Source organism: Lepidochelys olivacea, assembly GCF_965140295.1.
Source record: "Lepidochelys olivacea isolate rLepOli2 genome assembly, chromosome: 11".
NCBI classification, from domain to species: Eukaryota; Metazoa; Chordata; order Testudines; family Cheloniidae; genus Lepidochelys; species Lepidochelys olivacea.
Genome location: NC_140421.1, coordinates 47,956,939 through 48,028,277, shown reverse-complemented (window position 1 = coordinate 48,028,277; position 71,339 = coordinate 47,956,939). Strand labels below are relative to the sequence as shown.

The 71,339-nt window shown below is 39.6% G+C and overlaps 1 protein-coding gene across 1 annotated transcript; it reads right to left on the bottom strand.

The window, feature by feature from the left end:
• Positions 1-33,951: 33,951 nt before the first annotated feature.
• DNAJC10 (DnaJ heat shock protein family (Hsp40) member C10) lies at positions 33,952-70,492 on the bottom strand. Its single transcript, XM_084643179.1, has 23 exons — positions 70,375-70,492; positions 68,944-69,323; positions 66,055-66,220; positions 64,141-64,191; positions 60,123-60,205; positions 59,783-59,914; positions 58,591-58,684; positions 58,225-58,302; positions 56,242-56,285; positions 55,709-55,846; positions 54,362-54,451; positions 53,485-53,598; positions 52,133-52,247; positions 48,110-48,237; positions 47,678-47,794; positions 46,203-46,304; positions 45,447-45,602; positions 43,965-44,098; positions 42,053-42,106; positions 41,272-41,419; positions 39,489-39,608; positions 37,967-38,086; positions 33,952-36,833 (listed from the first exon to the last, which is right to left on the bottom strand). Exons 2-23 carry the CDS (start codon positions 69,148-69,150, stop codon positions 36,822-36,824), a joined length of 2,403 nt encoding a protein of 800 aa, XP_084499305.1. The 5' UTR covers positions 69,151-69,323; positions 70,375-70,492; the 3' UTR covers positions 33,952-36,821.
• Positions 70,493-71,339: the final 847 nt, after the last annotated feature.

Genomic DNA, 71,339 nt, shown 5'->3' with positions numbered 1-71,339 from the left:
AGGTCTTCAGTGGCTCAGCTCTTTGGCCAAGTCACTCAGTTCTGTGGTTCTCAACCATGTGTAGCCTAGGGGTATGCAGAGTTCTTCCGGGGGTACATCAACACATCTAGATATTTGCCTAGTTTTACAACAGGCTACATAAAAAGCACTAGCAAAGTCAGTACAAACTGAAATTTCATAGACAAGGACTTGTTTATACTGCTCACACTGAAATGTAAGTACAATATTTATATTCCAATTGATATTCTATAATTATATGGTAAAAATGAAAGTAAGCAAGTGATGGGTAATACTGTGTTGTGACATTTTTGTATTTTTAGGTTGGATTTTGTCAGTTTAAGTTAGGTGAAACTTGGGGGTACACAAGACAAATCAAATTCTTGAAAGGGGTATAGTAGCTAGAGAGGTTGAGAACCACTGACTCAGTCAATATGGATGAACCCCTTCCAGGATATTCAAATCCAAAACCAAACATGAGTAAGAGTCTTCCAATCCCTGGCTCAAGCTGGACTCATCCCCTCATTCCTGAGGGTACCTTCTCTCTTCAGCCCCGCTTTGGCTCCTTTAAATAAAGCCCTCTGCTCCAGCTTCTAAAGGAAACTTACCCTATCTCAGGGCATAGAAAACAGTCTTACCAGAACAGGCAGTCTGCACTCACCAGGGCCTTCAGCCCTGTCTCTGGGCCCCTGTCATGGGGTCACTCATCAAACTGGCATCTCCTGCTGGGCGTTTTGGGAATTGGCTCCACCCTAGCAGGTGAGCTCTTGGGGGGTGGCTGCTCTCCCGTCCTCGCCTCTGCCTGCAGGCCTATTACGACTCTTTCCTCTTGGCATCTGCTTTGTAGCACAGCCCTCCGGCTGTGTCACCATCCGGTTCCCCCCTTCCGGTGGACTCCTCCAACAAGAGTCCGGCCACTCCTCGCAGTGGCTTGGCAGTCCCCAGCTGGGCCGCTCCTTCAGTGGCTAGTGGGGGGCCCCAGGCTGGCCCGCCCACTACTCCGGGCCCCTGCAAACGGCAGCTGCCTGCTAGCTCACTATTGTTATTCCCTAAGCAACTTCCCCACAGCCTCAGTTCCTTCTGCTCCTGCCTCTGGCTCCAGCTCCTTTGCTCTCTTCCCAGGGCCTCAAGCCTGTATGTCCTGGCAGCCCTCTAGGAAGCCAGTCTTCTCTCTAGCACTTCCTGTAGCAGACTAACTCATGCTGGTCTGCAGTTTCCTTTTATATGGGCCAGCTGGACCCAAATTGGCTGGTCCAGCCGCTGCCCTAATTGGCTGTTTCCCCTGCAGCCACTCCTTTAGCTGCCTGCAGTTCAGCCTCCCTAGGCTGGTTTTAACACTCTCAGGGCCAGTGTGGGCCCGTCACAGCCCCTTTAAATGTAACCCATTTTCTTGGGGTTTTAAAACTAGCCATATCCCCTTTTCAGGGCTTAGGCCACTCCAGCAGTGGCTGGTGGGGGGACCCAAGCCCGCCCACCCACTATTCTGGGTCCCAACCCAGAGACCCTGTACACAGCAGCCACGTGCTACTTTCTTTACTTGACAGGTTTCAGAGTAACAGCCATGTTAGTCTGTATTTGCAAAAAGAAAAGGAGTACTTGTGGCACCTTAGAGACTAACCAATTTATTTGAGCATGAGCTAGTGAGCTGTAGCTCACGAAAGCTCATGCTCAAATAAATTGGTTAGTCTCTAAGGTGCCACAAGTACTCCTTTTCTTTTTTCTTTACTTGGTTGCTGCTGCATTCCCTGGGCCTCTTCACATCTGTCCATTACTGGCTTAGGGCTAGAGGGCTCAGGTCCTTTTGCTTCCAGGATTAGCAAACAGAGCCCATCACACTCCCTTTGGCCAATACAGTGAACTCCTCAGCCCCTACAATGCCTTTTTTCTGAGCCTGCTGAGCTCTGATTGGCTGCTTCTGTGCAGCTTCGGCTTGCCAACTGTCTAATCACACAAGCCCAAACACCCCTGCCCTGTCTCTTCCCTGAGGCCCCAGCCCTGCCCTGCCCTTTCTCCGAGGCTCCGCCCCGCTCACTCCCTCCCCACCCCCTGGTCGCTTGCTCTCCCTCACCCACTTTCACCAACCAGGGGGTTGGGGTGTAGGAGGGGGTGGGGCTCTGGGGTGGGGCTGGGACAAGGGGGTTGGGGTGCAGGGTGCAAGCTCTGGGAGGGAGTTTGAGTGCAGGAGGGGGCTCAGGGCTGGGGAATGGATTGGGGTACAGGAGGGGTGGGTTCTGGGAGGGGACTCAGGGCTGTGGCAGGGGATTGGGGAATGGGAGGGGTACAAGGTGCAGGCTCTGAGAGGGAGTTTGGGTGAAGGAGGGGGCGAGGGTCGTGGGCTTCAGCCGGGTGGCCCTTACTTTGGGCGGCTCCCGGTCGATGGCGCAGCAGGCCTGCCCTGGCCTTGCACTGCTCCCAGAAGGCACCACCCCCATAACTCCCATTGGCCGCAGTTCCCGGCCAGTGGAAGCTGTGGAGTCAGTGCTTGGGGCGGGGACAGCACACGGAGACTGCCTCCCCATGGGCTGCAGGGATGTGCTGGCCACTTCTGGAAGCAACGCGGAGCAAGGACAGGCAGGGAACCTGCCTTAGACCCACTGTGCCACCAGATTTTTAGTGGACTAAAATCTCCCAGTTTGGCTTCAGTAGCTTCCAGGAGGTAGAGCCCGATTCTGGGAGACTCCTGGCGAAACCGGGAGGGTTGGCAACCCTAACAGCCTCTTGAGGCAGGCCTGGCTTCTTCCTGGGGAGAGGTATGATAGAACCATGGGGCCTCAAAGGGCCTGGTATACCCCGTCACACCATCCCTGACAGGTGTTTGTCTAAACTGTTCTTAAAAAACCTCCAGTGATGGAGATTCCATAACTCCCCCTCCCCCCCTATGATTTGTTCCAGTGCTTAAGTTCATAACTGTAAGGGTAGTTTTTCCTAATGTCTAACCTAAATCCCCTTTGCTGCAATTTAAACCCATGAAGTCTTGTCCTGTCCTCAGTGGATGAGGAGAACAGTATATCACTCCTCTTTTATAAGAGCCTTTTATGTACTTAAAGACTATTATGTCCCCACTCAGTTGTCTCTTCTTCAGACTAAACAAACCTAATTTTTTCCATTTTTCCTTGTAGGTCATATTTTCTAGACCTTTAATTATTTTTGTGTTGCTCTCCTCTGGATTTTCTCCAATTTATCCCCATCTTTCCTAAAGCATGGTGCTCAGAACTGGACACAGTATTCCAGTTGAGGCCCTCTCATGCTGAGTAGTCAGCCAAATTTGTTGTCAGTCAAATTATAATTGTTTGAAAATCTTCTCCCGCTATTCCAGCTGTGGTATGGTAGCTATGGTAGCTCTGTGGTAGAGGATAGAGACCCAGATTTAGCTTTTAAGTAATTTTAAATAGAGTAAAAATGTCTATGAAGAGGGGAAGAGCGAAGCAAAGGGGGTAGCTACTAAGAGTTCCATTTTGGGCAGGACTAGATCCAGGTTTTACCACCCAGCTTGTTGTATTCAATCCCTGCTTCTGGCCTGGGCCCCAGCATTTTGTTTGTAAAGGCTTGAAACATCAGCCTTCATTCCGCTACTGGTAGGCATTGTGATGAGCAGGTGGGAGACCATGTTGAGGCTGGGATTGCCTCTAATCGCCTCAGCTGTTCCTTCGAAGTTACTAAAGAGAGCAAGAAGGATCTCTCTCTTCCCCTGGACAGAGCAGGCCTGCTCTTTTTCTCTGGAGCATGCTAGAAGGGGGAAGTAGGCTCCACGGTCCACCTCTCCATCAAAAAGGACATCCAGGTAAGAGGGAGCCTTTTAGGGGTGTGTGGCTATGTGAGAGAAACGATTGTGATCGGGGTCTCAGTAATGATAACTTGAGGATGCTCCCTATTAATTGAGCTGTAATATCTTGGGCTGATGAGCACCTTGGCCGGTGAATTTATTTAACCCAGGACATGGTTAAGAGTTCCGAAACAGACAGTGTGCACGAGTTTTCTAATTGAATGGAAGTTCTGGTTAGCTAGCAAATCTGAACTAATTAATAGTGCTAACATGGTTTATTTACCTCCAGGACCCAAGTTCTATGTTGTACCTGTACCAATTGAGAATATATAATCAACAGCTGAAAGAGAGCAGGGCCTGCGGTGAAATGTGTGGGTGATATAACATGAAAACCTGAACTTGGGTCTTGCCAGATAGGAAAGTAGCAGTTGATGTTCAGATCTTCTGTTGCAAAGTTTATTAATCTGTGACATTTAAGTCTGCACGTGTGTTCCCTATGGGCCATTCACATCTCTGTGCACAGCCTGAGGAAACAGGCTGTGTGTAGGTGTACTCTCTGGAGACTGCAAGGAGAAGGAATTGTCTCTCTGAGGCTATGGTGCAGCAGTGCAGCCGCTCTGAGGCCCTCACTGTAGCCTCAGAATGGAATTAAATCCCCTTGTGTGCTGTGATTCCCTCCGCTAAGGGGGACTGGCCATCTACATGCTGGGAAGAAGGGATGTGTGATGCAGTCTTTCCTCTTCTCCCTAGACCCTTCCATAGGGGGTGCAGAAGGAACCCATGCTCAGAAAATGAGCACAGCCTGTGTCAGCTGCCAGCATCCTGCATCCCCTGCAGTGGAATCACTGAGGGTCAGGCATGGCTGTTAGGCCCCTCCTTGGGGTCACGGAGTGGAAATGGGATTTTTCCATAATGATTGGGGGTTTTATTTTAAACTGCTCATTTAAAAATATTACAGTTTTCTGATTACCTTTCAAACTTGAATTTGTTTGGAGGAAATATCTAGATCATCGTACACAAGCACAAACAAGTACAGATGGGCTGAATACGCTGACAAAAATGCATGTGACAGCCAACTTGGACCATATGTTAATTGTGGAGACTGGGGGTATTTCACTGTGTGACACACGTAATTCGGTGCATGGGATGTATCGGATGATTGATTAAAAACCAGGCCTTTCCCACATCTGGCTTTGGTTATTTCAGAAAGCAAATATGCAACTCGAATCTCTGTGGATAATTAGTAGGACATGTTGCTGACCATAAGGGAGCATTTCCTATTACAATTCCACAGATGAGAAGGCAGGAAGAGTAAACACTTTAGCATTGCCATTCACAAGCATGTCATGGTTTCTGGTTTTGACTCATGGTTTTAATAATTCTGTACAGCAAGCACAGCTGTTCAGTGCTGTATACATGAGCAATAAGGTGAAAATAATAGCAGAGCTTCAGTTTAGTCTACGTAATGCTACTCAGATTTAACCCTACTCCCGAGGAAGTCAATAGCAGCGGGGCCAAGTGCCATACATTGAAACACAAGATCCTTTCATAATGCCTGCCTTAACATTAATGGAAATAGCAAATCTCATTAAACTGTAACTGCTCTTTCTCAGAGACATTGGCAGTACAAATTGAAAGACCCAGGGCCTCAGGTTTTCAAACATGTCTCCATTTTGAGTAGGAGAAATATCACTAGGCTGCCAAAAATTAGCCCCACAATATGGGGAAGGTTCTATCACCATTTTAAAAGACAGAGTAAGATTCCAAAGGGAAAGAACATAAAGTTTACTTAGTGAGGTGACCAGGGGCCAGGCTTTTAAAGGATTCTAGTGAGTCAAGCCTGAGGAAATGTCAGCTGAGTAGAAGACTGATGGCAGGGAAGGAAGCCTCCCTACTTTGAGTTATAGCCAGGGCAGATCCAGTGTCTTCTCTGAGGAACCAAGCTGCTAAAGCTCCAACCTTTGGGGAGATGTCATTATGATTATTGACTTACATAACAGCTGTGGTGTGCATGGCACCTTCCAGACCTCTAAGATGCTAAGGCCCCTATCCTGAAGTTTAAATTAGGCAGATAAGGCATAGATGGTAGGAAAGAGGTAGAGAGAGAGAACAGTAAACACAGGGAAAGTAACACAGCTATGTTACTCATAAGCCACAGGAGAGATTTACCAGGCACTCCTGCTTCCCTTCACTCAGAAGATATAATGTAAAAAACATTGATACACAGTTGCCTCGTAACCTTCAGTCATACAGCCGTCCTGATGGCCTAAGAAAATAGGGAGAGAGTTGGAACTTCGGGGATCTACTCCCAGTTCCCTTGAAAACTTGCTGTGTAACTTTGGGAAAGATGCTATGCCTGTCTGTGTCCTAGTTATCCCCCTGTAATGGATATAACCATACTGATTTACCTCCTGAGGGAATTCCATGTCTCTGTAAAGCATTTTACAGTCCTTGGATGTAAGGAATTTATATTCAATGATCATCATTGAAAGGTCACAGTTATTTCTAATTCAAAGTATTAGGGAAAACGAATATTTCAAACACAACTTTGTGCTCACTGTTGGCAAATGTTGACTCTTTAAATGGCAACCACGGTATTGTTAAGTGCAAGACATTGCTATTATTCCTCTCCCTGTAGCTGTGTAATAAATCTATGTGAGAGACACAAAGTAGAAAAATGCAAACACACCTGAAGTACAGCTCCCCTTATTGATAATGAGCACCTGGTCCATACAATTATGCTAGATTCCAGGATGTTCTGAATGTTCACTTGGCCACAGCAATAATGGGGGAAACCAGGAGGTAGTAATGCAAAGAGAAAGTTCATTTTCTGACAATGTTACCCATGATGTCCCTAGCGCAATTTCTACTCTCACTGAAGCCAATGGCAAAAGCCCCTTTGACTTCTGACGGAATAGGATCAGGCCCTGATTCTCAATCTGCTCTTGGCTTGTCTGCCTTTCTCTGAACAAATCCTTTGTCCCGTTCAGGATTCCTGAAGAGAAATGCATTTGTCCTCCCCAGCTGAATTGTAACCTTGCTGGATTTCAGTCCCATTCCTCTGAGCATTGCATTGACTAGTTCATAATTCTTCCCACGCTTCCTAACTGCTGGAGAGCATTCAAGCTATATTCCAGCTATCGAGCCATCTGATATGATGCTTTCCAGATATGTAGTAAATCTCAATTTTCAGCTCACAGTGTAGAATTTAGTACAGATGACAATGTGGATGAACCACGGAAGAAGTGGTTGCTTTCTTCCATGGAAGCATCTATTCTACTATGAAACATGAGAGAGGGAAATTAGAGAGGTGTCCCCCCCCCCAAGAAGTCCTGACTTCTAATCCTGGTTCTTCCAGTGACTCCCTGTCTAGAGCTGGGTAACTTCCTTAAGCGTTCTGCCTCAGTTTCCCCATCTATAAAATTGTTAATACCTACCATACTGGGGCGCTGTGTAGATTAATGTTTGTACAGACTTTGTAGTTAAAGCACTAAAGTTTCTACAGCACTTTGACCCTATAAAGGGAGATATACGAGCTAAATATTTTCATCTGCTCAGATTGGAATCTTCCTGAAAAGCCTTTAATTAAAAAACAAAAACAAACAAAAAAAACCCCCACCTCATTTACATTAAGAAGGTCTCGGGTAATGTCCAATCTTTCATTAATTCAGTGTACACTATTGCTTGTGGAACCTTGAAAATCCTAGAAATCGGGAACTGACTATATAATCAGCAGGCCCCTGAGAAGGTAACAGTGAGATCTAGCCATCATCTTTTATTCCAGGTCCCCAAAACTTAAAAGGGTGCCTTTAGCTTATGCTGGCTTTGACCTGACTATTTTATGTCCCTTAGATACCCAACTGCCATAGAATAAATGGGCCAGATCCTCCGTTACACCAAGTTTACACCAGTGAAACTGCTGAAATCAACAGTTACACCAGCAGAAAAATAGTGTAACAGAGTGGAGACTCAGGCCTCACAACATTAATTCCACTCAATGGAAAACCAAACCTCTGAGTTTAAAAATAAATAAATAAATAAAGTCAAAATAATTGTCATATCTTTGAAATTATCAGCAACATTTGTGTCCAAAGGTTTCTGAGGTATACAATATATTGTACAAATGTGTGTATATGTAATATACATAAATAATGACACACACACAAACAAAAGCCCCACTACATTAAAAGAATGTTAAGGTTGCAAAGTCAAGGACTCCGAAGTTAGGAAATGCCAGAACTAAGTTTGCCTCTGCAAATTTAATGTGCTCCCTTGTGCATATGTATTGTGATGTAGTGTTCATATATACTTTTTCCGTAGGAACTCTGCCTCATTCAGTGCACAGTGAATGAAAAGTCCTCCCACTCCCATTACCTTTCCCAACTGGCTCCCAGTCTCCTTGTCCAGCCAGTCCCAGTCTTCTCCCTAACCAGCTCCTCATCCAGTCTCAGCCTTCTCCACATCCCATTGTCTTCCAATCCTTTCAATCCCCCACCCCCCAGCTTCCAGTCTCCTTGCCCAGCCAGTCCCAGTCTTCTCCCTAACCAGCACCTCATCCAATCTCCGCCTTCTCCACATCCCATTGTCTTCCAATCCTTTCAATCCCCCACCCCACAGCTTCCAGTCTCCTTGCCCAGCCAGCCCTAGTCTTCTCCTCCTGCCAGCTCCCAATCCCAGTCTTTTCCCCACAACCCCAAACTCCTTGTCTTGCCTTGTCATCCACCACCAGGTCAGGTTTTTGTCTTATCTGCATTTGAGCCAGGCCATGTCCCTTTCTACGTTGCCTGGGCACCAGCAGCAGGAACAGTTAGAGCCTAGAGGAGACTGTTTCCCTGCCCTCAGTGGGCCACAGCAGCTGGGAGCAGCAATTGCTGTGGGCAAGAGCAGGCTCAGTGCAGACAGAATCCTCGGGGAATTTACCAGCCACATTCTAACATTTCAGCTGGGCATGTGTGAAGTGAGAATTTTTTTCAAAGGCTTGTAAATTGGCCAAATTTGGGTTTTAATTCACAGGTATAGGAAAAGGCACATTCCATACACTATGGCAACCCCCTGCCAAAGATCAAGTCCCTGCTCAACGCATGGAGAGGCTAGAGTTTCTCAGTGAAAAACCTGTAGACATTTTTTAACGTGATTGACCAATTTCCCCCCTCCCTCCCTTAATCTTGTTCTTGGAAATAGCTGAAATATATTTGATGAAACTTTCCAAATATTCCAGCCTATGGTACATGCCCAGCATAGAAAATTTCAGCCCAAATGGTTAAAATCTGGCAAAGTCATAAGCAAGTGAAAGCAGGGCATTATAATAAGAAATGTTGGGGAATCTTAAGTATAGGCACCTTTGCCAGCTCCTCCTCTAATAAGTAAACATTGGCTGTCATGGTGCCCAGGGTAGTCAATTTCCCTTTGTATGAAAGAAACAGCACAAAATATTTCCATAATACTTGGGAAAAATCAAGGCTTCTAATATATGTGAGATCTTTGAGTTTGCCGGTTGATTTTGAACCCATTATTATTTTAGCACATTAGCTTTCGTTTATAGTTTTACTGTGTGTCACTGGAAGTAGGAACAACAACCTGACTGATCTTTAAGGGTAAAATACACTACTCTTCTTTCAGATAAACTCCTAGTAATATTACTGTAGATGCTGTAAAAATTGTTCCTTATTAACAGGCTTTCAGAAAATGCTCATGCATTCCAAATATTTCTGAAATTACCTGGAAAGCAGAGTAAAATATTTTACCCAAAATGTCCCCAAGATCAATCAGATCCTTTCTCCACTTAGATGAACACAGTAAAACTATAAACAAAAGTAAATATCTACATTTCCCTCATCATATGGAGAAAAGCCAATGGACAGACTCAAAGGCTTTTTAATCCTTGAATTTTCATGTTGAATCCACTGTAACCCTCTCTTGTCCATTGTTGGGGGTCTGTTATTTCCTGTAAGAAATTTTGACTCCAGCTAGCTAAAATTCTATAATCCTTTTTGGCTTTTGATGTCACTTTTTAATGGTTTGCATTTTGCAGTTTTGTAATTAGTAATTTGAGATGCCACTGAAACTTGGCTCACATATATGATTAGTGCTGCATGAGCCCTGCTGGTTCCCCTCATGTGGATTATGCAAAATAAACCCAGTAGCAGACAGGGTTTGCAGAGATTTTCCAGCAAATCCACTCCTGCTGATTGCTTGGTGGTACAGGTTCTTGAGGGGCCTGTATCACTGACAAGGGGCAGGTTCTTCAGTGCTCCAGAGTCTTGTGTAGGATTGCTACAAATTATGGGACCTTGCTCAGAGCATGCAATTGCACAAGGAACAATAGGGTCCTACCTGCCCCCATAGCAAATATCAGAAAAGCAGGCTAGGCTTTCCTGCTTCCCCTAAAGACCCTTATTTATAGTAGTGAGCAAGCTAGTGGCCGTATGGTGATCAACACAAATTATACAGCAAACATTTCCTCCCTTAATTTTTAAAACATTGTACAAAATACGTACAGTGCCTAGTTTTGATAGAAAGCATTCTAGGTAGCGATCAATGAATGTTAAAGAATGTCTCCATATAAAATAACTTCCCCCAAACCCTCTTACTGTTGGCATGTATTTGTTTCTGCCTTTTAAGAGTGCTGAAATTTTGTAAGTATATTACAGAAGTGAGATTAATGACACAAGATGTTGCCTTTGAGTTTTTTCACACCTGTTCTTTGGTCTTCCATTATTTTAATTCAATTTAATGTAAACAACAGCAGGGGTGCAATCCTGGTGTTGGTAAGAAAGGGGTTACCCCTCCCCATCTGACTGGAAGGACCAAAGTTGCTAGCCTTAGTGCAGAGATTTTTGCAGGGTGGGAGGACTGAACCAGCTATGGGGAAATCATAAATTCCCTCCACATACTATAAGAGACATAGTTGTCAACATGAAGAGTTTTGCCTGGGAAAATTCTCCTAATGCTCCAGGAAACAGCTTGACAGATGGATGTGAATTCAGGTGGATTTTAGGTTGCTTTAATCTTGGAAGAGTGAGAGGAAAAGGCAAAGAAAAATTACCTGAAATTCACCAGCAGGTTTACAAAACACTAGCTTATTTAACAAACTGCCCTCCTGTCAGTGGGGCCTATGCCCCTTCACCCCACCAAGGCTCCATCTCTCCCCTAATGGCTTCTTCCTTCATTCTGCCTATGTCGCCTCCACTTTTCTTGCCCCCCAAGCCTCCCTTGAAGTACTTTTAATACAGCATCTCTTTAGCTCCCCCTTTTTCCTGTTCTCCACATGACTCTGCCTGCCCCTTGTGTCCCCCCACCACTTTGTGTCTTCTGTCTGCCACATCTGTCCCCTTCTTTCTTCCGTTTCCCCCAAAGTTCTGCCCCTTCTATGTTTGCAGCCCATCTTTTTCTATCCCCAGTGCCTTCTGCCCGCTCTGCCATGCCCATCATTCCTGGGTCAGGGCAGATCTCCTTTTTGCTCTCCTGGTGCTGTGACCAGCTGCTGCATCTCAACTCCAGCCCTCCTGCTGAGTCCAGTTGAGAGGACACAGGCAGGGGGCAAGATTGAGAGCTGTTGCTGGGAAAGGAAGACTTCCTGCCCTGATCAGAGCGCAGCTGCGCTACAGCTGTCAAGAGCTCTCGGAGTAACACTGGCCAGAACAGCAGTTCCCTTGGAATGGGTTTGCAATCTCTAAGGAGCAGTTCCTCAGTTAATGTAAAAGGTCGTAGATCCACTGAAGTCAAAGGACCTGTGAGAGTTTATACCACATGAGGATCTGGCAGGAGTCTGTCTTGCTCAAGTAGGACTATTGACAGTGGCCAGAGTACTGTAGACAGTTGGAGCTAAGTTTGGTAGTGCAGGTCAGGAAGGAAGGCTTCTCTAGGTTGGAAAAACATTGTAGACTACAATTTGTAGCTTACAGAAAAAAACGTGGCAGGTTTCCTTTCTTTCTCCCTAGAACTTGATTACAGTGAGCCACCCTTGCACTGAAACTGGCATGCTTTATATCAGTACTCTATATGAGAGAGAGGTGCTTTATTGTGTGTGCTGGCAGAATGGTCTTTACATCTACTTTTCTGTTTTTGAAAAATAAAAAAAAAATCACACCACAAAGACATACACCTAAGCATGGAGCATGCTTTCTTCTCTGAAAAGCCAGTCACAGATACTTTAAGTGCATGCCCACACCCACCACCACCAAAAAAATCCATTAGAGTAGTATAATTTTATCACAAACATTTTTATCTTTTGGGTACTTTGAAGGCACTTGTCATGTTGTGATCTTAGCACCATACAACAAAAAAGCATTGTGAAGGCTGTAATCTTATTTTGTGATAATTTTATCACTAATCAGGGATCTTTTTAAAAGTTTTATATAATTATTTATGCAAAATTAATACTTTGTTGTCTGCAAAAGATAGTTTAACACACTTCAGCACATGACATAGTTCTTAAGCACCTGAGCAGTCCCATTGACTTTAAAGCTAAATCTGTTTTTAAACGCTTTGTTGAATCAGGTCTGTATTTTATACTGAACCAAGAAATCCTCTATTAATTGCCTGATAGAAATGCTGTAATTGATTTTTAATTACTCTCTGATTTTTAGAGCAGACATACTGACAACTATTAAAATGATGGGGACACTTTAAAGCTCCTTTTAAAAATCCTTATTAATGTACAGTATATTACATTTTTTAAACATTCTGCTAAAACCCTTGATAACAGGAAAAAGCTCTGGAAAACTGCTGATCCTGCACAAAAAACTATGGCGTGTTTAACCCTTTCAGAAAAGAAGCCTGATTTTACATTTAACGTCAGTATTTGATGACTCCCATATGCTCCATAATTTAAACAACTTGATCTGTTCATACCTCAGGGGTGTTTATTTGGACTCTGATCCTGAAATTGGTTCATATCAGGAGTTCCATTGTACAATATACTGCAACTCTGTGTTGAAGATGGTTATGCTAAGCTTCCATCTACAGATCCAGGTGATGTAGGCTTATTTCTGGTCACCATAAATTACACGGTTGTGTTAATTTCCCCATAAAGTCCACACCCGTAGTATTGGAATTTAACTTTCAAAAATATATTTTGTGCAAAGACATTTAGAGGCCCATCTCCTGCAATAGATTCTTATCCACTCAATAATGGGAATGTGGTTTTGTGCCCTAAATATTTAAATTATAATGCTTTGAGACTTCAGCATTAAACGCCTCATAATTTCCAGATCACTATTCTTTGAAAGTCTGCACAAAATTTTTTGAGGGTGGGTAGCAGAACTTGATGTACTTTTAAACACTGTCCTCAAGTTAAAAACTGGAATATCAAACCTATAAGAATGTGTTTTAAAACCAACAAACTGGAATAAACATTCTGGAGTATACTGCTAGCATGAAGGATTCAGTAATGATATGGTAAATAATGACAAGGTTATAGGGTATCCAGTGAAACTAGTAACTAAAGATATACTTTCAGTTTTTATGCCAGACAGATAGGTTCCTGTTATATTGTGGTGTTTACTATATTACATGGGAATTACATTTTCTAGCATTTAATCTACTACTATCTCATTTTCATGTGCTTTGCATTTTATATCTTTTGCTAACTCAGCTGTTTCAAGGTACAAATTTAAGCCAAAGTTTTGAAATACACATGTAATAGAATATTACCTGTATATTTATATATCTCAACTTTGTGTTAAACTCTGTACAAGAATTAGCACGTGTAAATGGCATACTAATTGTTTTTCTTAGAAATGTATTTTATAATAATCAGTTGATTTAATCCACTATAGCTTTCTCCTAAAATAGGTTAGCTTTATATATTAAATACCAATGATGTTTCCAACTGTTGATCTGTTCCACAAATTGCTAAACTTGAATTGGTTTGAGTAACAGTAACTCAACATTCAGTGATAATCATATTAATTCTGTAAGTGTAACCTGTTTACTTTTTATAACAAAAATTGTGTGTTCTTATTTTCAAAGTTTTCAAAGGTGTGTCTGAGTATTGATCTATCATGGTGTTCAAATCAAGTTCAGAGTGTAGTAATTAAAATTATTACTTCTGGTGGCTGTTTGACAGCCTATATGTGAAATTAGTTGTTTGGTCTCAGCCTAATGTCTAGTGAATAGGTGTCCACATCACAAAAACTCCACCACTCTCACAGTTGGCATCCTCACAGTGGAGGCCATAGCAGAGAGGCCAAAGGATTTGACATCTACATTCATGTATCACTCAAGCTTGAAGAATGAAATAAGTTTCATTTCATTCATACACCTCCATTATTTGAACTGTGGTGGGACTTCTGGCTTTTGTGAGCTGTCTCAAATTCCCACTGTTTCCTCCACATGCCTTGATTTGGTTTACTTTGAGGAGACAGGTGTTTACCCAAGAATAACTACAAAATACAAATATATTCCAGCACCTTTATCTGTCCTCTCGTGGCATGGCAGTTTTAAAAAAGGAATAACTGAGTCATAAATAGAAAAGGAGTACCTGTGGCACCTTAGAGACTAACAAATTTGTTAGTCTCTAAGGTGCCACAAGTCCTCCTTTTCTTTCTGCGGGACAGACTAACACGGCTGCTACTATGAAATGAGTCATAAATGTGGTGAATTAACTGCAGCAACAATACACTGAGAGTACATATATGTCAGGGTTCTGGAGGTTTGCGGGGGGAGGGAGGTAGAGAAACAAACTCCCCCTGCCTGTCATCCTTCTAACCAATCAGGGCCCAAGGGGCAGAACCAACCACTTCACAGTATTGCTGCCTCCATGTGACAGAGGGTCTCATAGATACTTTTATTATTTAGGAGTGTGGGTGTTGAATAAGTTACACCTAGTATGGTATGCCTAAGCTATTTGGAACACATTGAACCAGATTCTGCTTTCAGTTACACTAGTGTAAATCTGAAGTAAAACCACTTGAGATATAGGAGCAATTCTGGATTTAAACTGGTGTAAATGAGAGAAGTCTTTTGTTCATTCATTATTTACTGTATGATAGTTTAATTATTTATAGTGCATCTTTTAAAAATCTGATTATATTTTTTCCTAGTCACATGTCACAAAAATGTGTATGTGTGTGGAAATATATGTAAAATGAACATTTGGTGTTGTCATGAATTCAATGCTTTTTTATAGTGGCATTCAAATATGCTCAAACCTTGCTTTGTTTTCTGATATGCCTAGGTAAAGATGTTAACACAGTGTTTTCTTTCTGTATCTTAAGCAGTGAACAAACTACATTTGTAATAGTTGAGGAACTAGGGTGACCAGAAGTCCTGATTTTAAAAGGACAGTCCCAATTTTTGGGTCTTTTTCTTATATAGGCTCCTATTACCCCCTCACCCCTTGTCCCAATTTTTCACATTTGCTGCCTGGTCACCCTAGGAGGAACTAACAACTAGGGAAGGGATAAAATCACTAAAGGTGAATTACACACCACGTAGGCAACTCAAAGATAAATGACAGCCAATTCTGAGTAGTCTGAAAGTTCAATCTTAAAGAACAGTAGATAGCAAATTGTTACACCAGTCTTACAATATTTCTTGTTCATTTCTACAAGAACAAAACATAGGGTAGCATAATGAGAGACTGCAAATGCAGCCAAACCCCACAGGGCTAGAAGATAGGCTATATAACTAGTCTTTGATTCTCACAGAGATTATACAAGTATTAAGACAGGTTTCAGAGTAGCAGCCGTGTTAGTCTGTATTCACATAAAGAAAAGGAGGACTTGTGGCACCTTAGAGACTAACAAATTTATTTGAGTATAAGCTTTCGTGAGCTACAGCTCACTTCATCCAAGGTGCCACAAGTACTCCTTTTCTTTTTACAAGTATTAAGTAACTTTTAGCAGCTCAACATTGACCTGTTAAAAGGTTTGGGCACTTCATCTGTTACAATCCTTTCTCATTTCTGTTGTCTCAAAGGAATATCTTTGTGGCTACTGTACATGTTTAGAAATCATGCAGCTTTGCTATTAAAGTTAGCATGGTCATGAAAAGATGAGGGAGGAAGAATGGTGAGAAAGAGAAGAGAGAGCAGGAGAGGGAAAAGGCAGTGCAAAGAAAGAGAAGACAAAAACGTGAAAGAAGTACAAAGAGAACCTGATAAGTTTTTTTGGATGAAGGATGAAACAAATACAGTGAGAGCTTAGTCCAAGAGACAATGTAGGCCAAAACCAACATAGAATAATAAATTGTTGGATCTTCTGCTATTTATTGTTTAACATGGCTCATGGAGGAGGACCGCCCCAGCTCCTGGCTCTGTGCAGACACAGAAAAGGGCTGTGTGTGGCTGCAGAATGGGGGCCTTGTTTCTTATTTTGATTAGTTATTTTTGCAGTACCACCCAAATGCTGTACTTATCATTCGAGATCTATTCTGTTGGGTGCTCTGCAAAAACATGAGAAGACACAGTCACTTCCTCAAACAGGCTGAAATCTAAAAATACAAGATAAACAAAATGCATACAAGCAAAATCTCAGTCTACTGAAGGTGCTCTTTTTTTTTAATTTGTTTTCCCTTCCCCAGTGACAAATTGCCCCAGTCAATCTGCGTTATGATTGCTCCGAATGTTCCCTCCTACACCCATCTCACAGTAGGTTCAGGTACAGGGTCAGACACTGTATACACCCAATTAAAAAAGAATCTCTGCACACTCTATACCTACCAAAAAAATAAAAATAAAAAAAATCCTTTTGCTGGCAGAGGTATGATGGCAAAAATCATGTCCCCAACCAACATAGCTATGCTGGCAAAACTTTGAAGTGTGGATCAAGCCTAAGTATATGACAAGATACCACAGCATTTCTTCTTCTAATTATAGAGAAGTAACTGGTATATGAGATATTGTGTTTTAGTAACAAACTTTGCAATGACCACTTTATTTGGTGCTTAAAAGGTTACTATTTCTCTCTTTGACAAAGTGTGCTGGTAGCACTTTGAGCAGTCCCGTTAGTTTGGAAGTTGGGCCTACCAACCCAGTTTACTGAAATCAAGATGTACAAACCAGAGGAACAGTGTAAAAGATGTCTATGATGATGTCTATATATATATATCCATATATCATATCCATATCTCCTTTGGAGTGGATTGAAGTAATATTTGCATTCTGTATATAGGTAAATTAATGTGTATGAAATGCATTTAGAAGTGGAGCGTCTGTCTGACAGGGCTTCATTTAGCAGGGCCAACTCCAAGGGATGTATTCACTTGTCGAGTCATCTGTCTCCATTAAGACAAATAGGAGACTGTGCTTTTGAGGGAGGTTGTGCTCATGTTAAATATATACAGTCAAATACTTAATTTTAAAGTAGCGAAAAATGCAAGGTTAAACCTTGTAATTCTGATTAAGACAAGGAATGCTTCCCCCCCCCCTTAATCTATTTTAATAAACTAAACGTAACCAGTAAAGGGCTTTCCTGTTTTTCCACTTCTAGTGGTTTTTATATGCTAATAAAGTTATTCTTATCTATATGGCACAGTTGACCCTTCCTTCTAAGTCATTTCAATCTGCACAGCCTGCTTTTGCATGCTAATTGAACTGTCAACAATAAACAAAGGAAGGCAGACACTTTAAGCTACTACTTTAAATTACAGAAACTTAGTTGGAGGCTACCTGCTGTTTCTTCCAAGTAAGCATGAGAAGCAATTAGGAAAAGTCCTGCATAACCCTGCAGTCTGCTACATCAAGAATAATCTGTATGTCATGAACTGACAAAAGACGCACAAAACCCCTGCAAATCTTCTCAGGACAAAACTGTGTGGGATTGTGTTTGTAACAATGTGTGGCCCAATTAATGGGAAAGCATTTAACTGAAAAGTTATATTGTCCTGTTGCCTTTTGCCCTATAAACTGGTGTCTTGCCTTAAGCATGAGAACCCTTGCTGAATATTTGTTTTACCAAGACAAGAACACAATGAAGTGGATATGAACCAGCCTGATAACTTTACCAATCCTGGGCCATGTATTAATGCTAAGAATTTATACTGAATGAATACATACCTCTTTGTCATATCTCTGGCTGTGGTTGTGAAAAGGTTACTAGATTCCCACATGATGGCACAAAAGGCCTAGTAACGCTTCTTGGGAGAATGTATTACCCACCCACACAACAGCTTCCTTTTATAGCAAGAAAGTGTAGATAAAATAAAAATCTAGAGCAAATCTAAGAGGACTCTATTCCCCAGTGTAATTGCTGCTCCTACACTATACAATGATTTCACTTATCCTTCTTCACCATGTTAAGTTTTCTGAGTGCTAAACTGCAGAATGAAGACAAATGCAACATAAGAAAATATGGACCACCCTGTAAAAGACTAACACACATAAGCCAGATGAGAGGATCCAGGTTAGAAAAGGGACAGTAAAACATATAAGGACAAAAGCACCTTGGAAGGGGGATTGAGAGAAGGAGCTTTAAGGTGATCTTTGAAAGTGAAAAGAGATGGATTTTAGGGGAGAGTGTATGCAGGCAGGATGTATGTGAAGGAAGATGCCCATCACAACAAGGCTAGAAGAGCAGGTCTCTAATGTACTGCATTACGCTAGGGGTTCAACTGTTAAATGTCTGATATAGCTTATTGAATGCCCACTTGGTAGATTGCTTGGCCCAGTTGTCCCTGCTTCCTAAGGCTTTGTGTTGCACGGTCACTTTGGGCATCAGTACTTGAAATGTTCACTCTGGCAGTTCACTACTGCCTTGGCTTCATTGTGTTCTGAGGCAGCACTGCCAGGGGAACTGAGACGGGAACACAAGGGGAGCCAGACTTCCTCTTTGTACAGCACTCAGCTGCCTCTGCCTTGTCATGAAGCCATAAGGGGGGGGAAAGTCTTTATAAATCTGTTTAATGTTCTCTAGGACCGTGAACAAGGAAATCATAACTGTGTAGTTACTGCCTGTTGTCACTGCAGGGCAGAGCTGAAGTTGTCTGGGTTCCCTAATTATGCATTCCCACACTTGACTGTATTGGGGATTCTTTTAAGTTTACCCGTAACTCTGCAGTTCCTCGTGCTCGTTTTTGTAATTTATTTTACCCTTAAGTTTTGGACTGTCAACTTTAACTTCATCTTAACAAAGCTTTTTGTCTGGGAATTATAATAGGCTTGAATATACTACAAATAAACCTGAAATGTAAAAGGCCCAATTCTATATATATTCAGGACAGCATTTCAGTGGGACTGTTAGGCTCTGATTTCAGAAAAGTATCTCGATTCAGGAAAACACCTATCAGCTGACTTCAGTGAGATTATTCATATTCTTTGCCCAGAGGTATCTGAAAGATTGGACCCTTATATAGTGATGGCCTATGAAACAGATGCTTTAATAAACACTGCTGAGAACAGAACCCATTTATTCTGAATTTGAAAGTGAATTTCATAATGCTTCCTTTGCTAAGGAAACAGTTTGCTAATTTAATCCAAATATATTCAAAATACAAAGAAACCAGTTTAGTAAAATTTATAAATGTTTATGAAAAGTTAACTGGACATTGGATGCAACAGGAATCTGGGTTTTATAAGGTATAAGCACTTTTGGTAATATTACACTGCTAGCTCCTGGTTTACCTTTTCAGTAAAGTACAAAATGGCTAATTCATGTTAAAGAGCATTATTTATGCCATTCCAAGGGCAAACCTTGGTAACTTCATTGTAGACAGCAGCATTCTTTGTTCCATCCACCCAAAAAGCAACTGTAGCAAGACTGGACTTCTTCCTGCATGCCCCTATTTTTAGTAACTCACGGATATATCCTCAGAAATGCCAGCTACAGTCAGCGTCTGTCTCTCTTAAAGTAACCAGTTAGATCAAAATGTCTTTGGGGTAGTTAAAGTCTTGGTCAAACAACATGTTGATTCAAATGGTAAGAATGACTCAGGGTTGGAAGTATTTTGCATGGCACTGTTATAATGATAAAGGCATCATTGCAACAGTATTTTTTTAAAAAATGTCCAGAATGTGTTAGTAATTATAAGCAGGATCTTTAGAAACAGGTTTTATTTTGTGGGTTTAAGCTGGCTGGTATCGAGCATAAATATTTTACCACTTTGCAAACGTGAAACAGAGAACGGTGGAAAGATACAATTCTTGATTTACATTTTGAACATCAAGGTCCCAATCCTGCAAACTCTTATTCATGGCTGTAGTTCCCATTTCACTTCACTGAGGATACTTGCAAGAATAACATTACTGTTATACTGACCCTCATATTTGGTTAACTTATGGAGTCTCCCATTAAGATGATTTTATCAGTGTGATGTGCCATGCCATTTGTTACAGATCTGAACAGCAGCAGTATCAATCTTCCAGAAACATAGGATTTGTTTTATGTTACACGGGTTATCTTTTTTAGTTTGTCTGATTTTAGAATCCACATTTCTTTTTTAAATGAAGCAGAGAGGACCACTCAGTAATTCTAAAAATATTCAAATAAAAAATCAGGGACGGAAGGGTGGGAAATCAGCAGTAAGCAGAAATTATACCTAAAATATTGCAGCTAATTAAAGTCTTGTCCAAGAATGAGCCAGTGCTCCGGCTGCTAGGTTCAGTGTAACATTAAATACTACCAGCTGTGACCAATTACTGGGCCTCCCAATGGTAATTTTAAAAAAGTAGTAATCACAGTAATTTGGGAAAATATATTTAGTATGGCATGAATATGTTGCACTGACTGCAATAACATTTTAAGGTATTATCTGACATTATAATGGCATATACCTATTAGTTTCTGCATGCTCTGTTCTTTATGTTATGTTGGGTCACATATTTTAATAGTTTTAATGTGTGTTAAAGCTCTGTACAAAAATAGGAATTGTTTGGCATAGGAATTGTAAACATTTTACTGAGCTTGCTTGAATGAATACTCAGGAATAAATGCCAGTATAAATGTCCAGTCTCCTCAAAAGTGATCATCTAGTCTGACCTCCTGCACAACGCAGGCCACAGAATCTCACCCTCCCACTCCTGCGAAAAACCTCTCACCTATGTCTGAGCTATTGAAGTCCTCAAATCGTGGTTTAAAGACTTCAAGGAGCAGAGAATCCTTCAGCAAGTGAAACCGTGCTCCATGCTACAGAGGAAGGCGAAAAACCTCCAGGGTTTCAAAAATCATTAACTTGGTTCTAACAGGAAAACTCCAAAATAAATTGAAATAGCTATTGGAAGAACACAATTCAAAGTAACAAAAAATTTACCATGGATTTTTCCCCCCCAATAACATCCCAACAAACTCATGGATTTGTTTCTTCTGAATTCTGTAGTAGAAGCTAGAAATACCCAATATTTTTAAAATAGCTTATTTCTCTGAGAATGTACTAGCAAGATGTTTCTCTTAGTCTGCAAATGAAGTCTATCTTGATGAGTGCAATAGTCTTTTCATGGGGATTCTGAAAGTTCAGAAGATATCTCCAAAGATCATTAGATATGTAGTAGGGTCAGATTTGCCCAGCAGTAGGCTCTTGTTAAGATCATGATAATTTGGGCATTCTTAACGCAACCATTAGTTAGACAAGTTTCCAGTAGTTCTAGGATAATATCTAAGCCTCTCAACAACTCTGTTTATGTGGGTGGAGTATTTAATATTTCAGCTTTCCATTTGAAGTTCTTCTGTTCCTCCCAGCTCCCCATCAGCTTAGCTGGGGCAGGAGCAGATAGTAAATTCAGGGAAAGGGAGTGGGAGAAAAGAACCATCTACTCTCAGAAATCTCTTTCCCATGCAGGTACTCATAGATAGTAGTTGAGTCACTTCTTATTCTTCTTAGAAAGGATATGAGCTACACTGCATTCTCCATCACTTAAAGTCAAGACTTTCTTTCTTAAACATATGCTGTAGCTCAGACATAAGGTTCTAGGGTAAATGTGATGCAAAAGGTCAAACTAGACAATTGTAATGTTCTCTTTTTGACTTTAAAAATCTGTGAAGGGAGAAGAGAGGGAGGTGAAGATCTTGTTTTGCCTTTGCCTTGAACTTCAGAAAAGCAGGAACAAACAACCCTACAGATGAGAACGTAGGACTGACCATAGTGGATCAAATTCAGTCTATCCTGTTTCGGTTAGTAGTCAGTACTAGAAACTTACAGCATGAACAATAAGTGAACAATAAAAGTATCTCATCTTATCATTCAAAAGTGGAGATGTAAGATGATACAGGAAAGCCAGGCTTTTGCTTTTTAGATATAACGTGATTTATTTCCCCAAAGTGGGCTGAAATACTATGTTCAGAATCATTTTAAGGACACAGGACCAGATCCTTCACTGTTTTGAGTCGGTATAGCTCCACTGAAATTAAAAGAGCTACACCTATTTACACTAGCTGAGGATGGATTTATATTTTGTGCTTCTCACCCTTGATGGCTGGGTTTGAGGGGAACCACCAAATTCTCAAGAAATGAATATGCATTTTTTAAAAAAAAATTAGGTCATATTTTAAAAAGGGTTTAGATGACGCTATTTACGTTGCTTCTCTTGTGTACTGTCAAACTTTTCAAAGAACTTGATGCAAAGTCCACTGAAATAAATGCAAAGACTTTTTATGACTTCACTGGGATTTAGATTAAACCCAGAGTCCAATTGCTTGTAAGAAGCCAAACTGATAGCTGAGTTGTTTTCATGCCAAGCGTTTTGGTATCTATTGTATAGGTTAAAATGGCCAGTATGAATTCCAATTGCATTCATTACATTATAAATTGGGTTGGCTGGAAAATAATTCCCCTTTTCAATAATTTCGAGGTTTTGAAATTTTTGTTCCACATCAAAACAAAACCAAGACCTTTCAAAAATTGTCATGGAAAAAATGAAAGAGAGAGAGCATACGCCAGACCACCAACCAATAATTCGGTGCCTAGGGTGTAAGTCAAGACATACATGAACTTTCTTCATCCAGTTACACTTAAATAAGCAGTTCTATAGTGTTTGTTAGTGGTACTAAGAACAAATAGTCTCTTTTTGTATAGGTATATAGCACTAGTCCAGGTTTTCTTGTTTAACAGAGAGAGGTCTGCAATGTATTCGTTCTGATACAAACCCAATCAGCCCAGCAGTATTTCTAACTATTCTGAGCAGAGAAGATGATTAGGACGTAGCATTATGTTGATATGCTCATTACTATTTTTGAATAAAGGGGCGTTTAAAAACTTTAAATCTGACCTTCTGCTTGGTTATTACATTTAAAGATGTTGAGGGGTTTTTTTGGCATCACTTAACCACTGTTTCAATTTGTGCTTAAAGCCACGAAAGTCAGGAAATACATAGACCAAAAAATTCTCAGCTCTGTAAGTTTATGGACTGATTCAAGTTTCTCTCTATGGGAGTGGGGGAAAGATGTATAGAAATGTCTGAATAGAGCAGGGTTCTCACAACAAATTTCTGGTGGCCTCAGAGTGTTGCCACCAACTCTTGCTGGTGGCCGCTCTGACAATTTTTCCTAAAATACTTAATTGACTTTTGGAAAAACAAATAAATATGCACATATACACGTCCAAATCATTGTAGTTTATGTAAGAGGGTTTTTGTTTGTTTGTATTATTGAGTTTAAAAACAAACAATGTACAGTTGTCTCTGTTCTTTACTGGACCTAAACAGAGTAGAAACAAAAATAAGGTGCTTTGTATGTTCTTGTCTTTTGTTGTTGTTGTGTCTTTTGCTTTTTTGGTTGCTCTGTTAAAGACTTGCTAGCTAGTAAGTCTGCTGCTATGAAAAGTGATACTTTTATGTTTGTTAATATCATTTTTCACAGCAGCAGACTTGCTAGCTAGCTGGGAGGTAGTGAAAAGTGATATTAACAAACATACAAATATCACTTTTCACAGCAAATTTACAAAACCCCAGCAATCTGGGGGGACAAATTAAGCCTGGATGGGGAGGTGGGTAGTGAGACAGTGGGGGGCCAGGGCAATGGATGGGGGGCTGGAGGAGGCAGTGGGGCCAGGGGCGATGGGCTAGGGGAGGCAGTGGGGGGCCAGCGGAATGCATTTAACTTCCCCTTTTTATTTATTTTTAACCCCCCCGCCCCCCGCGGAAATCACTGGGATTACGTGTCAGAGTCTGTGAAAGCAACATTGGCTTCTTGATCTGCAACAGTCCCATTGGAATCATCCTGGTTCTTCTATTAAGGTTGTGGTAACTGCTTTGGAGCTGCTGTGATCTCAGTGGTCCTTAATCTGTGGCTCACTGACCTGACAGACCCTAACAACTACCATCTATGCACTCTATTAGGGACTTTTAATCGGCAGGCAATTGACACAATGGGCAGGCTCCCCTAGAGCTGTAGCATTCTATTGTGCCACTTGTATTATTCAAAAAATATGCTGTCTTGTTGGCATACTGTACTGTGTATTGAAAGGAAGTGTGAATACACAACCTCCTCTGAAAAAGGAGTTAATACACATGTACAGCTTCCCCCTTTAAAAAATCTGAGTAGCAAAGATGGTTTAGGATTTCAGGTTTCTTTTGTTCTTATACAAAGGTATGATTCTATGTTCTGGAATAATCATCTGCAAAACTATTTTTTCAAATTTTGGGAACTCCACAAATGCCTGAAACCATAAAAATTACATTCTCTGTGGTCTCCTATTACTATAATCTATCAAACTGATTTTAACTCTGCAGTGTAGACTTTCCAGGCAACGAGCGCCAGATGCTGGCATAAAAGAATAAATCAAAATAAATTTGAGAATCACTTGTTGTCAGGCTTATATGCCAAGTTTCTTCCTGAAGTGACTGAAGTTACATCTGAATGTCAAAGGACAGAAGAACAGGATAAATAATGGTAAAATCTGACAGATCTTTTAAAGCAGCATGACCAAGCATTCCTATCATATGACTTAAGTGATACTGATTACCTTAAATATGTAAAAATCACACACATTCCTCCCCATGCTTTATCCTAAAAGACACACTGAGATAATATTCGGACAGCTCGAGGGCAACAGTGATCAATCAAGCTTTCTTGTCAGTCACACTTGATGATGAGACATAACATGCTACAGAAGGAGTTTTTGTTACAGTCTTTGAAGATCTACAGCTTTCACTGTTTATCCAGAAAAGAAGTGGCCTATTGCTTTTTTGATGTGACCATTCTGTGGAATTTCAGCTATTTATAATAGAGATAGAAGATAAAATGGGTCTCGGTAGTATTTCTGAGATAATGTAATTAAACCACTACCATACAGATACCTGGCAGAAAATAACAGAATTGTGGAAGCAAGTTTCTCTTATTTTATTAAGCTTCTCCCCTAACATTTCTAACATTACATCAATTCCATACCAGGATGCTGGAACACTTCCCCCTCACAACAGGATGCGGATGCACTGGCAAGGAAACCTACTAAGCAGACATTGTATTCAGAAATTCACTTGAAAGCATTTACTTATAAAAACATGGAACCAAGCGTTTCGTGCTGTTATCTACCCTTATGGACATTTGGGAGGTATGGGCGTCTTTTCACTGCACAGATACAGCTAGAAATGTTCAGACAATCAAGGGATCCATGTGAATGTTGTTAACTCACACTGTTGTGCCTGGGATTGCAGCACATATTGTAGTGCAGGGTCATAGATGCCTTTGAAGTGTTTGGGAGAGATATGGTATCGAAACATACAGAAAATATTTAACCCTAAATCCATTGTTTTAGACACCTCTGTTAACATATCAGAAGATATTTGTGCTTTCATGTCTGCTCTTGTGCCAACTACTGTAACTTCCTTCTTAATGGTCTTCCTAAGTATGGAGAACCAGAACTCTCAACTCTTCACTGGTATCCAAAACCAGAGCATCAATTCTTTGCCAGCTTCTTATCCATTTCAAAGTCTAGACCAAAATCTACCTTGTCTGTCTTCTCCCTCCCTCCCTTCCTCCCTGTCTTTCCCTCCCTACTTCCTTTTCCTTTGTAGTCGACACTAGTGGATGGTGGATCTGTGCTTCTCCCAGGTTGCTCCCAAAATCTGGATCAACCTCCCTATTTCTTTGTATTTAATGCCCTTACTTTTTCTGAATTGAATCTCTTCTTTCTGTCTTGTTTCAGAGTAGCAGCCGTGTTAGTCTGTATTCGCAAAAAGAAAAGGAGTACTTGTGGCACCTTAGAGACTAACCGATTTATTTGAGCATAAGCTTTCATGAGCTACAGCTCACTTCATCGGATGCATACTGTGGAAAGTGTAGAAGATCTTTTTATATACACACAAAGCATGAAAAAATACCTCCTCTCACCCCACTCTCCTGCTGGTAATAGCTTATCTAAAGTGATCACCTTCCTTACAATGTGTATGATAATCAAGTTGGGCCATTTCCAGCACAAATCCAGGTAGATTCAGGGTATAGCAAGTTAGTAGAATTTTTTCAACACAAAGGAAACTTTAAAAGTCTTAGCATCCCTTTCTCCAACCTTTCATCCGTCTTATCTATTAAAACTGCTGAACCTGCAGTTTCTTGTGTGGGAGCAGATTGCTGCGTTTAGACAGAGCCCCAAAATCAATGGGTCTCCACGGGGGCACAGCTGTCCACCTGCACACAAGATCTTGCAGGATTAGAGCCAGAGATGGTACTCTTTGGGAAAAGGACCATTCCTTAGATTGTATGTACAAAGTCTGGCACAGTGGGGCCTTGATCTGGGTTGGGACCGCTAGATGACAAATATTAAATAATGCACCACTGAATATCAATAGTCTTTTGCTACGTATTCTGTAAACTTCAATTGAGAGTGGTGGTCAGAGGTTCAATTCAGATAACGCCCCTAAAATTCACAGGCCTTTTCACTGTTCTTTTGATCTGAGAATTGAGCTGAACATTATACATAAATAGGCTCTTTTCGCATGTGAAACCAGAAGGGCTGGGTCACATGACTAACTACACTTATCAGACATAAAAAAGGGGGAGGAGGGGTTGATTTAAGTTTTAGGAGCAGTTTTTACTTTGTCCAAACTGGTTCACCCAGTTCTAATGTAATGGGATATATATATATATATATGTGTGTGTGCATATATATATATATATGCACACACACACTCTGTTTGACTTGGTGCCATGCAAGGAGTCCAATATATTGCAGGAAACCCAGAAAGGAAGATTCTAAATTATTAGGTGCAATTAATTTCAGAGCATGGTTTTGTTTGTTCATAAAGTAGCATTCGTGTGACCTTTGTAAAAATCCTAATGTTTCAATCACATAGAATCTTACTGCTGGAATTGTAGGCTAGCATTAAACTGCACCTTAGAATTATTTTGCTATAATCTAATTGCTTACTTGTTTTAAATAATTCAATTTATAGAATTTGTACTACCAAGAGAAAATTTCCATAAAACAAAGAGTCAAATTGTCCCTTGAATGATTACAAAAAGAGTTATTTGAGACATACAAAACAGAATATAGCCCTACATTATTTATGAATAATCATAACAGTTAAAAAGCTGAGGGAAGGAGGAGTCTGAGCAACTTTACAATTGACAAAAACATTGGGAGAGCATATCAAGGGTATAAATAAAGCAGAAAAGTCAGGAATATTCATTGTGAGGAAGTGGGGAAAAATAGCTTTTTGTTGGAGGTTCTGTGACTTTAACAACAAAGTAATATGCTGTTGTGAAGTGACTGTTGTAAAATGGCAGTTTAGTGCAGTGAAATTAAGTAGTCCATTAAGACTAGCTTTTTGGCTTCTGATGGCCGTCTCTCTTCTGGTGTTATATGCAGTGTAGTAGTAGCGGTGTTGGTCCCAGGATATTGGAAAGACAAGGTGGCTTGTGTCTCTCACCAACAGACACCGGTCCAATAAAAGGTATTACCTCACCCCCCTTATCGCTCTTCTGAATCGTGTTTAGAAGCCATCACTTTACATGTAGGCCCAATTCTATGATGTTCTGAGCACTCTCAACATCCCTTGATGGCACTGGGAGTCAAAGGTGCACAGCACCTTACAGGATGAGGCCCATAATGAAGGCAAAGAGACAGGAAGTGAAGGTAATAATTGTAAAAATTCCTACCTTTTGCTTTTCCAGTGGGACTCATCCTGCAAATTCTTACTTCCAGAAACAGCCCCAGTGACTCAGCTAGGACTGTTCATGTAACAATTTGCAGATCCAGGTCCAATAAGAACTGACAGTTTCTCTCAATTTGTTGTGGTTAATGCTTTTGTTGATTTATGTCCATACGAAAAGGGATTTAGAGAATAGGATTTTTTTTTTTTTTTTTTTTTTTTGCTGGGGGCATGGGAGTGGCAAGGGTGGAAGGATGAAATCAAATGGGCAATGGAGAAATGTTATTTCACTTAGCTTTTATTGGATGTTCTCAAATTGATCCTGGGAGCACTTGTTATGGGTTTATAGAAAACTGGATGATCACATAGTGTTTTCTTCTCCTCTTTTATAAAATCAAGTTGATTATTTAGGTAGCTTGAGATTTGAGTCAATACTCATGAATTTTTCATTATCTTCAAACTACAAAAATATAAATTTCAGTTTATCTCAGAACAGTATGAGAAGTAGCTGAGAATAAACTATCAGAAACCAACGTCATTTGCATTCAGCATATGGACTGAGGACGAGAAGTACTGTGTAGACATGAGGCTGCTCTTTGGCTCTAAAGGTACATTTGAGCGTGAAGGCAGGAGAAAATGATTTTTTTTATTAAGAACAACTAAATGTTATACACTTTGTCTTTTTGTCCTGAGACTGCAAGCATGTCTTCAAGTGACTCACATGAGGACCATATCCCAAATCTTTACTGCCACCTGCTGACAACCACTTTATCTGTCATGTCTTTCTAACTATAGTACCTACTCTAACTGTATTTGTTACCTCCCACACCAGGACTGAAAAACAGAGAAGGAAAATATGGTATTAGTACGGGATTTGCACTGGCTGCCAGTTGGTCTCTTGGTGTGTGATTCATAAAGCCCTAACTAGCTGGGTATCTACCTACTTGCAAGATCACCTCTCTCCTGCTGATGCTGGAGCTGGATTTCCTTCACTGTAAAGAGAGGGCAGTTCCAGCAGGGCATTCTCAGGGCCCTGGAACTCGCTCCCCATCTTAGGTTTAAAATAGCTGAATATGATCCTGAGCATGTTTGCAGAAACCATTTGTTTGAAAGGGTGAGGAGGAGTATGTTCCTGGGTATGAATTGGGGCTGGGGAGCTTTTGTATTTTGTCTTCTGGCTGAGGTAAATTACCTCCACTTGATTATTGAAAGCTGTTGGCCAAAGGAGTTTATTTGTATACTGTGTTAGTATTAATGCTTCTGGGTGGCTACTATTGTCAGGAGGCTCAGAGGCCCAAATTTCAAAGCTATTCCCAGTGGGAGGTAGTTGCCTAAATACTTTTGAGGATCTGGGCCACAAACACACACAAAAACAACAACTGTGATTGATTTTTAGCCGGCTTAGTTCTTAGAAAGTTTATCTGCTTCAGGTTTCCTTCTACAGCTCTTGGCTAAAGCTTTCTTGTATAATGTAATTTTAGTGAGTCATGAAAATGTGCCTCTCCTCCATCCAGTGCCAGGGAGTGCCTCTCCTCCGTCCGGTAGAGGGAGTCTACTGTCCCATGATCCTCTTGAGGAGATGACAGTTTTACCTCCTCTAAAATGGCAGCATTGGGCGTGGTGCCTTAAAAATGAACAAATCCATTCATATTTTATAACCCACACATGACAGGCTTTTATTCTGTGGTTTCAGTGCATCTATGGCTAGCAACAGAATGTGCAACAAGCCAGGGCATTTTAATGTGAAAAAGGCCGAAGTGGTGTCAGCCATCAGAGTTTTGGCAAAAGGAGCTGCTTCCACAGCACTGTGACACCTGAGGGCAAGTGTGGTACTTTGGGATAATTTCAAGCTGTGTTTACACTGTGAAGACAATTCACTTGGGGTGTTTTTAAAGACATTCCACATCCGATCAAAACACCAGATGTCTCGACTGAGTTCTAAAATTGGTCTTGAAAACAAGTTGGCACTGACTACACCAGCAGCCAAAGTGTTTTCCACCCTGGTCAGGAATGAGATCAGGATGGATCTGTTAGCAACGTGCACTATCTACAAAAGCATCCAATGAAGTGAGTGGTAGCTCGTGAAAGCTTATGCTCAAATAAATTTATTAGTCTCTAAGGTGCCACAAATACTCCTTTTCTGTCTACAGATGGGTCACTTTCCTATCCTACACAGGGACTTAGTGGCTTCTGATTCATCTAGTTTTGTCCCAGTCTCTTTGTCAGATGTTTTATGGACACTCTCCACATTTAAAAAGGTTGGGGAAACAAGGCACTCCATCATCTGTTCTGTTTACTGCTGTCCATTGAAGCATCCAGAGTTTGTTCCAGTTTTAAATTGACAGCAAATGAGAATTTGGCTTATGAAGGTGTCAGTGAATGTGCAAAGAGTTCCATTCTTTTTTCCTCCAGAGCCTGAATACTTCCTTTCGTTCTGTCAGGACTTTATCTCAGGGTTTTCCCTTGTCAGAGACATACAAAGGAAATCCATTTAAAAAACCAAACACAACAAATTAACTTTAGCAGCAAGGCATGAGACTACCCTGCCAGAAAGGAAGAGTCAATAAGATTGTTTGTGAGCCTAGTGTTGATGAGACACATTTTAATTAACTTAAATTCATTCACACTCTTCCATTAGCTCCAGTTTTTTTTTGTAAACTGGGTGTGGTCAAATGATATCTACAGAGATTTACAAAAGCACTGACAGCCACCCATGTGGTATTTCAGGTGGAGGTATAGATGCCGATCCTTGCCTCTGGCTGAAGAGCACTCTGTGAAAGTCCAGAGGTGTTGAGATGATGTAAAACCACTTTTGCACTTCCCCAATCCTGAGGCTGCCCTGCACTGGCCCAGTTCATTGGTGTGTTAGGACAATTTGAGGACTGCTCTAATGTGTGCCAACTGCCCATAGCAGTTGGCAGTCTCCAAGGCATAAGGACAATGGGGCTATACCCTCTTACCCAACTCAAGCCCCCTATGCCAGCTAAAGGGATATATGCCACCCAAAAATAATTGTTTATTTGGGTGATCCTCCTATGATTTGCGAATCTGGCATTAGCCTTGCACCAGTAGAGCAGTTCACAGCTGCTGTGGTATGAGGAGAATCTGGCCCACAGTATGCTGATAAAGCAGGTCCCAGCATATGATATGCATCAACCCAGATCACTAACCCTCAGTGGGGCAAAGTCTGGATGTCTCTACCTTAAAGTTATCCAGCACAATGGTGGTGGTGGGGAACCTTTTCCCATGCACTCAGCTATCATGGTGTTGGGGACTGGATTAGAATATAGATAGAACCTGATTGGGGTTATATTTATATTCACATGCATAACCCCTAACTCCATTTTCTCAAAAAAGAACAACAAAGAATACCTATCACCCTTCCAAGTAATATTTTTTTTTCCATTAGAGTGAACTTGTTCCGCAAGCTCAATGACATTGTTGGCGCTGTCTTGTTTTTACTGGAAAAAAACTTCAGATTCCTGACTTCAGAGCAAAACTGAATCTACCATCTGCCCAAAATATTTGGTGTCCAAGAGCGTTTGCACTAACACAGAAGGCAAGAACTGTATTTATCTGTAAAATCGATTAGAAGGGATTGTGTTTGTGCCTGTATTTTCACTGCAGCTGATCTAAATGCATACAGAACAATCACCCAGCCAGGGGCACATTCTTTAGTTTTAACGAGTTTGGGCTCCTGCGCTCTACTAATGGCTGTGTATGAAGAAAACATTTGAAAGTCAGGCATACAAATGGCAAGAACCATTATGCACACATATGGCTACATCTAATATATAAAAAGAAGAGGAGGACTTGTGGCACCTTAGAGACTAACAAATTTATTTGAGCATAAGCTTTCGTGAGCTACAGCTCACTTCATCGGATGCATTCAGTCGAAAATACAGTGGGGAGATTTATATACACAGAGAACATGAAACAATGGGTGTTACCATACACCTTGTAAGGAGAGTGATCACGTAAGGTGAGCTATTACCAGCAGGAGAGCGGGGGTGGGGGAGGGGAACCTTTTGTAGTGATAATCAAGGTGGGCCATTTCCAGCAGTCGACAAGAACATCTGAGGAACAGTGGGGAGTTGGGGTGGGGGGAGATAAACATGGGGAAATAGTTTTATGCCCCCACCCCGCTCTCTTGCTGGTAATAGCTCACCTTACCTGATCACTCTCGTTACAGTGTGTATGGTACCACCCATTATTTCATGTTCTCTGTGTATATAAATCTCCCCACAGTATTTTCCACTGAATGCATCCAATGAAGTGAGCTGTAGCTCACGAAAGCTTATGTTCAAATAAATTGGTTAGTCTCTAAGGTGCCACAAGTTCTCCTTTTCTTTTTGCGAATACAGACTAACACGGCTGCTACTCTGAAATCTAATATATATGTTCTAAACCAAGTCTTGCCTCACTTACTTCTGTGGGATCACAATTTGAATCAGTATGTGAATGTAAACAGAAGTAAGGTTCTCATCAACTTTCTCACCCACACTGCAGCTATATAATACTTTCTTTTACTAATGATGAGTAAAAAACAGGTGTAATCATAATGGTTGGGGCACCTTTATTATAGTGTATGCAATCCAGAATACTATAATCAACACATTGTCAGCTGGATATTTCATTTTCTTCCTCCACATTCTTTTGAAATCTCCCAGCCAACGATATATGGGCGATTAGCTTTAATAGTAATCCTTCAAATGAATCTATTGTCCATAGAAAAGTATTGCAATACTGTGTACCTATAATCTGTGCTTCAGTACAGCTCCCCCTATGTGGGAAAACGTTCTCATCACTTTTCCATGTTCAAGTTAAAAACACTTAATTGTGTCAAATTATTCAAGCAAAAGAAGTAACTTTGCATGCTATCCTACCAGTATGTTCAGGCTGCCAAATTCTCAGTTTCATGATATTAATTGAACAAGCTTTTACTTTGTTTCATATGCTTTTCAAGTAACATTTTAAGACCTATTTGTTTCAGCAATGAATATTTATGTATCAGTTTAATTATGAAGACTTACTGATGCTCTTATGTATACTTAAAAGACTTGGTATCTGGGAATTGGCGAGTACGTACAAGGTGTAATGGACTTGACTCAGATATGTAAGGTTTTCAAGTAAAGAATCTGTAAATAGAATTGATGTATAAACTCCTTTCTGGGAGCAAGTAGGGAGTGGGGAAGAAAATTTAAAAGGGAAGTGAATGGTATAAAGGGCCAGATTTACAAAGGCATTTAGGTGCCTAAAGACTGATAAATGTGTGGTGGGATTCACAAAAGCACTTAACTGGGTTAGGTGCCTAATTCCCCTTGAAAAATACCTAATCTATACCTAAAAATACCTAATACCTTTCTACATCTGGACTTCAATCTTAGCATCATAAACCCATCTTGATTAAAGCAAACATAGTTCAAAGAGCCAAAGGCCCATTTCCAAAACCTCCAAATCTGTCAGGACAACTCACGCACATCTTACATATGTCTCACCCTTACACTACATGCTGGACAACCTTTGTTTCACATCCAATTCCATGATGTGGGGCAGGGGAGGGAAGAAGCCCAGCTGTATTAGTTTGCTCTGTGTAACATGAGAAATTTGACAAGCTTGACATCATTGCCGGGGGGAGTGATAGCTCAGTGTTTGAGCATTGGCCTGCTAAACCCAGGGTTGTGAGTTCAATCCTTGAAGGGGCCATTTAGGGATCTGGGGCAAAAATTGGGGGATTGGTCCTGCTTTGAGCAGGGGGTTGGATTAGATGACCTCCTGAGGTCCCTTCCAATCCTGATATTCTATGACTTAATACCCTGAGTGTCTTCAGCAGCTGAAGCCCTGGAGATAGCTGGTTGTGCTCTGGCTTGACTGAAAGACATTCCATGGTCTCCAGCCAAAGAAATCCTTTGCACCTCAGGTATTTCTCCATCCTGTGGAGCATGAGTGGTGGATTGAGAGTGAGACAAGGGACACTGAATGTTATTTAAAAAGGAAACAGTTGAAGAATCATCAGGGCTGGGTATCCTAACATTTCCCCAGAGGGAGAAAGCTATGGTGTTGGTGGAGTAATGTTGCTGGTGGGGATGGGTAGCATTCAAGCTTTATTGTATCTGTTTCTTCAGAGGAGAGGAAATAAGGAACCATTGAATATCACTTCTTAAATCAGAGCATCCAGTTTATATACGAATCATGATTCATCTTCCAGTTTATTGCATATACAAAAAGGCTATTAGGTGTGTTCTTTTGAAGAATTTTTTAATGTAAACACTACACTTTAAAATATCAAAACAGCAGTTACACAGTTTATTTTGAAATGCCTGCTTCTTCTGTATTAGAGACCATGTGGTATTTTAAATTGTCAGTTTAATTCTCTATGCAAAATGTTTCCATTTTCTCATTTTGTTAGCAGAGTTCTCCAGCATCTCCATTTGTTTTCACTCTAACAGCAGAGCGACTGGTTCTGACTCTTCCCGATGCTTCTTTGAGGGCCAATATCCTGCAATTTATCCTACAGCTTGCAGAATCAGGATCTTCTTCTTTAGTGATCTTGCTATTGTAGGTGTCCTGGACAGTGCATTTAAACTATTGATTAAATTATAGATTACTAGCATAAAATTATATCTGTGATATTAGCAATTGAAAGTAAATGTGCCTTAAAAAAAGCAAGCTAAATAATGTAAGAATAGTATTTTGCACAGATAGAAATTAAGTCTAGGCTTTGACAGTAAGAATTGGCAGACAAATCAGTTGCCAAATAAAACCTTTCAAAAGTCTTTGAAAACATACAGCATCCTATAGTAATTTTTCTAAACCATAAGCATAAAGAGATCTTTTGGAGGGTAGAAGAAAAACCTTCAATACCAAATCCCTAAAAATGTAAAATACAGTTTATACAATATAATTTTTTTCATTTCATGTCTTGAAATTATGCTATTTCAGAGGTGTGGCAAGAATCTTTCCAGACTACAGACTTCTACACAAGCTCCTTCACATCAAATTAAATCTTAAACCATTTTTTTCACTTTACTTAGACAAATTACCTCCTCATAGCCCATTTTGTATTTCTTCTCTTATACAAGGTGAGGTCTCATATCTGTAGACTTCTTGGGCTACCAAATACTGATATTCTGTGGACTGGACACTTCTGATGGGCACAACAGTATCCTATTTCCATACTATCAATACAAGTTTGGAAGGACTAACATGGGAGGGAATATTATTGAATCTGTATGTTCATTTAAGAAAAGCCTAAGTGTTAGAAGGGCTACAGTCCAACTAAGCCAGTTGGTTCTTATGGTCCTATTACTTTAATCAAGAAGAATGCTGTGAATTCTTCATACTTATTGTCCTAAAATTTCTATAACTATTAATTGCAAGTCAAGGAAGACTGTCCAAACATCTCTGTTACTGTTTGTAGTTCTGCTGGAATGAATTTCGAAAAATATTATCCAAGAACGTATAACTATGACATCCATTGCTTTCTACCTTTCCTCCAGGGGATGAACGTGAGAAATGAGGTTGCAGTTAAACAGGCACTGACCAAGACAAAAGAGCTTGACTGTTTTGAAGTCACATAAATTTTAACACTTTCCTGAGTGTGGAAGGGTCCTTGATAAAAGAAACAGATGTACTACTTTTTTTGGGGGGGGGGGGGTGTCTATGGCTGGTAATATGTATTAAATATCCTGCAAGCAATATAAGTAACTGTAAACATGGGGTAAAAGTATTTGAGTTTGGGTACCTCAGACTGGCGAGAGTCACTTTTTGTTTTCATGTGTGTCACGCTCTAATTTATTATATAAATTACTCAGTGAGGACAGGACCTCTTAGGAATTTCTGATGTACTAATCATTATGGTACCTACAGTAGGTTCAATCATGCCAAAGTTGGGTGGGTGGGTGGAAACGGGGAGAAAAACTCATATGGCAATGGCTAATGTATATTTTAGAAAAGAGTAAATCATTTCAAAGATAGTGATCTTTTCAAAGAAATTTAACTTACAGTAGACAGTTTTTGTGGACTCCAGTAAAACTGAAATGTAAAACTATTTAAACATTGCTAAGTGCAAATGGTGCATATAGAATCCTTTGTCGCATACACAATTTTAAAAAATAACTCAAAAGAATTACCTCAGTGTCTACATGAACAATGTTAAATGTCCATTATGAAATAGTCAAAATTCAGAAGGCACTTGTACAAAAAAGGGAAATATGCACTGTGGGTCAGGACCATATTTCATGATGAAGATTTTCAAAGGTGTCTGGGGACGTAGGGTTTGACAGTGGTTATACCAAAACAAGTTAAAAAGATGTGTCCCATGTATTCATCTGAGTTAAAGATAAACTGGAACAACTTTACTATGAAACAAGCTGAGAATTCTGTACAGGATACTTCAGTGGTATAACACATTTGTATTTGAGTTAAACATTGAGTTTTGAAATCCTAATGTGGTAAGATGAATTTAGGAAAAAAAAGAGACAAAGCTCTTCAAAACTTTTGTCACCTCAGCTGGTAAAATATAGCAATATTCTACTAGAAAGGTGATTTGTTGATTCTATAAACTTATCCAACTACGGGTTGCTTGGTGAATTACTACAAAATTAAAAACCCAAAACTAAACTTCCATCATGAGATAAGATTATTTTTCCTTCACATTGATGGCAGATGATTCCTCAGTGTTCAGGAAGGGACAATGCACTCTGCTGTGTGAAAATGAAAGTTTGGCTGGCTTGATTACATGCTCGTCCACAGGTTGAATGCAACATTTGTGTGGAGTGTGAGGGAAGAGATGTAATACAAGAGGGTAGATGAAAACCAAATAGCCTCCACTATTGTCTAAGCCCTTGATTAAGAGACACAAACTTCAGCAAGTGGGGCAGACACAGACTATTCCCAAATTCTTGTAATCCCTACACAACAAATAGAACAACTCCCGCCACAAAGTTTTATAGAATTCATGTGGACAAGCCTTGGTGTCCATGAATTCAAACTAAGGTTCATTTCTGTTTTTCCTATCATGAAATTAGTCTAACTTATATTTTCATCATGGTGCCTTCTATTTGTCACAGCTTCAGTATACTCTGACTTTTATCCTCTTCAATATCAGAGTTCATCCTGGTAATAATAATAATAAACAAAATTACAATCCAAAAGTACTGATACTCCGTTTTTTTTTCTTCTTCACACCAGTAATTTTACATTTTTTTGCACTAGCTCTTTAACACCGTAACTTGGCTGGACAAACATTTAGCAAACTCCAATTTTGACATTTAATAATTTAATATTTCCTTCCTGCTGAAACACAGAAATATTAGTCTTGGGCGAATATCCCTCTGTACCTATGTCCCCTTGCCTGCCAGGCTCAGGGTAAGTCTACCCTCCAGTGCAAGACCAGGATTCAAACTCTAGCTCAAGACTAATTTCCCACCCTCTACAAACAAATCACATTGACTTATGGTCCCAGAACCCTATGGGGTGGAGGGTCTTATTCCGAGTCAAGCTGGAATCCAGTGTTCAAGCCCTATTGCTCTGCAGTGTAGACACAGCCCCACTGGACTTGTGCTCTGGGAGCCTGCCCAAAATATCCCAGAATACCATGGGCTGACCTTCCTTGTCCTCCGGACTGTCAAGTCTGGTGGACAATCAAGTTTTCTCTCACTGCACCACTAGCAAAGGGCTAGAGAGGACACATTTTGGGAAGGCGCTATGAAGTCTGGGATATGGGTGGCTGGACTCAGGCTCACAAAATGCAGTGGACACTGGAGCCCCAGGTTGGGACCCAGAATTCAACAATTTCTAATCTAGGGTTACAAATAAATGTAGATGCTCAAGCCCTAGGTTAACAAACCCAGGGTCTGCTAACTCTAGTTCTACTAAACTAGAGATTACGTTGCAGAGTAGGTATACCCAGTATAAGGGGCTTGGCTAAAGCACACTTTTCCAACTAACCCCAGCTAATGAATGGCCCCTTGGGATGGTCCTTTTTACATTGCATTCAACTTTGGCAGGAATAGTGCAAAAATAGCCTCAGGGAGGATGTAGTAACTGGTTCTGTGACAGTACCACTGAACTGTGCTGTGACCATCCAAACAAGCAGAAAAGCTGACTCAGTAAATACTGTAACTAGACCAAGACTGCATATAAAAATACAACATTTTATGGACATAAAGATGAAAGGCTATCAAGATTCTTTAAATAGCTATTCTTTACATTAATACGTGTCTTCACAAAGGCCACAAGTTTCCTACCTTGTTTCTAGAAGATTTTTTTCTCTTTCCTTTATTTTTAATGACGGCTAATCTTTCAGTCAGAAGATCAGCTATGCCCTTTGCATCTCTGCTGTCTATATGTTCTCCAAGAACATTTCTCTTTAAAAAGAGGGAGAAGAGTAAATTATTATCACTTCATGCCTTCTCTACTGAAGAGAAATGGATCTGGTGACTGCTGGATGAAATTCACATCCATTCTGGAGACAACTGCAAGGCCCTATGCAGTACTCAAACTCCCAAATGAGGTGACTATCACCCTTCGGAGAGAGAAAGAGGCATCTGTAAAGTTTGTGCTTTATAAAATGTCAACTCCCTCAGTAATAATTACTACGGAGTTCCAGTGTGTGTAAAACATGCACATTAAGGAAAACTCTAATGCTTAACTAGAATATTTTTGATATGCATATTAAAATATTTACTCAAAATGAATACATATTTTAGAAATCTATCACTTTGTTACCTACATTCAATAAATCTCTTACTGCAGGTTTGATCTGACAAACTCTCATTCAGAGAGAAATCCCGTAGAAGTGAATGGAATTACTATGTGAGTACAGACTAGTTTCAGGCGTAAGGATTTGCAGAATCATGCTCTTAATATTGCCCAATAGAGGCTGTTTGTAAATGCAAAGTAAAATTGAAAGAATCAGCTTTGTCATTAGAAAGTATTGAAAACTGAACACTTTCTTAAACAAAACAAATAATTACAGATCTTGCCATACAGTAGCTTGGAAGTTTAACAACAACCAATGATTTCTAATGAAAAAGGCGACTTTCTAGAGATGGAAAGCTTTTTTTTCTGGCTGAAAAATGCTGATTTGTCAAAAGCATGATATTTGGTAGAAATGTCACTTTTGACTGAAGTTCATTTGGAAAGAAAACTTGAAAAAATATTTCAATCATCTCAAAACAGAACATCCAAATTTTCTGTTTTGACAGAACTTTGTTTCACTTTTTATATAATACAAAATAAAAATCAAACTCTGAATGAAATGTTCTGTTTTATTGAAGCAAAGCATTTTCAACTGGATCAAAAATGTTTTAAATTTTGTTTTGCAGGAAATTTTGAAATGTGATGCTTTTGTTCCATTTAGGAGTGAAAACTTGTGACATTTCTCACTAAATGAGAAATCTAGTGCCCACTTAGCTCTACAATTTTTCCTTACTTTGCACTATCAATTTGTCTAAATAGCAGCTTCCTTTCCCATCAGACACAATGACTATTATCTCTCATTACACTAGTGTTTTCCTGCTACAGAAATTCCAAGTATCATTAAAAAAGCATCAATTTTTAGTGTTTCATTTCCTTTAGAAAGATTAGTTTAGGGAATAAATGTTAATACAATCTGAAATAAGAACTATAATACACTTCAACATTTAATTCCCAGTACAAAATTAAGCACAATACAATCTTAAATAGTAGTGGGGCTAGACCAGTTAAGCAGCAGTACTTTCCCTCATTGGTTCACACAATGGGGACACTATTTAAACTAATATTTACCTTTGCTCCTTGGTAGGGATAAAATTTAACAGTAGGGTAGGCTCTGATGCCAGCCGTCTGACAAGTAGGAGCATAAGCTTGACAGTCAATTTTTCCAGCTTTTACTTTTCCTTTTACAGTCTAAAAAAGAAAATTGTTTACTAGAAACCCCATTAGAATAAGCAAAGTTCAAAATTTCCATGTGACTCAGATAACTTGTTATAAATTGGAATTGTAGGAAAAACACAACATAAAAATATGGTATAGAATATGTCCATTTATTTTACCAAGTGAAGATAAAGGGTAAAATTAAAAAAAAAATACTTTAAGTCCCAGTTTTAAAATTAATGTAGGCACTTGGAAGCCTAAATCCCCTTGATTTTCAGTGAGACTTAGGTTATATCTATAAATGTAGAGTAGGGGTGTAATTTGCAGTTTGTGTAAATGTACCACTGCAAGCTTTAATTTACTTAGAATGCTAAAAATATGAATGAGAATGCGGTGGTGTAGGCTTCTGCATGGCTGTACAAAGAGCTGAGGTGCGATTTAAAAGTTTTGAAAACTCTGCTAAACAGAGTGAAAATAAAAAGCAAAATCTTTATTCAGACTGAAAGAAGAAAAACCGTAAACAAAGAGGCCTGAATAACACTTTTCAAATGGAAAGACCTAGGATGAGAGCTGCAGACACATAAAAACATCCATAAAGGCTGCCTTCTGAGTACCCCCTAATAAGCCCCGAAGCAGGAGCATGTGTGCCAGGGATATGGGAGAGGTGTGTCCATAGTGGCACCACAGTCAGTGCTGCGGCCCATGGGGCAGCCCCAGGAGATTACTGTAAATTAGTCAGACCCCCAGAACTGCTGGAGTTGCTGCATTTCCTACAGCAGTCCTGAATCTGGAGGGCGCAAAGGTAGCTTAACACCACTTTAGCCTCCCCTTAGCCTTGGTCTGCAAGTTCTGTGCTGCTCATTTTGAAAGGTGTAGCACAGAATCTCATCCCTACAACTTTCAAATTTGTGTTTGTCTTTTGGAGCTCAGTTAGGCATGGCTGTCACCAATTTGTCTCCCTATGAAGACATGAACTACTGGGACGCCTTTCTTATATACCAAAGGAAGGCAAAAGCACTGAACAGAGACTTGGGTTTTGTTCTTTTTTCTGCCACCACTGGTTCTGACCTTAGACAAGTCCCTGAATCTGCCTGTGCCACAGATTCTGATCTGTAAAATAAGGTACTTGCCTACTTCACAGAGGTAATGAGGATAAACTCATTAATGTACATGAAACACTGACATACTGCGGTGACAAACACAAGTGGACTGGCAAGACCTATTTAAAAATCACATGTCCCTCTTCCCTGTAATGGAAGGGGACCATAATTTCTCTGATTTCTAAATATTTAAAGTAAAGTAAATAAAAAATTAGAAATTATGGTCCCCTTCCATTACAGGGAAGAGGGACATGTGATTTTTCTAAGTTTAGAGAAGAACTTCTCTCCAGTCACATATGCAAGTACCTAATGGTGCTGAGGAAATAAACTGAGAGGGGAATAAAAGACTTGTCCACATAACGAATTACCGTGCGGCAAGTTGGTGCACTGCAGATTCACACCATGGCTTGCTGCCTGGTAACTCACTGTGTAGACATGCCCTACAATTTATAGTTTTGAAATAAATATTTTACTTCATGGCAGTGGCATATAGAACTACTACTCAGTCTACTGATGAAAAGCTATATAAGAAGTAGGTATTATTATTACTTATCAGAAGCAAACTAACTGCTGGTGTCAATAGGTTAAAAACTTACCCTAGCTAGCACCTCAAATTCTGGAGCAAAATTTTGGCAAGGGCCACACCAAGGAGCATAAAAATCAATGACCCAATGATCTTTCCCATGCAAAACTTTTTCTGTGAAGCTCTGAGGTGTCAGATCTACGGATACTTGAGGTAAATATCTGGGGAGAGAGGAAAAACATTTATAATAAAATTAAAAACCTTAAATATATTTAAAATTGCAGTTACACTACAGAAAGCTTCCAGAAATTAGAGAACAGCTATAATGAAATGTAAATAAACACAGTAATACTATTATGTTGAAAGGCCCTTTAGTTTACATGAGGTATAGGCATCTAAGCATTATCTCATCCCTCCTTGAACCAAAAACTAAGGATGTTGTCTAATTTGAGTGTGGGGAGGGCAGACCTGTGTCCATTCAATATGAATGGTCTTTTCTCATCAATAGAAATATCTTCTTCCTTTCTTCAGAAGACCTGAACTTGGTGCTTAGTCTGAATCTGGGAAGTCAAAGAGCTGTGTTCCAAGACTACAATAATGCTTTATATTTACTGTGGGTTTAGGAACGTGACGCTAATGTGACGTGTTGTAGGAAGCTAAGAATACCTTCTCTAAACAATGCTTTTAAGGCTTGAGCCAACAGAGTACAGAAATTCCTGCATCTGTTTTATGAAGCAACATATCCATCTATCTAGGCATTTCTAATGCTTTGTTTCCATGGCATCTGGGTGCCAGCTTCTCCTAGACACAACCATTAGGCTAGCTTGTGAACAAATTTTAATGTAACAACTCACCCAAGTGCCCAGCTCCTTAACGAATACGAATCCCTGTGCCAACCATTGTAACTACTATTAGAGAACACACAAGAAAATACTAATTATACAATAGCTTGAATAGGTTTGAAAGACTTTGTAGAGGTGTTAAATCTGAACCCAGAACAACCTATTCACAAAGGTTGATATAAAATTAAGTTGAATGCATACATTTTAAAATATATTTCTACTATAGTTCAGATATTGAAAAAGCTATTTTAATTTCAAATCTGAATAATACAAGTCAATAATACACATTGTAAAGTACTGGAACATGAAGAGAAGGAAGGATCGGTCCTATGTTATGTTAAATTAAAGGAGAGTAAGGTAAATTTAGTACGTCAGTCAAATTGACTTTTTGTCAGCTAAAAAGGCTTGTGAGCATTGTGTCTTTGGTAATATTTCCAGATAAAGTTTCTAAATCTAATATAGGTGGGACAAAAAAATAGCACATGATCAAGTGGAAAACACAATTAAGTAAAAAAACCAATTTTAACCTATTTTACAGAGAACATTTTATTATTACAATGGAAATATTTTCAATTAATTTTACTTTTCATTCTATCAACTTCTGCATTTATCTCAGCTTGGTAACCCAAAGGTTTATTATTTGAACTGTAAATACTGTAGGGGATTGTTTGTTTAAAAACATCTTTCACAGGAATTTTCACACAAATTAGTGAAACTAATAAATCATAGGCTGTGAGAGTTTATTTCACAAAATATAAATTCACAGTCAAATCTAACCAAACAGTTCTTAGTGGCATTTCTTTCCAGGGGCACTCTTTATCCCCAGAGTATATTTTAACATATTTCTTAATTACAAAATCTGCATTATTAAAGATTGAATTTTTTTCCCCAAAAAAGGAAAATAAAACACCTCTTCTGGGGAATTTTAGTGCTTTGGGAGAGATTTATATAAAAGAAGAATAAAATCAACTTTCATCATAGGCGGTCCAACAGTCAAAGCTTCAACAGCCTATTAGGCACCCCTCAATACAGTCTATATAATTTACTATCAATGAGCATTTGATGGAACCCTTCAATTGTATAAATAATCATTAGTCTTTCCCAATTCAGTTTAATCTCTTACTTCAGTATTCCATTTGCCTCTGAGGTGCCAGGGTCAGAAATGTAAAGTGTTAGATGTTACAAAGCTATCATGTATCATAAAGAATCGGAGCACTGTTACAAATTTTTTTTTTAAATGGTCAGATTTCACTTTCCGTAGCAGTAGTATTTTTCACTATTTAGCATTTTTCTGTCAGTGTCCCAAAGAAATGGTGTGGTGAATGTGCTCACTGAACACGCAAGGTCAAAAGTTCTATAATGTTGATATCAGACACATGCTAAAGAAGGTTATTTATATATAATATCTACACGCATACTGATCTGTTTTAAAGGTCAGGTTGCACTGAACTATGCACCGTGAGTTAGAGCTATTGATATTTGCTGCAGAAGACAAAGGACTGGAAAATTTAAGAGTCTATGGCACTGTTCTGTTTGAACTATGTATTTTGGCCATTGACATGGCAAAGGACTAATTGTTTAAAGTTATGTAATTCGTTTTTATGTTACTAATGAATACGCTGCTCATGAAAACCTCTGGCAAACTTAATAATAAAACACAGGAACCCCAAACAATTATTTAGATAAACTAAATTAATTTCTTGCATTATTTTAGTATTACAAAACTGAAAAATCTCAGAATGTGTGAGAATAAAATCATTCATACTATACTTGTAAACACTTATGAGTTTCCAGTGGCTTTGACTTACCATCTGAAAGATACTATTTTCCCTCCCAGGCCCTCCTTAATACATTTTGAAGATAGCATAACTCTTGAAATACAAATCATGACGTATTTTCCAAATGTAAGCAGTTATTCACTTACTAGTAATGACGACCTGTATTTGATTTTTGAGGAAAGAGTCTTATTTCAGGATATCCCTGTACATTTTCTTGGTGACAGAAAGAAAAATATTTTTGACAATCCATACTGCCAACAGTGATTAATCCATTTAACAACTGAAAGAAAAAATATTGCATTTTCTAGTTAGTAAAATCACTCTGGGATCACATTGAGGTTAGTTCTTGGCATATGAATCTTTGTCAGAGATGAATACTTCAAAATTCAGACATCAGCGTTTATTGCAGTCCTCACCTCTGGAGTACTCGGCAGGTAAAAAGCAAAAAGGCTGATTTTTTTTTTTTATGATAACTGTGTGTGTACAATCACATACATACTTTGCACATGAAATACTATGCATGTAGTAGAACCCCTATTTTATAAACAAACTGGAGACAGACATTCATAATAATCAAAACATTCATAAAACTGGACATCTCAAAATTATAGTAGGTACAGTACATAAGCTGCAGGATGGTGCTCTGAATTGCTTTTTTTTGTCCCTCTAAGCTCTGTAAAGCGACTTCCAATGCACTGACGGCACTGGCCTGTGAAGGGATGTCAACTTGTTCTTAATTGACATCACTTTTGTTATGGGGTCCCTCATACCCTGGTTGGGGAAAAAGCGTTCATATAACTGACTGTTAGTACGACTCGTGTTTATGAAAATCAGTATTATACTGTACATGTCCAGAGCCATGATTAGTCTATACACACTGCTAACTGGCACCAAATGGTCTCATGACTGCACAAAAATCAAAGATTTGCAATACTATTACACAAATGATTACATAGAGCATGGCCATAGATTACATGGCCATGCAAAGTAAGCACAGACCTGAATACTGAAGTGTGTACAGATCACTGAAAAGCAGACTTAAAACATCCTGGAAATACTATTTAATAACATGAATTGAAAAAGCCCTCAAAGAATATTTTCAGGTTTTTTAAAAAATATAAATAATGTTTAATTAATGTTTTATACCTCGATTTGAAATCAGAACCAGATCCTGATTCGTTCCTCTAGGTGCTACTTAAATACAAATAATTATAATAAGCTATCCATTAATGAAGTTAGAGGGGAAAAACGGTTATGGTTACTTAAAGCCATTTATGATCCAATGTACATAAATGTCTTTTTTTACCTTTTTTATTTTAAACACAAATACCTAGTCACCTTATAATTCACAATATATAATGAATTAATCAAACTTCAAGGAAAGTTATTCTAAAACTTGTCAAAACTTGTGGGATTATGGGTATTATAGGACGACAGTAGCAATGTTCAGGAACTTAAAAAGTTGGGACAACATAAAACTGCCAAGCAGGAACTTATTATTTTGTCCATTATATTAATCACTCATTTTTTTCCACTTATGGTAACTTCTCTAGGCCAATTTATTGAACAGTCTCAATACTTCTATTAAATAGGACATTTTAAAACTTGGAATGTGATTTCCATTTTACCCTGGCCATCCTTTTCCATTCTGGCATTAAAGCCTGGCAAGGCCCACACCATGGAGCATAGAAATCAACCATCCAGACTTCATCCCGCTTTCTTTGTTTAACTAGTGTACTGAAAGTGTCTGGTGTTAAGGAGACCACCGAAGGGTTCATGAGATCCTGAAATACACAAATAATGAGACTTACATTTCACATACAATTAAATTATCCTGAATGCGGCACTATCAAATACAAACAGACTACATAATACTACCATGCTCATCTCACTAATGAAGCTTGTTTGTCTTTAAGTATCAATAACTCAAAAATCCTATAAATTAACAGCCTTTGAAGAATGGATTGAGAAGGTAGAGATCTGCACCTTATTTCACAAAAGTGATAAAACTACTCACAATTTTAGGTACATATATTGGGAACCACAGTCTCTGAGCACTCTCAATAATGAATGTATTTCTCCTCCCTATAAAGTTAGGAAGTGTTATTAACACCATTTTACAGGCCGGGAACTGAGGCATAGAGACATAAAGGACGTGCTCAAGGTCACAGAGAAAGTGTGTAGCATAGCAGGGAACTGAACCCAGGTCTCTGAATTTCCAGACTACCACTCAGAAGACCATCCTTCCTCTCCCTCCACTCTTTCTGATTTTAAGAACATCAGGATAGCTGGTTAGAAAAGATACCTTGGAATGTTTTACACCAAAACAGCATGTATAATGTGAATTCAGGGACTGACGGTGTCATAATGTGAGAGTCACATACCTCTATAAACGCCAAGATCTGTTCAGCTGAGTGATGCCCTTCATATTCATGAACATTGGACTGGTTGAACACCACTGTTGTTGGGTAAGCTCTAATGTTATGCTATTGAAAAACACAACAACAAAACAAATTGCAAAGAATGTTCCTGGTTGCTGCCAATCCATTAAGGACCATTGGTACTAATGATCCATATTCTTGCTAGCCAATTTGCTTTGCACAATACAACTCTTCAAACTTTTAGATAATATACTTAATCTTGCCTTAGCGGGGGGGGGGGAGGGAGAGGGGGATAGACTAGATGACCTACTGAGATCCCTTCCAGCCCTACATTTCTATCATTTGTTGGATTTTGATAAATGGGAGTTTGGAAGGCCTAGAAAAGAGTGGGGTCTCCAAAACCTAATTCACAGTGAAAAGGATGCTGGCTTGTTGAAGAGGCTGTACTGTTGGAGTTTAAAAGCTATCCCACACTCCTTTCGCTGTGCTCATGGTTAAGGGAACAAAATTACAGCCTTTTCTAAGTCTTCTGACCTGTCCCTCCTAATTTTCTAAACAAACAAACCAAAAACCTTTATTTGAAGTTTTCAGCTGTACCACTCCCCAACCTTCAGGTAAAACAGCGTGTACTGTACTACTAACTGTACATTAATTTTGCTATCTGTAAACCTAGATTCTTCAACGATTTAAGTCCTTCAGTATCAGAGGAGTTGCCAATGTACACAATCTTTAAGGCTTTCAATTCTATGCCGATTTCCCCATGTATCTTACGACTTTAAATTTTTCACTATAAAACCAGAAATATCCTGGTTAATTGTGCATATGTTAGGAGATTACACCAGTTTGACTATATATATATATATAATACACACACACACACACTTTTTTTTTAACATCTGTTGTTGAATTCAAGCAGTGCACATATATAGAAAAGGCCTAAGCAAGTAAAAAGGCAAAAATGCTTAGGAAAGCGCCTTCTTAAATATGTTGACTGGTCCTGCATTTCTTGTGACCTCCAAAATTCCTGATTTGTACTGCAGACAAAAGCAATGCACATTACAAAGCAGCTGTAGGCTGGCTGGGAACTTGAACTCTCTGTGGCATTCTGAAAATGGTGCTCCATCAGCGTAAACTGCTCTGTTGTTTTTATCTCTCCATGTTCAAAGCAATAATAGCACTAGTGTATATTTTGTAAATAGATTAGGAACGAGTAACTGGGTCTGTGCTCAATCATTTCTCTCTCAAAAGGGAATAATCCAACACTGGAATTCAAACCTTTCCTGACCACTAAGGAGGCCGGACAAGACTTTAATCTTTTACAGAACACATTTTAAGTTTACAGATTTTAAGAGACCTGTATAGTTTATTCCCTTGAAAAAAGCCTTGATAATGGAGCACCCTCTTTGGATGTGTTTTGAAATTTTAACTACAAGAAAACAGAATTTATTGAATAAGACCTTTTAATACTTGCAGCTTACCATGTTGCAAAGCCCTTCATGGATTGTGCAGTCTAGTGTGCCAAATTTAAGCTGCCCAATAAGGTGCTTTGATGCTTTTCTCAACTCTGGCAACAAAGCTCGACATGGAGGACACCACTAAAAAAATGCAAATCATAATACTACTGTTAAAATAAAGCAAAAAACATATAACTCTCCTGTAAGCAGTTCTCTGCAGAAATATGAATACATATATTGTCTCTCAGTATGCCAAGCAATTTGTGTGTGGTCTTGACAAACAAGACTCCAATAAAGGATAAAAACATTCAATGTAGGAATGGTGCAACCTTGGATTAATGAATTATTAGGGTGCTCCATGCTATAGAATATCATCTTCAAAATGCTGGTATTTTAATAAAATATTTACATATTTTAGCTAAAAAGGGAAAAGAAATATAGCAATCTAATACTTACAGGTGCAAAGAAGTCAACAAGCCATGGTTCCTTCTCCTTGCCAGGAAAATTCTGAGGCCCAAGTGTGATAACATTAGAGTTTACACTCTCCTTAGCGAATGCAACTATGTCATATAGGATCATCTTCCCTAAAAATACCCACCGCAAAACAACCCACTGTTATTCTTAATATCTATATTCTTATGATTACTCAATATTCATTTACCAAAAAACAGGAGCATGTTTCATTAACAGTGTATGATTTGTCTTATTACAAATGTTATACCAGAGATCAGGCTGAAGAGCTGGTAAATGCAAACTTTGTCACTGGCCACACTGGTCCTGATTCAAAGCCCACTGAAGTCAATGGGACTTATTCAATTAACTTAAATGGGCTTTGAACAAGGCCTTATTAAATAAACTGTAAAGCTATCATCTTACCTCAACTGATGTAAGCATCATTTCACTAGTCTGCTCAGTGTAGGTACCAAGTAGGACAATGCATGTTGGATATTTGGATAAGAAAATGCTTAAGGCATAAAATGTCTAGCCAGGATAAAATATAAAATTAGTGTTCTTTGTGGAAAATGCTTTTTGTTTTGAAAATGATTGAGTTGAAGAAACTCAAAGTAGCAATGTCTCAGGTCACAGCACAGTGATGATGCAATTTAATATAGCTCTCACTCAGTTTAGATAGATGAGACCCTCAACATTACCCTCTCATAACCAAAATAATAAATAGGAGACGTACAAGTTGTGGCAAAGGTTGTAGATGCCACCTATTCTGTACAAATTAAAAGGAGCCTTCTGAAGAGACGATACAGATATCTTTAAAAACTTGCAAGGACAACGTTAGATGAATTGGCACCGACTGCAGTCATACCAGCATTAAAAATAAGATAAATTCTCTTTATGCTGTTTGCATCTTATATAGAATTTGGCTACAAAAATGTCATACCTATTTGACAGGAGCTCTAATGGTCCCTTCTAAAGCAATGACTTTAGCTCAGTAGGAGGTTTTATCAGACTAAGTTTCTGGTTGAGATCTTTTGTGTGCTATAAGAAAAGGAGTACTTGTGGCACCTTAGAGACTAACCAATTTATTTGAGCATGAGCTTTTGTGAGCTACAGCTCACTTCATCGGATGCATACTGTGGAAACTACAGAAGACATTATATACACAGAGACCATGAAACAATACCTCCTCCCACCCCACTCTCCTGCTGGTAATAGCTTATCTAAAGTGATCATCAAGTTGGGCCATTTCCAGCACAAATCCAGGTTTTCTCACCCCCCACCAAAAACCACACACACAAACTCACTCTCCTGCTGGTAATAGCTCATCCAAAGCGACCACTCTCCCTACAATTTTACCACCCCACCCCCATACACACACAAACTCACTCTCCTGCTGGCAATAGCTCATCCAAACTGACCACTCTCCTTCCAATGTGCATGATAATCAAGGTGGGCCATTTCCAGCATAAATCCAAGTTTAACCAGAACGTCGGGGAGGGAGGGGGTTAGAAAAAAACAAGGGGAAATAGGCTACCTTGCATAATGACTTAGCCACTCCCAGTCTCTATTTAAGCCTAAATTAATAGTATCCAATTTGCAAATGAATTCCAATTCAGCAGTTTCTCGCTGGAGTCTGGATTTGAAGTTTTTTTGTTGTAAGATAGCGACCTTCATGTCTGTGATTGCGTGACCAGAGCTTTGGATGAGCTATTACCAGCAGGAGAGTGAGTTTGTGTGTGTAGTTTTTGGAGGGGGGTGGGGGGGCTGAGAAAACCTGGATTTGTGCTGGAAATGGCCCACCTTGATTATCATACACATTTTAAAGAGAGTGGTCACTTTGGATGGGCTATCACCAGCAGGAGAGTGAGTTTGTGTGTGGGGGGGCGGAGGGTGAGAAAACCTGGATTTGTGCTGGAAATGGCCCAACTTGATGATCACTTTAGATAAGCTATTACCAGCAGGAGAGTGGGGTGGGAGGAGGTATTGTTTCATGGTCTCTGTGTATATAATGTCTCCTGTAGTTTCCACAGTATGCATCCGATGAAGTGAGCTGTAGCTCACGAAAGCTCATGCTCAAATAAATTGGTTAGTCTCTAAGGTGCCACAAGTACTCCTTTTCTTTTTGCGAATACAGACTAACACGGCTGTTACTCTGAAATTTGTGTGCTATGCTCTTCATGCTTCAGAGCCTGAAAGCCAGATCTTCAGCTGGTGTAACCCTACATAACCTGTCAATTGAATTTGATGAAGCTACACTGATTTATATGAACTGCAATTCCAGCCCTGAGTCTATACCTAAATTTTTACAGCATTTCAGAATTCTTTACAGGGGACACTTCAATATTATAGGTTTGGAATTATTTACTGGTGAGCTTTGGAGGAACTAAGCATATATGGCAAAAGTGGCTGTGACTGAAAGCACCCCTGTATTCACACTCTGCACACTAATGTAGTAAAACTAATAACTCACTCGTCAATAATATCATGGTGAAATGTATGTAGCAATATTATATGTAAAGTTATGACTTCCCGCTGTATGTTGTTAGAACATATTCAAAACCACACAGCGCTGCCTAGACAAACGTTGTTAAACAGGTCTATCCTAAACAAAGGAATGTGTGTTTACCTCAATTTACATATTAGTAGTAAACAGCATCGTCAAGACACTAGGGGGAGAAGATGGCAGGAAACAGAACAATTTGCATTTTAGCAAACGCAAATGGAGGAAGAAAGAGCATGGAGCCTCCTTTATCATGAGACCCCATGTCGCCTTCCGCCTGCTGCTTTGGATAAAGTTTACTTTTTGGGGGGCAAGAGGATATCCTTAGAAGAATACATTTCAAAGATTCAATGGCCTATCAAAGAAAGGGACAGGTACCCCCAAATTCTCTCTTTTACCTAAGACAAAAGCACCAGAACCTTTTGGGCCTCTGGGACAGATCCTGATCAAGGAGAGAGTCAGCCACTATCTTGCTGGAAGACTGTAGGTGAGAAAGGCCATCTTACACAAAGCCTTGAACCAAAAGTTGCTAGATTTAGTTTTAAATGTGTATTTTCACTTTTATTTGCTGGTAACCATTTCTAATTTTATCTCTTATACTTGAATTAACTTAAAATCCTATTTTTTTAAAATCTAAACCAACCCAGTGGTATGAACTGTTTGATAATTCCAGTTAAGGTAGCAAAGTATTGCTGTTGATGATTCCAGTTAAGGTAGCAAAATATGACTCCTTAAAAGGGTAACAAACCTTAATATCCCTCTGATAGTTCCAGGACAGGGCTAGACATTTCAGAAGATGTGTTTTTGGGAAAATTCAGGGCCGGGGACTGTGTGGACTCATCATCCCAGTAGTTAACCAAGGCTAGGTGAAGCCAGTGGAAATCTGTGGCATTGCAGGCATTGGTCCAAGGCTGCCCAATACATAGACAGAATGCATGCTTGTTGCTAACTGTGGGACTTCCAGGCAGAGAGCCAGTGACAAGGCATTATGAGGCATTTGGGGTTACAGGGAAAGAGGTGATACAACTCTTCACTGATGTGGATTTCACCCCATAATGTGACAACAGTGGGTGGAAGTGAAATTAGCAAATGAACACATGTAAAATAAGAGATCAAGTCCCAAGATTCTGAAGCCAAAAGAGTTGTGCAAGCGGCGTGATCAGCATATGGGGAAGGGTGTGTCTTATATCATTTTTCAGCTACCTTTGCCAAAGCAAAGAGCTGCACTGATCAGCTTCAGAAATTCCCATTCTTATTCCAAGGCTGTAACGATGTCTTTGAAATAGAGGGAGTACTAAAAAGTGAATAAGTCGGAGGACAACCTTTTGGGGTTTGAGGATTGCTTACAGAAGAAAAAAGTATACAGAATAATATAACTCAAGACAATAGGCAATGTTAAAGCAAAATTATGATGTAATATCATTAGAATTGTGAAAACAACTGTTCTGAAAAACAAATTCAGTTTGCAAAAGACTTCACCTAAAAAAATTAAACATTATCTTAAAACTTCTGTCAGTTTGCCTTACCATGATGAATTTCATAATCTTCAGTTCCCTTTCCTTTAAAGACTGCTAGACATGGCTGATAGACATACAGATTACTGCAGACACTTGGTGAAGAAAGGCAGTCAATCTTTCCAACCTATTATTAAACAAACAATAACATTTGGGTTTTTTAAATAAGGGAATCTAATTTATTTATATTAGTATATTTGGAAAGTTGACATAAATTAAGATGCTTTTCCAAAATAGTACTTCCTGTCCGTTATAAATGCAATATTCTTTTATAAGTGCTAGTGGTCTTTGATCCTAAAGACTGATACGATGTTTAAGGTGTAATACAATTCATACAGATGTATTATGTACCGCAAGCACAATTAGATAGAGAAAAACTTCTAAAAACAAAACAATTTAATATTGCGACACAGCTAATCACTGCTAATTCTTACCTCAAAGACAGGTTTAGGGAATAGAAACTAAAACAATCCAATTTCTTCCAAATAAAATATCAAGAGAGAACATAGCATCTGAGATAAATACTAGGGGACCAAATTCTGCTCTTAGCAGAGTAACTACTGAAGTCCATGGAAATTACTATGAACTTGCATTAGAGAACTGTATGATCTATGGTGTTTAAATATACAAGCTTCCCCTGGTTACACAGGAGCTATTTTGAATTACTTTTAAGAATGAAAGTTAATTTAGTTCCAGCTTCAAGCACACACAAATATAATTATAAAATCTTTGTGGGGTAAATATTTAAAATACTGTTCAAGATTTTCAAGGCTTTTTTTGTTTAAAGTAGGTCTTCATCTTCTGTGAAGAAAAAACTGCACTAGGTTTATCATAGACATATCTAATGTAACTGTTGAAATGAGACAAATACAGACTACAACCAGTTTTCAAACACAAGTGCCTAACCCATACGTAGGTACCTAAGTCCACTCAGGTTTAGTTAATGTGCAGCACATTTGATATTAAATTCAGTGGAAGCTGCAAGTGCCCAGGACTGTGAAAATCCCTTTGATTTAGACATCTAAGTCAGGACTTGGGTGCCTAACTTTGCACACCCGAGTTTAAAAATTTGTGGCCTACAGCAGGAATCACCTATCCAATGCAACAGTCGTATACAATAAGGAAGGTTTAGGAGAATTTGTGTTGTAATTATTTTCAGTTTTTATGTTTTAACATACTCAAGTTCTACTTAATGGGCCAGATTTTGTTCTGAAATCAGTGGTGTTACCCCAGATGTACACAGGTGTGAGAGCAATATCTGACTCAGTACTTACAACTGATAGGTGATAATAAAGAAGATAACATGAAACAGCTTGTTAATGGGAAGCTAGGGTGCATAATGCTAAATAAATGAGTATTCTTACCTGAATATGTTCATCTTTAAGTAGAAAATTCAGTTTTTTAAACTCATGCACATTTGACTTGTCACTCCCACCGAACTGAAAGAAAAGCAGCCATCGGTGATGAGCCACATGGTCCTTAAAATGGGAAGCAAATGAGAGAGAAATGCTTATCTTCCAGTTTCTACCAGTTATGTAAGTTAAATCTATGTTTTCAGTCATGTTACTGTAAATCAAATGCTAAGCAATTCACCAGAACCTAAATCCTTATCCAATACACATTGCATTGCCCTTCGAAACGATATAAATTTAACAGCTTTTCAATAGAGCACCGCCCTAAGAGAGAAAATCTAAAAACTACTTTATATATCTTTTTAATCTTGCTTCCAACTTGCCTCCCTCATACTAGATCAAAATAGCTAAACTTTGCATTCTCTCTTGAAAGCAGTGATACTCAGACCTCAGTTGTTCAAGAGCCAAAGTAGCGATCAACATTACCCAAATGAGCCACAGAAGTGTGAATTCATTGTTTCATTTACTGTACTACAATTAATATTTAACAGTATGACGGGAATATTTATTTTATATATACTCATTCTCACAGCAAATAAGTTGTTAACTTAGTGCAAGATGATAACTTATCGGGTTAATAACGCAGTAACAGCATCCTGATTGGTTAATAATTAAATCAGTGTTTTAACATCATGTGCTGCAAAGAGCCGCAGGCGACACATTAGAGAACCACTTGCAGCAAACATTATTATTAGCCTAGTGAAAGGAGACTGAGGCTTAGGGCTTGTCTTTACTACCAGCCAAATCGGTGCTGCTGCGATCAATGCAGCAGGCATCGATTTAGCAGTCCTGGTGAAGACAAGATAAGTTGATGGGAGAGGCTGCTTACCTCTAATGAGGCTGCAGAGAGCATTTCAAAATCTGGAAGATGCTGCATTACTTCCAAATATATCTCTTTGGCATCCAAGGAGTTAAGAAACTAGAAGAGAAAAAAGTCACTCTAATTGTATAGGTTTCAGAGTAGCAGCCGTGTTAGTCTGTATTCGCAAAAAGAAAAGGAGGACTTGTGGCACCTTAGAGACTAACCAATTTATTAGAGCATAAGCTTTCGTGAGCTACAGCTCACTTCCTCAGATGCATATCGTGGAAATAACGATATGCATCTGAGGAAGTGAGCTGTAGCTCACGAAACCTTATGCTCTAATAAATTGGTTAGTCTCTAAGGTGCCACAAGTCCTCCTTTTCTAATTGTATAAAATGTATAAACATTAACCTGATTGTCGTTGATTAGCAATCCACAACAGAATTAACCTGATTAGTCCCCATTCATCAACTGAAAAATGCTGTTAATCAACATATGTTACTTGATTCGAACCTCCCTTTAATGGCTGGTTTCAGAGTAATTGCTATTACAAGAACACTATACTCTAAGCAGTCTGCTGTTTTAGGCCCAGATTTTAAAATGTATTTAGGCACACTGTGCTCAGTGTTGCGACGCCAGAGTCTCATTTTTAAAAAGTGATTTAGGCACATAGGAGACTAAATCCCATTGTCTTACACACTGCTTTTCTCCCCATCCCCCGCACTAAAAACACAAAATACCGTGCTTTGTCAAAATGAGTGCTAAAACAAAGTCATGGCCTCAACTCACAAAACACTTTCTTTGGCAACATGTCTCTATTTTACTGTACTATTTGTATAGTTCAGATCTAGTTACTGTATTTCTGTAATTTTGCAAACATCAGGAAGTGCATAAGAAGTAGTAACTCAATGCTGGTGGATTTAATGTAGCTCCAGTGATTGTTACTTTCTCTTCAGGTTCACTTTTGAAGAAGGGCTTTGGTGGCCGTAGCATGAGAGAGAGGGAGAGTCATGTTTCAGATTGGTGATTTTCTTGCATAAATTAAGAATATTAACCTCAAGACAACTGAAACAAGAGTTTAAGGTGATATGGTAATAGGAGAATAGCACAATACAGCATATATCCATAGTGACATGCAGTGCAAGTCCATTTTCACTGCATGTAGACCACATTTTGAGATTTTAAGAGGGGTATCTAGCTCATTATATATCAAATTTACCAATAGCACATAAGTTAAATGTAAAACTGGGAACAAGCATTTCTCAGTGTAATAAATTCAATTTTGTTTGATTGGTGAATGTTTATAATCCACTTTCTCATCACCACCACCACCATATTGTATGTAGACCCAAACTGTTTAAAAGTAACTCATACCAAAACACCTCCTTTCTCTTTATTAGTTAAGGTGGCTCCAGGTGGAAAGTATGCTGTAGTACTAGATGAGATATCCAAATTATCACAAAGCTCACCCTGGGTGGCACAATCCATCCAGCCTACATTAACAAGGCCTTCCTAAAATAAAAAAGCAACAATTTGATAGTGTTATTTTGAAACTCAAGGTCAGAAGAATTTCTGCAAATACAATAGAGGCAACTAGCTACTGTTTTTAAGAGATGGGGGGGGGGGAGGAAGACTTACAGGGAAGCACAACAATACTTTGATAGTCATGTACTCTAATTTAGGAAATCCTTTAAACATTTAGTTCCATTATATCATGTCCAATAATGAGATGGCTCTCAAACATTAAGCTGATTTGAAAACAAAATGTTTGAAAGTTATTGGGTGAAATCTTGGCCCCACTGAAGTCGGTGAGAGTTTGCCATTGACTTTTATGGCATCAGGATTTCACCTTTTGGAATTCTGATTTAAATATAATGGGTAACATCTCCAAATGAAATACTGCTTACCAACATGCCAGCTAGTTTAAGGCGCGTCTGGGAAGTCAAACAATCTGGAAAATGAAAATAATGATTTACCATTAAACACAAGGCTTTAAATGATCAAGTAATTAAACTTACTCTAGTTTAGAATTTTTCTTATCACCAAGAATCCCAGAAGGAGCAGGCTACAGTTTTCCCATGCATGTTTGCTAGCTTTTTAAAAACAAAATTTTTTTTTGTAGCTTTTCAAGTGAAAATCTTGAGAAGCTACTGCCTATGCGATGACAATTGTGAATGAAAATATTCTATAGTGGCTTAATCGATAGAGAATCCCCTCATTTTGAAATATGAGCAGTTGTTTCACATGGCTTATGATTCCTGCCCTTGTAAACTGATTCTCACCTGAGCAGTGTTTTAAAAATATCTACCTATGTATCAAATTTTGTCATAGAAAGAGATTTCATTGAAATTATTAGAAACCCCACAAACGTTTCTGAAAAGTACTAACTTGAGAAGATAACTGAGTTTTTGAAAAGGAAATGCAGTAGATTTAGTCTACCTGGTTTTCAGTGCTTGATACAGTTCCACAAGGGAAATTATTAGTTAAATTGGAGAAGATGGGGATTGATATAAGTATTAAAAGATAGATAAGGAACAGGTTACAGAGGAGACTACAATGTGTCATGCTGAAAGATGAACTTTCAGGCTAGAGGGAGATTACTAGTGGAGTTTCTCAGGGATCAATCCTGAGACTAATCTTATTTAACATTTTCGTTACTGACCTTGGCCCAAAAAGCAGGAGTGTGCTAATAAAATTTGCAGATGACACAAAGTTGGAAAGTAAGGCCAAAATGGAGGAGGACCGGAATATCATACAAGATCTAGATGACCTTGAAAACTGGAGTAATAGAAATGAGATGAAATTTAACAGTGCAAAGTGCAAGGTGATGCACTTAGGGACTAACAACAAGAATTTTTGCTATCAACTGGGGACTTTTGAGTTGGAAGTAACAGAGGAGGAGGCAGACCTGGGTGTACTGGTTAATAACAGGATGACTATGAGCTGCTAATGTGATGTGGCTATGAAAAAGGCTAATGCACTCCTAGGATGCATTAGGTGAGGTATTTCCAGTAGAGACAGGGAAGTGTTATTGCCTTTATACAAGGCACTAATGAGACTTCATCTGGAATACTATGTGCAATTCTAGTCTCCGATGTTTAAGAAAGATTAATTCAAACTGGAACAGGTGCAGAGAAGGGCTAGTAGGAGGATCAGAGGAATGGAAAACCTACCTTCCTTATGAGAAGAGCCTCAAAGATCTTGGTTTGTTTAGACTAACCAAATGAAGGCTGAGGAGAGATGTGATTGCTCTCTATACATACATCAGAGGGATAAATACAAGGGAGGGAGAAGGGAGTTTATTTATTTAAAAAGTTCACCCGTCCCGTTTTTTATTATTTGATCATCAGATCCGTAGTTTGCGATATGCAAACTTAGGTTGTGCAAGGGCTACATAATGCCTAAAATATTTAATCATTATTCAATCTTTTTTGCATTATGATTGGAGAGGGAAAGTCCACCACTCCCACCAATCCAGGGCCAATGAGCAGGGATGCTGCATACTTTTCTCGTATCTGATGTTGCAGCTTATGAGCTGTAACAGCAGCCAAAACCTGTCTGTGTCAGTTGCATGGGATGTGGGGGCTACTGCAAAAGTATGGATCCTATGGCAAGGCCTCACTCATTGAGCCCAGGACAGAGGCCAATCCTGTCACACATTTAGGGTGTGGAAGCACCACTGTATAGTTCCTCCATTAATGTTCCCTTTCCCTAGTAGCCCTATAATGGGGCTTAAGTGGTCCATATGGCCTTGTGCTGGCCTTCCACACTGTATGAATTTTACCCCACTAAAATATTCATTAGAAGCAGCAGCAAATATGTCACTGTCAGCAAAAAACAAAAGAGAATTGTATTCTCTTCAATCAGTTTGCCTTATTTAATACATTTACCTCCACCCTCAGCACAGAAAGTGATCAGCCAGCCAACACCAGAGGCAAATGAAGCTTGAATAGCATTCACAAAATTTCCTATTAAAAAAAAAAGCACAAAATCCATATCAATTTCTGTTTGAGGTTTTGTTTTAAATATGAAAAATTATGGTATGTAAACAGTGAAACGAACACGCTTATTAGCACAATTACAATTAAACTATTTTTTAATTTCAAGTATTGTGTGTGTGCACATGCACAAATTTCAACCTTGAGTAAGAAATACTGGGTACACACACTCAATTAAATGTATATATAATCCTGGCAACACCTCCTTATCTTAAAAAACAAAATAAAAAGATCAATAGCCCAAACAAGTTACATTACCTGCCCATAACTCTGTCACTGTGCTTGTGACATACTGCATGGCAAAACTCATTAAACTTTCCTTTGATCTGTCTCCATAATATTTTACTGGATTCTATAAAAAAAAAAGTGTTAATGCAAAATTTAACTTATAGAAATCATTACACAGTAATTGATAATTGAAATTATTATTTACACTGCAGATGGACCTTGACCAAAATCCTAGAACCACATGCTTTCACCCTCCATCCCAAACTTTGGAGTTCAACCTTAAATTTGAATTTTGTGACTCAGGCCCTTGTCTAGTTTATATATGGCTTCCATTTAGTCCAGCAATACCAGGATCATAAGGCCTCAGAAATATCAGTTCCCATAGTAATGTCTATTTGTTTAAAAGAAGTGAGTATTGTGCCAGTCTTCTGTGAATATACATCTCCTCTACTTTAACCTCCTCAAAAGTTTACACATTCTCTCCACTGTAGCATTATGTGCTGAATGCTCAATAACCAGACTAAGTAGCATGCAGTACAGCACATTGCTACAGTGGAAGAAATTTTGTAAAAATAACATGCAGGTGTCTTTTAAAGGAATATTCTTAAAGTTTCTTAAGTTTGAAGCAGAGTATTGCATATATTTAAACATTATCCTACATTGTTGGAAACTCCAATACAGAACTGTGATAGAGGGCAGTGTGGCTCAGTGGATAGGGCACTGGTATGGGTGTTCAAAGCCTTGTATTCAATTCCCGGGATCTATCACTTACTCATTGTATAGCCTTGAACAAATCATTTAACCTCAGTGTCTCAATTTCCCCAAAATGGAAGAAGCGATACTTACCCTCTATTGCAAAATGATTTGAAGAGAACTGTTTGAGAGGTATTTATTTGTTTCCTCACTTAGTTATAATATAACATGATCAAAAGTGAAATTGGCTAGAGTAACTGGGCTGTTCATGGTGAATGAAAGTCCAAATTTTTTTTTATAAAAGAAGAATAAATTAGACTATTATAAAGAAAAATTCTTCACCAGTATAGCATCAATGATAAAATGTATTTTAGTTGAGTATTCTTCCTTAGAATTCTTTAATTTATTTTAATTATTTTTATATAATATAAACACATAACAAAACACAAATACATGCACAAAATGGAAAGAGCATATAAACGTCCATTATTTATAAAACCTGGAAAAAAACAAGAGTGTAATTACTCACTATTCCAGTTTTGAAAACATAGAGGCTTGGATAACTATTAATTCCTTTGATCCGACAAAGCATTCTGTTATCACCACAATTTACAGCTCCAATGCGTATTAGTCCATCCATTTCTTTAGCAAATTCTCTCCACTAAAAAGGAGGGGGCAAAAAAGAAAACTTGGGATATTTTCCTTTGAAAACAATTTTCAAAATTCTTCTGCTGTTGGCTTCTTGAATCAATGCTGTTTTAGGCTTTGGCTTCAGCATTCAAATCAAACTTGACAAAGTTTTACTCAAATTAAAAAGTGTCTACTTGAAATACATTTTCAGAATTAAGATGTTGACTGTAAATACATACCGTAGGTGCTAAATCATGGCAGTGTGAACATCGAGGGGAATAGAAATTTATGAACCAGAGTTCTCCAGAGTTAACAGCAGCATCTGGTTAACGAGACAAGACAAAAATATACTTAAGTTAAGAATTGATAAAAGCTTCCTTTTAAATTTTGCATCTACGAGTAGTGTGAGAGAGAGAGAATAAATACACACCCATTTTAAGACCTGAGTTCAAGTGATTAGAATTCCCTGATTCAGTGGATATCAGTAATACCTAGTATAGTGTAATGACTGCAACTCCATTTACACTCTCACTGGCATATGCAGGACACATGAAAGGCATAACTGAAGTGAAACCACCTGCTTAACTATGAAATTTTGTTTACATGTAACTGAGCTAGTAAACACACTATAATAATTTAAACCCGCTAACAAATTAAACATATCACTTTAAATATTAAAAGGATTATAGAAAGTTAGTTACATTAACAAAATACAAACACTACCTCTACTCATCAGATACACGTTATCTCCTGCCAATCACTTGCACTCTTGCCATATGGTAAGTAATGATCAAACCTGAACCAAATAAAAATTCTGTTTCAAAGAGAGGTTTATTTTTACATCTGAAAATGCAATTTAAATTGCAGGCTGTAATTAATTTAATGCCCTTTGGTAAGGGGCCAACTACCTAATGACTAGTCTGAAAGGGGAGCACAGAATCACAGAAGCGTAGGACTGGAAGGGACCTTGAGAGTCATCTCGTCCAGCCTCAAGGCAGGACTATGTAATAACTAGACCATTCCCGACAGGTGTTTGTCTAACCTGTTCTTAAAAATTGCCAGTGACGGAGCTTCCACAGCCTCCCTAGGCAATTTGTTCCAGTGCTTAACCAACCTGACAGTTAAGAAGTTTTTCCTAATGTCCAACCTAAAACTCCCTTTCTCAATTTATGGCCATTACTTCTTGTCCTGTCCTCAGAAGTTAATGCAAACAATTTACTTCCCTCCTCCTTGTAACAACCTTTTAAGTACTTGAAAACTATTATGTCTCCTTTCAGTCTTCTCTTCTCCAGACTAAATAAACCCAATTTTTTTCAATCTTCCTTCATAGGTCATGTTTTCTAGACCTTTAATAATTTTTGTTGCTTTTCTCTGGACTCCCTCCAATTTGTCCACAACTTTCCTGAAATGTGGCACCCGGAACTGGACACAATACTTCAGCTGAGGCCTTATCAGCATGGAAAAGAGGGGAAGAATTACTTCTTGTGTCTTGCTTACAACGCACCCCCTAATGTATCCCAGAACGATGTTTGCTTTTTTTGCAACAGTGTTACACTGTTGACTCATATTTAGCTTGCAATCCACTATAACCACCAGATCCCTTTCTGCAGTATTCCTTCCTAGGCAGTCATTTCCCATTTTGTATGTGTGCACTTGATTGTTCCTTCCTAAGTGGAGTACTTTACATTTGTCCTTATTGAATTTCATCACCTATACTTCAGACCATTTCTACAGTTTGTCCAGATCATTTTGAATTTTAATTCTATCCTCCAAAGCACTTGCAACCCTTCCCAGCTTGGTATGGTCTGCAGACTTTATAAGTGTACTCTCTATGCCATTATCTAAATCATTGATGAAGATATTGAATAGAACCATACCCAGGACTGATCCCTGCAGGACCCCATATGCCCTTCCAGTTTGACTGTGAAACACTGATGATAACTACTCTCTGGGAAGCTTTTTCAACCAGTTATGTACCTACCTTATAGTAGCTCCATATAACCTGTATTTCCCTAGTTTGTTTAAGAGGAGGTTACGCCGGACAGTATCAAAAGCCTCACTAAAGTCAAGATATACCACATCTACTACTTCCCCTATCCACAAGGCTTGTTACCCTGTCAAAGCATGTAAGTATATTAGAATACGCATTACTAAAGGGGTACGACTGACTTCAAATCATGTGGCTCAGAGTCCACTTTTAGTGGGGTTTTTCAGTCACGTTTTCCTATGTTAAAAATCTCTCTGCTGTTGCTGTGTGAAACACCTAAATGAACAGGGGAAATTGACTACAGTTCTGCTTCTGTAGGTGGCCAATGTCTCATGTGGAACTTTTTTGTCTTTGTGAGGTGCTATGTGGGTATAATGGTGTACCTCAGTGGTTCAAAGCCTAGCTGACTATATAAGGAAAACGATACACAAAATGCTGTCAAACATATACAAGTGGAAAAACAAGGACTTTTCCCCAACATTCTATATTAGTTAGTTTATCTTTAGGTGTTACTTCTAACAAGAGAAGAGAAAAAGACTGCCATAGAAGTGAAATTAAGTTGGCTATATCCCTTTAATTTTTTTTAAACAGAACTTTGTTTAAATTCATATATCCAGAATTTTAAAATGGAAGCTGTAATACATAGAAAATTATATTGTTTTGTTATAAAATAAATGTGTCATTAGTTTATCATTAACCATAGGTTAATTCACCACCCATCATAGAAGAGGGTGCAGGTCCTGGGCTGTTTTCCCAGTGACCGTGAATGGGGAACACCTGATGGGAGGGTTGGCTCCCGTCTTCACCTGGTGGACATCCAGGCTAGTGAGCCCAGGCCAGTTGGAGAACAGCTGCCAGTATGAATGCAGCACCTCTCTGATCTCTGCCTGCTGGGCAGAGGTTAGCTGGTCTGAGAGGGGAATTGATTCCGGCGAGGGGTCAGCTCCAACCTCAGGGTGCAAAAGGTCCTCAGAACAGTAGAAACACAGTGGTTCAATGGCATGGGGAAGGGGCAATACGGTGGTGGCAAAACAGGCGCACAAGAAGGCTCTCAGTACTGGTTCTGCAAAGCCCATCATAGCAGGGATTTGGGGGATTGGTTGGGTTCTGAACCACTGGTAACTGCATGAATCCAGTGATCACAAACACCTGAATATGAGGTGTACAAGAGTGATGGCTGCTGCTGTGAAAGTGAATGCTGAGGGGGCACAGGGCTGTCCTGTATCTTGGTTGGAGGATGGATTTAATTCCACTTTAATCCTCATATAGTTCCGGTACTAACTCATACTTTTTTGGCATATATGCGTGTTTCATCCTAGATATAAGTTCTACTATATCTATTACACATTTGTTTAACAAAGAGTAGCAGCAGTAAACTTCATGCACATTTAAGGAATCTGAGCCAAAGTGTATCTAAGAAAAACAAGCTGTCCTCTTTCAGGTACCTGTATAAAAAGTCACTATCACATCCTGGCTCTAATTCATTTGTGTTTTGTCTTTTCTGTTTCGTCTGAGAATTATTGCTTGTGCTATAAGATGTCAGCATGTTTGACTGAAAACTGCTGTCTTACTATAATGCTGAAGTATATTAAAAAAGATAGTAAAGATTTACTAATTTCTAGAAACTAATGGTAGAACACTGTCAATTGTCTGTGAGTACATACAGCATCTTCTTTTGAAAACACATCAACTGTCTGTAAACACTAACAATAAATATGAGAGGGGAAAAACAAAAGCCCCCACCCACATCATTGATCAGTATGAGCTGTTTCCTGGTGTCTGGATTAAGACTTTTTATTTTTTACCTCAGGGAACTAAGACTTAAGAATGTCAGAATAGGAATCCTGTCAAATGGTATCTTCAAACAAGCAGAACTGCAGGTAAGTAGAACTGACTGAATTGCTAATTTTGAAGATCAGCTGCCTCTTTGGGATTGTGTCTTGAGCACACATCTCCCAAGAGTGAGAATTCTGCAGGATAATAAATCCAGAGAAACAAAATTACAAGGTAAATAATTTTCTCTTCCTTGAGATATTACACACTTTCTTTCAAATTTAATCTAAAAAGCTGACTGGCATTGATCTGCATAGCATTTGTTAATTGACCCATGATGCTCAAAAACATTTTTCTCTTTGGATATAATATGCACGTTTTCTCTGGTGGTATTCTGACAATTTATAATCTATGTATACCATGAAAAAATTCAGTCTGAAAATAATATTTACACAATGTTAAAATATTAGAGAACCCATATGATTTGACGAACATACCAAATTCTCCTCTATCCAGTGTTATGATTTCAGGATCATCATCATAAATACCTAGTAAGAAAAAATACTAAGTCAGCAACTATTTTTCTTTTGCAATCTTTACATAAAAGAATCCAGAAATACTCTATGCTTCTTGCTCAAAATGAAATTTGTAGAAAACAAATGATGGTGCATATTAGCAAGGTGAAAGATTTTACCATGTGATATATAGTTCAGTGGTTCATATAAGATTAATTTGGTCTCAGTTCAATTCCCAGGAGATAAATGTCCACAACACAATAGCCACCATCTCAGCTGGGAACCTTTTGGCATCCTCAGCAGACAAACCAGTCATTGAGTAGGCATAGGAGACTGAACTGGCTGTTCACACAAAGACGTGGTGCATCTTTGTCACAGATGAGACACAATACGGAGTGCCTGATGAGGGTTTGAGAGGCCGCATGATTCAGTTGATAGAGCACAGCAATGAGACTTTCGAAACCTAAGTTCTAGTCCCAGGTCTGTCACTGGCCTGCTGTTTGACTTTTGTCACTTTCCCTCTTGGTGCCCCAAACCTCTCTAACCCTTTGTCTGTCTTATCTATTTAGAGTGTCAGCTCTTTGGGGCAGGAATTGTCTCGGCATGGATTGTACAGTGCCTAACACAAAAAGCCCAAATGTCAGTTGAGGCCTCTAGGTACTACTATAATACAAATAAATAAGACAGAACTTCAGTATCCTCCAGAGTTATCAAGCCAGCACCACACAGAAGCAATAAATTCATAATAAAATAAAATAAAAATCCAGAAGAAAAAGTAAACAATACGCATAACTGTACATAAACTTAAAATGAATGTTCGATAAAAGTTAAAAATCTGACATTTTAAATCAACCACTTTTGTCAAGAAGTGCAGACTCAAACACATGAAATTTTTAAATTATTGCAACCTCTAAAGAAAAGTGAAATTACTCTCAATTTCATGTAATGTGCATGTCTCTGATTTATTTAATTTAGGTGTACACAAACATTAAAGTAATTCTTGCGGGGTTTTTGTTTTATAAAATGTTCCCTTTGTACTCTGAGTTTTTTCAGGGTTAGACTGCTTCAGCAAAATACAAGCGTAGGAATTCTCTCCTTCACTTGTGATGTTTTTATCCAATTCACCAAAATAGGGGCTCACTTCAGCTTCCATGTTTATGGTATGGTGGAAATCATCATTGCAGTCTCTCAGTTGCCTATTTTCCAAGTTAGCTACCTGTGTCACATTAGCTCTGAAAAGACATCCTAGCTGTCTAATTGCCAGCAAATATCTGGACAATTTTTGTTTGAAGAACTGATTTCAAAATCATATTTGGCATAACCCTATTGATATGGTGTGTATGCTTACTTCCTGGTATAGTTACATTTATCTCCAATAAGACTCCATGGGAATTAACTGTTTTGCAGGATTGGGCTCTTTATGTATAAAGGGTAATAAATAAATAAATGTAAGTTAGGGAGAATACTTGTTATGGGTTTCCAATATAAAAAAATCTGAAGGAATTAAAAAGATAAACCCTCCCCTTGTATTAAGAAGTTAATACGACACAATATTAGTATTTGATTACAAATGAACAAAGATCACTTATCACATAAAATACACACATATATATACACACTATAACTGAACAGTAAAAAAAAGCGAATACTTAGTATAATGAGTGGATTTAATACTAAGCTGACTGTACTATTACTGCTGTTTGGTGGATTATTTTAACAAGATACTTTAAGGCTAACACACTCAGTAGGGAGAAAGGAGAAAAAAAAGACAGCTGTGGAGTCTAGAAAGAAGAAGAGAGGGTCTAAGAGGAAAGTATGTACATAGAGTTGGCATAGCCAACAATTTTGCATTTACTCAGGACTGTAAGAGAAGCAAACTACAAACACACATCTTACCAAAATCATAGCGATAAAAGTTCCAACTCTCATATCGACCTCCTTGTTGGTGATCTTCAAGACCTTTCTCTCCATATTTATCATACTTCTTCCGTAGCTCGTCATCTTTTAATACTTCATATGCTCTATTTATTTTCAAGAAGTTTTCATGAGCATCTGGATCATTCTATCAAAGGAAAACCACATTTACTAAATATTTGTCTAATGTAGAACTAAAAATATTAAATGAACTTTCAGCAATACATCTGTTTCAATGTCTCCATAACTATGAATGTTGTAAATTGTTTCTCAATGGAAGTTGCCATCAGATGGAAGCCTCCAAGCAAGACAACCAGTATTGATAATAAGGTAGAGTAGCACAGAGAGAGTTCAACTCACATTTGAAGATCATCCAACAGTAACTTTGAAAGCCTCCAGCTTTTCTAATCACTCAAATGTGAGTTGAATTCTACACCAGACTGTCAAGCTAGCAAGTTTTCTGTTTGGTTTTTATTCTGTTTATTTTATACTTCAATATATTTGTGACTTATTTCCTTAGAATTAGATGTAGTGATTGCAATATGTTATTACAGTGCAATTTTCCCTTAAGAAAACATTACATGCCTTCTGAGGATTTACCATTTTCCTAAAGAAACAAAACTTGAGCACACACTGGCCTTTGGCTCTACATTATTTGCATCTGTCTGGGGGCACAAAACAACTGCAGCTAGGAACTCCTGTGACACAGAAGCAATATCTGCCTCCCACTATACCTCCCACTCCTCTTTCCCATCCCCACTCAGGTGTAGGGGAAGTGATGGAGACAAGGTGGGCAGCCAGGGGTAGAGATGGAATATAACAGGGGTGACCAACCTGTGGCTCCAGAGCCACACGCAGCTCTTCAGAGGTTAATATGTGGCTCCTTGTATAGGCACCGATTCCGGGGCCGGAGCTACAGATGCCAACTTTCCAATTTGCCAGGGGGTGCTCACTGCTCAACCTCTGGCTCTGCCACAGGCCCTGCCCCTACTCCATGCCCTCCCCTGAGCGTGTGGTGCCCTCGCTCCTCCCCCAGAGCCTCCTGCATGCCATAAAACAGCTGATCAGGAGGTGCAGGGAGGGACGGGGAGGCACTGATCGGTGGAGCTGCTGGTGGGCGGGAAGCGCTGGAGTGGGGGGCGGGGGGGAGATGATGGGGGAATGCTGATGTATTACTGTGGCTCTTTGGCAATGTACATTGGTAAATTCTGGCTCCTTCTCAGGCTCAGGTTGGCCACCCCTGGAATATAATGTTCTCCAGTGGTCCTTGGCTAGAGACGAGCGATCCTTTAGGGACAGAACAAATGATGTAGCTGGCACAATTAAGAACAATCTTTAGGCTTCCTTTAATTACATCAAGGACCATTTTGGCTTCTAGTCTGCTCCAGAATCAGGGGAGTGGAAAGGTGGCTTACAACTACCTTTATATCCCTTCTCTCGGTCCTGTGCTGACTGAGAGATCTAGCTCACCAGTATTATATTAATTCTCTCACCTTTCCCATTATTACTTAAAAACTTGCCTTAAATAACTACATTAATGTACAGCAATACTAAAAAATAAGTTATAAAGAGACTATTTCCCTCCTGATGCACCTGTACACCTGCTATTAACATTACAGGGCGTTACATGCATGAATCGATAGTGTCATCTAAGAGTCTACACAAAATGTATGTTTAATTCTGCAGAAGGTAGTCTGTTGAGAAATCTTTCTTACATAGTAATATTTCCATATTTTATGGAAATTATAGATACCACTTTGGAATCTTAATACTTTTGAAAGTATAAGTAGAGAGTCCAGTTAAAACCTATAAAGCAGCAGAGAGAGCATTTTAAACACTGTTAATAAGCTATTCTATTTCAAGTGACATATCAGTTATTGCTGAATTGCTCTTTGAGATAGCAAGAAACAACCACATATAATAGGTTACAGCTGATCCGTTTTTATCTTTATTGTGGGTGGAAAGGCAAAATAAAATTAAGTCTTCCTAATTAGAGGCTATATACTATAACATATTCCTCAACAGTTAATCCATGTTCAGTCACTCCTCTCTTCCCCATTGAAATGATAGTATATAGTCAAATACATATTTGCTTCCTTGACCCATGACATAAATGTTTGGTGAAAGTCCTTCTCCTTGATGTCAAGTTCAACAGTATAGCATCAACTTTGGCATTTTAGGCCCCACTCCTGCAGCTTGCTCTGTGCAGGCAGATCACTGTGCCCACATGGACCCTCACTGACATCATTAGGGCTCTCTGAGGGTGCAGGGCTCCACATACATGGAACAAGTAGCAGGATCAGGGCCTTTGTATTGTCCTACTCCAAGACTTTGTCTAATTATTCCAGTAAATCTTGAGTATTGTATAGGAGAATACAAATAAAAAATGTTTCCTTACAGGGGTCTCTCCATTTCCCCTTCTCATCCACAGGCCATCCCAGAATTTTTGCTTTCCCCTACTCAGTTTCCAAACAGGACGGACATGACATGGCCCAGCAATATTTATTACACTGATGCAATTTTATAGTAAGAACAATAAGTAATAGTTAAAACTGACAGATGCAGTGTAATTCTAAATAAGAGAAAATGTATAAACTATCAAGCCTTTTGGCTTCAATGGCTCAGTATGACTTCAGTTCAACTTTGCCACAATTTACTAACATATCCACTTTTATTTTTGCTTTTCTTTGGAGGACAGTCAGCTAGTCTAAACTAAGTATTATGTTATTATATCACTTCAAAAATCTAAGACACTAAGATGTAAAGTTTCAAATTTGTTAAAAAGCAAATAAGTCCATTTTAAAGTTAACACTGGACGAATTAGCTCAAACAGTGCTAACTTTATCACAGGAACTCAAAGATTTTACTTACCTGATTTTTATCAGGATGTAACTTTAATGCCAGTTTTTTGAAAGCCTGTCTTATTTCTCTATTACTTGCTTCTTTGGATATTCCAAGTAAACTGTAATAGTCCTGATCAGTGCAAACAAGAGCTATCAGACATGTTAAAACTAAAAATAATAACAAAGTTCTTTTCAAATCTCTAATGCAGTCTCCTTTGAATAATAAGAACTCCATTATGAAGCTTTTAAAAAGTTATACAAGTTACAATTCAGACAGACTTCAAAGAGTGTATCCAATGAGTTCCAAGATGTTCAAAAGATACAGATGTTTAATTTAAGGACTTTTCTTTAAGATTTTGGTTGTCATAATCCACAGTCACATGATAATTGCCTTGCAAAAGTTACAACCTGTAAAGGGGAGGGGGGAGGAAAAAGCCATTTAGTAAAGGTTTCACTATATTATATTGATAAGTTATTAAGAAACATTAACAGCTTTAGCAGAATGCACCCTAACATTAGTAACAGGAAAAATCAATCAACTCCTTTCTATATAATTTAAATGTTCATGGTCATTAACTTTTATCACTCCTTCTCTGGTATGGGCTAATTCCGCAAAGCTTGACTCATGTGACTAGCCCCCACTGAGAGACATTAAAGCCTAGACCTGTTTATCATTTAGGAATATATTTATCTTCTGCTTGCTTTTCCTGACTCATATTTTTTCCCCTGTAGTCTCAGTCACTTGGGGACAGGAGGAGGAGATATTTCTGCATGTGGGCGCAAGTAGTTTAAAAGTAGTTATTTCAACACTGCACAATCCTTCATCCCAGGAGTGAAATGTGTTTCAATTCGACATTTAAAACCTCTTAAAAATCAAAACGAACCTAAAAACCTCCCTCATTCAAAGGGCTTCAGCTGGCCGCAGAGTCATGCAGCCTGTCGCGTACCTAGGTGCACGCAGCCTTGGGTGATGTCTGTCTGTGCATAGTATATGTGGGCTATGCGGGTTGTGTGAAACAGGCTAGGACCAAAGATAGCTCCTTTAGCACCTTAACCTGGGGGGAGGTTATACAACACTGGGGAGGAAGAGAGCAGAAGATGAGCGTGTGACAGACTGGGGAAGGAAAGCGGGAGGAGACAAAGGAGGGAAAGTAGAGGGCAGAACATGGGTGCAACAGGGCTAGGGACGGGCGGGTGGAAACGGGGAGAGGCTGTTGTGGAGGAGGCAGGCTCGGGATGAGGAGAAGATCTGGGACCGACGGGGGGGAGGACGGGGATGGGGAGAGGGAGGCGCAGGGCTGGCGGGTTTGGGGGAAGCAGCCTAGGCGGGGTAGGGGGTGGTTGAGGGCAGGAGGGGCGGCCCAGGGAGGATGCTGGTGACACAAGAGGAGCAGTGCGGGGACGAGGCAGGTTCACCCGGCTGCTCCTTCCCCGGGCGGGCCAGGCAGGCCGCGCTTACCGGTCTGTGTGGCGCTAGGCTCCCCGGCGGGATGCGCAGGAGCCGGCTGCGGGCAGGCGGCGGAGGAGGGGCCGGGCGCGAAGCAGCATGGGCCCGGGGAGGAGCAAGGCGGCGACCCGAGGCGGATCCGGCTCTGAGCCGGAGGCAGGTGGGGCCGGGAAGGCTGACGTGGCCGCGGCTCCTGCGTTGGGGCGGGGGCCGGGCTCGGAGCGCCGGGGGCGGGGCTGGCCCTGGGCGAGAGCCTGGCCCGGCCGCGGGGAGCTGACCCGGCCCCAGTGTTGCGGTGTAACAGTGGGAGAGGCCCAGGCCCGCGTGTGCCGGGCTGCTGAACCCGGGGCTGGAGCGAGGATCACACAGGGGGTCGCCGCCTTTTCCTTTCGGAGCCCCCCCGCCCCCCAAAATCTCCAGGGCCCAGCGCGGGGGGGCGTCCTAGGTGCAGTTTGACTTCTACAGGGCCGCGGAGGGAGCGGCGCTCCCCTCAGCAGGTCACCCAGCCTGTCTCGGGTGGGAGAGTTGCCGCCAAAAATCATAAAGGGGGGAAGGGGCTCAGCTCAGTGGGGGTAGCTCAGGCTGTGTGCGGGCGGGGGGGAGCTCAGGGCGCAGGCAGCGGGGTAACTGGGGCTGTGCGGGCGGGGGGGGGGGTAGCTCAGGGCGCAGGCAGCGGGGTAACTGGGGCTGTGCGGGCGGGGGGAGCTCAGGGCGCAGGCAGCGGGGTAACTGGGGCTGTGCGGGCGGGGGGGGGGTAGCTCAGGGCGCAGGCAGCGGGGTAACTGGGGCTGTGCGGGCGGGGGGGGGGGTAGCTCAGGGCGCAGGCAGCGGGGTAACTGGGGCTGTGCGGGCGGGGGGTAGCTCAGGGCGCAGGCAGCGGGGTAACTGGGGCTGTGCGGGCGGGGGGGGGTAGCTCAGGGCGCAGGCAGCGGGTAACTGGGGCTGTGCGGGCGGGGGGGTAGCTCAGGGTGCAGGCA

Excerpts from the sequence above, each read along its gene's own strand:
- DNAJC10 (XM_084643179.1), bottom strand. The coding sequence starts at position 69,150 with ATGGAGTTCTTATTATTCAAAGGAGACTGCATTAGAGATTTGAAAAGA. Across the intron at positions 64,192-66,054 it reads CTTTTATCGCTATGATTTTG|GTATTTATGATGATGATCCT; the intron begins GTAAGATGTGTG and ends TTTTCTTACTAG. Across the intron at positions 56,286-58,224 it reads TTTCTGTGCTGAGGGTGGAG|ATTGTTTGACTTCCCAGACG; the intron begins GTAAATGTATTA and ends TTCATTTTCCAG.